At 45.2% G+C, this 72089-nt stretch overlaps 1 long non-coding RNA gene across 1 annotated transcript; it reads left to right on the plus strand.

Annotated features, from left to right (window-relative positions):
* The first annotated feature begins 22088 nt into the window (after positions 1-22088).
* On the plus strand, positions 22089-43467 carry LOC121275732. The gene is made up of 3 exons (XR_005942557.1): positions 22089-22144; positions 26393-26558; positions 41178-43467. It is a non-coding gene; the product is annotated as an uncharacterized LOC121275732 (long non-coding RNA).
* Positions 43468-72089: the final 28622 nt, after the last annotated feature.

Here is a 72089-nt window from a genome sequence, read left to right on the forward strand (position 1 = left end):
GAGACAGTTCAGCTGCACCTTCATTGACCAGTTTGCAGTTGGGCCTCTGAAGCTTTTCTGCCCACACAAGCAACTCAAAAGCGTGAAAGTGCCGCCAAATGCTCCAGAACGTTTCACCCCTCTGGCGCTGACTGCAAATTAATGTGTTTTTTAGGCGGCAGCAAAACAATTGGCCAACTGGGCAAGTTCTAGAATCCCCTTGTGAAAGGTGGCCATGGTGCAGTCACTGGTGGAAGTGCTTACAGCCTCTTGCAATGTCTTTATTAAGGTTTGGACCAGTAGCCCTCATGGTTCAAGCTAACTGCGCAGCCTTGCAATGTGGTTTGGGACAATGCCTGCGCCTGAGCTGAGAGCTGCCACCAATCTGTCAAGTGGAGTGGGGAAGAGGAGGCTGGGGTTTCATACAGCCAATGAGTGCATTACACGTTGACCATCCAAGTGATGGCCAGTGTGAAAGGACCTTCAGATTTAACCAAGAGGGGCTCTTCGGACACTATGCTAACCTACGTGTTTCTCTCTTTGATCCTGCAGGAGGAGAACATCAGGATCATAGAGCCTGGTGTTTTAGCAATATGCCCTCATGGCTTACAGGGAGCAGAGAAGAAAAGGAAAAGTGTGGTGGAGGCGCCTGACTAGACAAAGGGAGGAGCACCTCCCTCAAGATGAAGGGGCAACAGGGCTTGCTGCTCACGCAGCTGAAGATCCACAGAGAGCCATCGTTCGTAGGCGCCTCGCTACACCCAGGGTCTATAGACGGTGCTTGTCATTCCTGCAAATGACTGAGAACCAGTCGATGAAGACTGCACATGTCCAGGGAATGGGTCAGTCACATATACCACCACAGGGACATGGAGGGCATCCACTGCCAGTGGCCATGAAAGTGATGGCGGTGCTGAATTTTTATGCCAGTGGCTCCTTCCAGGGCTCCACACGTAACCTGTGCGGGGTCTCACAAGCCTCCATGCACAAGTGTATCCAGGAGGTCATGGGTGCCAAGTTTGCAAAGGCACAGAACTTTCTGCATTTTGACCGGGATCAGGAAAGCCAGGAACCGAGAGCGCTGGGATTTGTGATGATGTCAGGTTACCCACAGTTGCAGGGTGCCATTGACTGTACTCATGTGGCACTTAGATCTCCGTGGTAACAAGCAGCCAATTGCGTCAACTGCAAGGGCTTCCACTTGCTGAATGTTCAGTGACCACCACAAATGCATCCTACAGGTCTGCGCACAATTCCCAGGGAGTGTCTATGACTCCTACATCCCTGACATCTTCCAGGGTCAACAGAGGCCTCACGGTTGGCTTTTTGGGGACAAGGGCTGCCCACAGAGGATGTGGCTGATGACACCTGTGCATTGGCCTCAGACTGCAGCAGAGCAAAGGTATAACGGGGCTCATGCTGCAACCCGGACTTTGGTAGAGCACCCAGACTTTGGTAGAGCAAATGTTAGGCATTTTGAAAATGAGGTTCCGGTACCTCGGCAGTTCCAGTAGAGCATTGCAACAAAGTTCAGTGAGAGTGTCGCGCATCATCGTCGCTTGCTGTGCACTCCACAACCTGATGCTGCAATGGGGGGAGGATCTGGCTGAGGAGGAGTTGGAAGAACTGCAAATCTCCTCCAATGTGGAGGACATCGAAGAGAATAAAGGTGATGAAGTCCTCGAAGGTGAGGATGCTGGCAATGAGGCCATCGCACTGCCAGACAAGGCAGTGTTGCTCAGGAGGGCCTCATAGCCGCAAGATTCATGGAGGATGATGACAAGATGCAGTGAGGACAGACCTGACATCCTCACTTTGCATCTGTGAACATTTGACTCCTGTGTGGCTGATAGCAACGCACATAACCTCGGTGCTCAGGCTCATGTCATGGAGACCCAGCAAAGGATCTAATAGTTGCTAGATTCCAGGAGGATGATGATGACATGCAGTGAGGACACTCCATAGATCTTCACATAGTCTCTGTGAATGTCTGACTCCTGTCTGGCTGAGGGAAGCTCGCTTGTGCCCTGTAAAAAGGATCATATCACGGAGATACAGCCGTGAAACTTTAAATGGACCTAGTCCTTTATTAGCCTTCAGCATCTGCCCCTTAGCATCACACTGTCACTGGACACAGGTGCTGAAGAGATGGGGTCCAGCCCCACCTCAGAATGCTGTGAGCATACAGAGAGAATGATGGAACTCTGCGACGCCTGCCCACTACATTCTGGAAGCAATGACAAGCACCATTGAGATGCAAGCATCAGTAATGTGTCCAGTGTTTGTGAAGTTGGACCATCACTTTGGCCTGAAGGTCACACACTGCACAGGGAAGAGGCCCCAGACTAGGACACCTGCCTTTATCTTGTGCAGGAACCAAAGTTTCACATCTGAGTGACACAAACACTGCTCATCATAACAAGGAGCCATAGGCAAGGAGACATTTTTGGGAGCTTATTTGCAATAGTGAACATTCTGTACAAGTGATTAACACCCATGCTCAGGCTGTGCAACTGCATCTTCTTAACCTTCCTAACCCCGCTGCTACATCTCGCTGCCCCAGAGACATCAACAGAGGAGGTGGAGGCAGCCTGCTAACTGTGACACCCTGCCTGTGGATGCCCTCTGGAGGGCTGAGACCTAGAAGACCCTGGCCTGCTTTGGGTCTCCTGCTGTGGGCCAGGTGCACCCGTCTCGGCCTGTTGAACTGGAGCAATGGGCGTCACAGGAAGAGGAGATTTGGATTGTCTAGACATTCCTGGTGTCGCCTGGGTGGGATGTCTCCAAGGTTTTGAGCTGCTGGTCCTCCTCCCTGTGGGTGCCAATGGCCCCCGGCTAACTCATTGAGGAGAAGGGGAAGCTGGATTGAGATCAAGCTGCCCCGCACCCCTCTCTCATTGACACTGTTGGAGGCTAACTATGGCATCAGCGATGGCCCTGCATTGCTGTGCAGGCTGAACTCCAATGTCCTGCACCAAGGTCTCCATAGTGGCCGACATCCTAGCAATGTTGACCTCGGTGCATTGGCATGCTGGCGCTATCACCTCAGCCTGAAGACGGACAGATTCCTCCATTGTGCCTTGTAATCTGAGGAGTGCAGTGGACGTCCATTCCTGATGTTCCTGAGTTTGCCTTTGCAGCTCCAGCATTTGAGGTATGACCAAGTACAGAGGCTCGTCATCTGACTCAGACTCAACAGTTTTCTGGCTTCCAGCAGTCTTCCAAGTGCGGGAAACCTGGGATGTCTCTGTCTCCACCTACTGTGGATCAGATAGTGCAATGTACTCCCCAAGCTGTGACCCTGAGACTACTCTAGAACTAGGTCCCACCAAGGTGTGTGTCTTTTCGCTGGTGGAAGATGTGGGTGAGCACTGTGATTTAACTTCAATAGGCCATCATCATATTTGTCTTCTGAGGTGTCTTCGGGGCTTGACTCGAGGACCTGGGTTGTGGACCCCCCTCAGTTGCTTCCCAGATGTGCCTGCGAAAGCAAGGAGAGATAATTAGTGCATGGCAGGGGACTGCGGAACAGGGGACTGACTCACAGCAAGGTTCTCTGATGGATGTTACACTGCTGGATCTTCACTTGGTTTAGCGCCACAAACCTCACCATCAGCACGGGAACAGTCCAGATTGTCACCAGCAAGATGGATGGCTCTGTTTTCAAAGTCTATGAGGACCTCAATGTTGGGCATTCCCCTACCAGTCTGCGACCTCTCCCTTTTGTTGTGAGCCAGCTTGTCCTGCATGAATACAGATGGAGAGAGTGTAAGCAGGGCGCATGCCAGGCCAGATGAGAATGATATCTGGCATGTGTGGGTAGGAGTGGTGCTATGGACAGGATGAGGACACAACCTGCAGAGCAGATGAAGGAGTGTGAGAAAGAATGAATGGTCATGTCCCTTGAACTGGCACCGAGTGAGGGCCCTGTGGGTATGTAATGAGTTTGTGAGTGTGAGAGGTGAGAGTGATGAGAAGAGTGACTTACCCTGGCATGACATTCATCCTCTTGTGATACTGGGTGGCTGTCCTCTTTTGCAGGGTGTTGGCACTTACCACTGCTGCCAACTCCTCCCAGCTGTATTTGTCCAGAGCGGTGATAGAGACTTCACGGCGGCCTTCACTGCGTGCAGTTAGCACCCGAGGAACGTGTTGCTAAATTTGAGGGGGGGGTGGTGGTGGGCAAGCATGTTTCCTCTTTTTGGCAGCCATGACTTTCCAGCAGCTTCTGATGCCTTAGAGAGAACTAGCTCTGTGCAGAGGCACCCTTTAAGTATGGCACCCAGATTACTGAAGTGATGGCAGGATGGGCAAATCAGATGCCGCCCTGCCAGCGTGTTTCCGATTAATGTATGTTTAATGAAACAGAATGTGCCGAGAAGGGGAAGATATGGTACGAAATCCTGCCGTTGCAGCTGGTGGGTAAGATGTCCTTTTTGCTGCCCGCTACCGCACTCTGGGCAGAATTGGCCCAGATGTGCACTGAGTCCATATTTGACCTATAGCAGAGCTGGAACAACTGAAAAGACCAGTAACAACACCGGAAACATCAATATTCAGGGAGACAACATTAACATCATCACCAGAAAATGACACAACTTTAGCAGCAACAAGTGTGACTCTTGCAACACCAAGGCCAACATACACTTCACCTGTGCAGTGTGCCAACTCACCACTATGATCAACAAATGCCAAAGTTACAAGATGGAAGCACAACATTTTACTACCTTAGCAGTACCATGATTAATATTTTAGAAAAGAATACTCAAAGACTCTAAGAAGGGGTTCAGTTTATTTCCAAAAGTTGATTGATAACCTTTAGCCTATAAATGTTAATGACTGGAACAGCTACACTGATAAGGGCATTACATTTTAAAGAAAGGGGGATAGTAAATATTGTATTATCTGCAAATATTTAGGAATTACTTAGCTGGGAACTAATGTGTTATGTGTCAGGGTTCCAGGGGGCCACATTTCACAGTTGCACTGGACTCTGTATCAGACAGCATGGCAAAATTAAACTTGAAGATTTTCTGACCTAAAGTATGATTGTTAACAACATTTGGGAACCAAAAGGCCACCAATAACGCACATCACTGTGGCTGCAAGAGCAGATCAGAGGCTAGGAATCTTGCAGCAAGTAACTCACCTCCTGACTCCCCAAAGCCTTTTCCACTATCTACAAGGCGCAAGTCAGAATACTCCCCACTTGCCTGGATGTCTGCAGCTCCAACAACTCTCGAGAAGCTTGACACTGTCCAGGACAACGTAGCCTGCTTGATTGGCACCACATCCATCACCTTAAACATTCACTCCCTCCACCAGTGATGCACAGCAGCAGCAGTGTGTACCCTCTACAAGATGCAATGCAGAAACTCACCATGGTTCCTTCAACAGAACCTTCTAAACCCATGACTTCTGTTACCCAGAAGGACAAGCGTAAAAGATACATAGGAACACCACCATCTTGGAGTGACTTTGAGATATATCGCCGTTCCTTCACTGTCGCTGCATTAAAATCGTGGAACTCCTTTCCTAACAGCACTGTGGGTGTACCTACACCACATGAATTGAAGCTGTTCAAGAAAACAGCTCACCACCACCTTCTCAAGGGCAATTAGGGATGGGCAATAATGACACCCACACCCCATGAAAGATTTTAAAAAAATGTTCAGCAGAACTTTCCTGCTTTTGTTCTCAATACCTTAACTTGTGGACATAAGAACATAAGATTTAGGAGCCGGAGTAGATTATTCTCCTCAAATCTGCTCTGCCATTCAATACAACCATGACTGATCTTTCCTATCTGCTCCCAAGTTCCTTTAATACCTTGAGGGATCAAAGATCTGTCTATCTCGACATTAAGTATATTTAATGATGAAGCATCCACAACCCTTTGAGCTAGAGAATTCCAGAGATTCGCAACCCTTTGAGTGAAGAAATTTCTTCTCATCTAACTGATTGGATCCTTATCCTGAGACTGTGCCTGTGTATTCTGAATTTCTCAGTCAGGAGCAATAATCACTCAGTGCCTACCCAGTCAAGTCCCTCTGATGAAAGGTCCCAACCTGAAACGTTAACTCTGTTTTTCTCTCCACAGATGCTACCAGACCTGCTGAGCATTTTCTGTGTTTATTTTAGATTTCCAGCACCCGCAGTATTTTGATTTTGTGTTCGTCTCCCTTCAGAATCTTGTATATTTCAATGAGATCACATTTCATTCTTCTAAACTCGAGAGAGCATAAGCCCAATTTACTCAGTCACCCATCATGAAGCATCCCTCTCATCCCTGGAACCAATCTAGTGAATCTTAGCTGTACTGCCTCCAAGGCAAGTATATCCTTCCTCAGATATGGAGACCAAAACTACACACAGTTCTCCAGATGTGGTTTCACACAATTATACTCCAAATTCAAGTCAATAAAGGCCAACATTCCTTTTGCCTTCCTAATTACTTGTCGTACCTGCATGCTAACTTTCTGTATTCCTTGTACAAATACCTCCAAGTCCATCTGAAAACCAACTTTAACAAGTTTCAAGTTCACAAATTTTGCAATATTCTACTTTTCTATTCTTACTAGCAAACTACCTCATGCTGCCCCATTATATTCAGTCTGCCACCTTGTTGCATTCCCACTTAGCTTTGTATCATTGGCAAACCTAGATACTTTAATCTTGGTCTGTTTGCCGAAATCATTGGTCTAGATTGTAGATAGCTGAAGCCCTAGCACTAATCCCTGTGATGTGCCACCACTCACAGCCTGCCAGCCTGAAAATACCCTATTTATCCCGACTCTTTTCTTCCTATCACTAACCAATCCTCTGACCATGCCAACTAAAGGAGCCCTTACCTTGTATGTTAACCTTTGGTGTGGCACCTTATTGAATGTCTTTTGGAATTCCAAGTGGACTATATCTACTGGTTCCCCTTTTCTGCAAGTTGGTTTCCTTATTATCGAAATTCATTTTTAACTTTGGCTGACTATATGTGCACAAACATATTTTAGATTTCTTGCAGATGTTCTCAGCCTTGCAGTTAGTCTCACCTGTGAGAAAACTTGTGAATGGGCAATTTTTTGAAAGTATTAGAAGGTACTACAAAATTTCACAATGAAAGTGCCTGACTGTGTCATGTATCAGGCAGGCAGGAAAACAGTTTTTAACCTTCAGTACTTTTCTTATTCTGTATGCTAACTTCAGGCATTATTTTTGTAACTAATAAATGAAATAGTCATAACATCTGCCTATGTAATCTTAAATTTATTCTTTATGGCAATCTTTATTCCAAACAAGGGTGATTTGCATTTTGCACACGGCTCATTCAAATAAGATTGTTAACGGCCTTATAAATTAGATGCAGTTTGTCTATTTACATTGGATTAATTGCATTGTAATTAACAGTTCCTCCCCAATTAGTGTTTTTAAGCTTTTTCTGCAAGATATTTTTAGGCACAGTTTTAGGCTCAAGATTTTTTTGAGGAACAGTGTGCTTTGCTGTTGGTTTATTATAAACTTGAATACAGATATCTATATTTTTATCCTGGTTGCATCAATCATATTTACTGCCCATTTTACTGTTGCCGAAAGTTGCATGTCCTACACATACAAGGGAAGAGGCCTCTGGGTCCAAACTCAGGTGCACCAGATCACCTTGGCACAATCAATATTGGAGCATTGGAACATATGTTTGTAAAGAAAACCCTTACAGATGTGTGTGATCACTCCAATTTTAGAACGTAACATTAGAAATAGGAGCAGCAGTAAATGATACACTCCCTCAGGCCTTGCGCCCACTCACTTAATCTGTCAACATCTCTTGGCAGTCTCTTCATGTCCTCCTCACAGCTTACATTCACACCATAGCTTTTTATCATTAGCAGACCTAATAATTACTCTGTCTCTTTGTCTAAGTCATTAATTGTAAATAGCTGAAGCCACAGCACTGATCCTTGCTGCATTCCACTGGTTCCAACCTACCAACTTGAACATGCTCCATTTATCTCTATTCTCTGCTTCCTATCCATCAACCAATTTTCCATCCATGCTAATATATTGTCCTCAACTTCATGAGCCTTTTCTTGCATAGTAATCTTTTGAGTGGCACCTTACTGAATGTTTTTCAGGAAGAGAAGGACAGTACACTACTGGTTCCCCCTTTATCTATCCTATTAGTTATATCCTCAAAAATTCTATTAAACATGCCAAACCTGATTTTCCTTTCACAGAACTATGTTGACTCTGTCTGATCACACTATGATTTTCTGCATGCATTAAGACTTGATACAATGACAGATTCCAGGATTTTTCTGATTAATAATGCCAGTCTAAATGGCTTGTAGTTCCCTGTTTTCTCTCCCACCTTTCTTTAATAGCAGTATTATATTTGCTAACTTCAAATCCACTATGGTTGTTCTAGAATCTACGGAACTTTGGAAAATCATAACCAGTGCATGCACAATCTCTGTAGCTACCTTTCCTTGAACATGGAGTGTTGGCCATTGTGTCATTAGATTTATCAGCGTTATGCCCCTGGAGATTTCCTGCTGATATTAATTGCTTTAAGTTCCTCAGTCTTAGCCCCTTGGCTACCCTCTGTTTCTGGTTTGTAATTTGTGTCTTCTGTGAGGCAGACATGAAATATTTGTTCATCATTTGTCATTTTCTCATTCCCCATGATAATTTCTCCTGACTTTGCAATGTTTACTTTGCTACTTTCCTCCATTTTATATATTTGTAAATGTTCTTATAATCTGTTTTATATTCCAGATTGTTTTTTTTCTCTTGTTCTGCTTTTTTTTCCCTCTATATCAGTCTTTTGGTCACCCTTAGCTGGTTTCTCCCCGTCTGAGGCTTACTACAGTAAATGCTTCGTGAGCCAAACCCCAGGGGAACAACCTTGAAATTCAGGTTAAGCAGAGCTTCATGATAGCTGCGGAGGCCCAAAGTGCCACAAGAATGTGTCTCTATGTAACCAGAAATGCCTACAAACAAGGTTTATTTGAAATCCTTGCTGCAATGTATTAAATACCACCCTAATGTGTGGAGTGATTATTTGAAAAGAATAAAAAAGTCTTATTCCGTATTTGTTCAGTGAAAGTGTAACTGTCGTGTTTCTTATTATTTTTGCCAGATTTAGCTGCGCATCACAATTAATAAACTCAGTGCACTCCTGGCACTACCACAGGAGCGCATCTCACATGATACCATGTGTTGGCCTCAAAAAAGGTCAGGTTTTAGCACTGGAAGAAATCCGTAACCTTTTTCTGCTTAGTGTGCTGTTTACCAATGTGTGTGGTTCAGTCTGCCATGTCATCAATGTGAGCAATGCCCTGGAGCATTTCTAAAGCTTTCACAGCATCGGCCTGGGAAACAGGCATTTGAGTGGGTGGGCATTCGTTAGGATCTTCAGAGTCATTGGCCTGCTCAGCTGAAGAAGTTACTGCATCTACAATGGCATCATTTGTCAGTTTCCTCGCACATCGTACGGCGTTGTCCAACTCTGTGAAAGCTTCCATGATCGCCTCTGTGGGAATCTCCATACTGACCTCCCACAGGGGTGAGTGGAAAGTGTCTCATCATTGGGTTGGTTGGCCTCACCTTGCTTCTCATTCATGTCATCTTGTGCAGCTGCATTTTCATTATTCTTGTTTTTCGGTGCCATGTCTTCTGTGCAGCAGTCAGAAGCTGGAAGGTGAGAGGTGTGTGCGCAGCTGCATTATAAGTATGACGCTTGGCATGACGAAGCGACGAGGTGATGGCGTGGCGGGCAATTGATAGCCCACCCACCATTGAAATGGTATGTTTCCTGAGGATACATGATTAATGAGTGTGGGTTGGGACGATACGCCATGAAAAACCGCCATTGCGGCCGGAAGGTAAAACATTTTTTTCCCGCCCACTATCATACTTAGTGCAAATCTGGGATGATTCCGCCTACAGTGCTCCTCCCCCAGATCATCCACCACCTCTTAAGCTAAAGGGTGTGACTGCCTCCCTGAATAAAGCGTCCAAGTAACTCTCCATCTCCCTAATGCTCCATAATGCCTGCATCCCAGACTGCAGGCCAGAAAACCTATGCTGATGTTCTTCAAACTGCAGATATTTACTGCAGATGTGGTTGTCCAGGACCACAATGCTGTCCAGAAATTCCTGTAATGCTACAGCTATAATATGCATCCTGCCTTGTATATCTAAACTGATAACTTATTTCCTAAGTTAAATTTGTTGTCGAATCGATTATTTTTGTTCTGTAGATTAATTAGTTCTAGTTTATAAATTTCACAAAGTAATAGCTAGTTACAGATTCCCTAGCTTAAATAACGAAAGTGAAAGTGCAATACTCATCAACCAATCACTTACCTACAGTCATAAAAACAGAAAATGCTGGAAAAACTCAGCAGGTTTGGCAGCATATGTGGAGAGAGAAATAGAGCTAATGTTCTGAGTCCATATGACTTTGCTTCAGTGGTATTGACGCTGGACTAATAATCCAGAGACACAGGGTAATGCTTTGGGACCCAGGTTCAAATCCCGCCACAGCGGATGGTGAAATTTAAATTCAATAAGAATAAATAAATTTAACCTGATGATGTCCATGAAACCATTGCCAATTGTGAAAACCTATTTGGTCCACCAATGTCCTTTAGGGAAGGAAGACTGCCATTCTTACCTGCTCTAGCCTACATGTGGTTGACTCTTAAAAGCCCTCTGAACAAGAGCAATTAGTGATGGGCAATAAATGCTGGTCTAGCCAGCAACACCCACATCCCAAGAACAAATAAAAAAAAATAATCTCCACACCTACTCCTGCTGTGCTCTGGGTTCTGCCAGCGCAGTGTTTATATTTAATAGGAAATAGGAGTAGGCCATTCAGCCCTCAAGCTCTAGCTCCACCATACAACTAGATTATGGCTGACTTTCTACTTCAACGCCATTTTCCCACGCTAGCCCCATATCCCTTGAGGCCTTAAATGTGTAGAAATCTATTGATCTCTGTCTTGAAATGCTCAATGACTGAGCCTCCACAACCCTGTGGGGTAGAGAATTCCAAAGATTCACCATCTTCTGAGTGAAGAAATTCCTCCTCATTTGAGTCTTAAATGGCCTGCCCCTTATCCTGAGACTGTGCTCCTGATTCTAGATGTTTTAGTGAGGGAAAACATCCTTCCAGCATCTCTTCTATCAAGGCCTGTAAGAATTTTGTAAATTTCAGTGACAGCATTTTTCATTCTTCTGAGTTCTAGAGAACACAGGCCCAGTTTTCTCAATCTGTCCTCAGGAAATCCCACCGCCCAGGATAGTGTGGTGATCTTTCATTGCACTCATTCAATGGCAAGTATATCCTTCCTTAGGTAAGGAGACCAAAACTGTACATTATACTTTATGTTTGGTCTCACCAAGGCTCTATACATTTGCAGAAAGACATCTTTACTCCGGTACTCAATCCTCTTAAAGGCCAACAATAAAGGCCAACAAACCATTTGCCTTCCTAATTGCTTGTTCCACCTGCATGTTCGCTTTTAGTGACTCATGAGCAAAGAAACCTATGTCTCTTTTGGACATCAATACTTTCCAAACTCTCACCATTTAAGAAGTACTCTGCATTTCTGTTTCTCCTACCAAAGTGGATAACTTCACATTTTTCCACATTATAATCCATCTGCCCAATGTTCTTGCCCACCCACTTAGCCTGTCTAAATTCCTTTGAAGCCTCTTTGCGTCCTGCTCACAGCTCAGATCAGCAAATTTGGAAATGTTACATTTGGCCCCATATCCAAAACATTAATATAGCTGGGATCCAAGAACTGGTCCTTGTGGTAGCCCACTCGTCACAGCCTGCCAACTTGAGAGTGATGCATTTATTCCTACTCTCTGTTTCTATCCTTCAACCAATTTTAATCCATGCCGGTCTATTACTCCCAATCCCATGCAGTCTAATTTTGTTTACTAACCCCTTGTGCAGGACCTTATCAACAACCTTCTGAAAAACCAAATACACCACATCCACTGGATCCCCCTTATCTATTCTGCTAATTGCATCCTCAAAAAACTCTAACAGGTTGTCAAACGTGATTTCCCTTTCATAACTCCATGTTGACTCTGCTCAATTCTACCATTATTTTCTAAGTGTCCTACTATTAAATCCGTTATAATAGATTCTAGCATTTTCCCCACTAGTGATGTCAGGCTAACAAGTCTGTAGTTCCCTATTTTGTCTCTCCCCTCTTTCTCAATTAATGGAGTTTCATTTGCCACCTTCCAATCTGTAAGAACCAGAATCTATAGCATTTTGGAAGATGATCACCAAAGCATCTACTATCTCAACAGCCACCTCATTCAACACTCTAGGATGTAGATCATCAGGTCCAGGGGATTTATCAACTTTCAGTCTCATTAATTTCTCCAGTACTCTTTTACTAATACTAATTGCTTTTTCAGTACATTATTCTCACTGGGGCCCTGATTCTCCAGCATTTCGGGGAAGTTTTTTGTATCTTCCTCCATGAAGACAGAGACAAATTATCTTTTTAGTTCCTCTGCCATTTCCTTATTGCTCATTATAAATTCTCCTGTCTCTGCCTGTAATAGGCCCACATTTGTCTCTGCTAACCTTTTTCTTTTTACAAATAGAAGCTTTTACAACCTGTTTTTATGTTTCTTGCTATTTATTTCAATATTCTATTTCCCCTTCCTTTATCCTCCTGTGCTGAATTCTACAATACTCCCAATCCTCAGCATTCCTACTTTGTTTTGGTAACCTTATCAGCCTCTTCCATTGATCTAATACAATTTTTCACTTTTCTTGTTAGACATGGTTGGATTATTTTTCCTGTTGAGTTTTTGTGCCTCAATGGAATATATATTTGTTGTAAACCATGTATCAATTCTTTAAATGCTAAGAATTACCTATTTATTTCTACTCTTTTTTTCTGTCCTATCATAACTTTTAATGTAGTTTCTCTATCTACTACAGCCAATTCGCCCCTCTTATGCTCCATTAGATTTAAGTCCCTAGTTTCGGATTGAACCACATCACTTTCAAACTCAATATAAAATTCTATAATACTATTGTCACTCTTCCACAAAGGCTCCTTTACAATGAGATTATTACTTAGCCCTTTCTCATTACATAATACTAGATCTAAAATAGCCTACTCTCTAGTTGGTTCTTCAACATACTGTTCTAGAAAACTACCTTGTACCTATTCCAAGAATTTGTCTTCCACAGCATTAGTGTTTCGAGAGAGGATAAGAGATAACCAGCCAAGAAGGTATTTTACTGTGGGGAGCTCATGTGATTGTTCCTCCAAAAGGACGAAAGCCATTGTTATCTGAACTTCACAGTGCACATCCCATAATCTCCAAAACAAAGACAATAGCATGTAGCCATATGTGGTGGCTGGGAATGGATGGAGAAATAGAGAACCTGGTGAGAAGCTATATGCAGTGTCAACAGTACAAAAATTACCTGCAACAGCCCTGTTACACCCCTGGGAGTGGCCAGGATGACTATGGGTATGAGTATACGTTGACTATGTATACTTCACAGCATGAAGTTTACCCAGTTTATATGTAGATTGAAGAATCCCATGATTGCTGTATTAACTTTGTTATGTGCGCCTCTAATTTCCTGATTTATACCATGCCCTACATTGCCACTAATGTTTGGTGACTTTAATGTAACTCCCACTGATGTTTGCTGCCCGTTGCAGTTTCTTAGTTTCCCCCAAACTGATTCTACATCTTGATCTTCTGATCAGCGATCCTAGTTCACTAATGTATTGATTGCATCCTTCATTAACAGTGCTACCCCACCTCTCTTTCCTTTCTGCCTATCCTTCCCTAATGTTGAATATTCCTAATTCCTGAATATTCAGTTCTCAGCCTTAGTCACTTGAGAGCCAACTCTCCGTAATGGCAATTAGACCATAACTATTTATATATCCTCTCACCCTCTCCCACTCCCCGAGCTCTCTCTCTGCAGTGTTTATATAATGATCACACCCTCTTCCACCCACTGGGCTCTCCCACTGTGGTGTTTATATAATCCTCACACCCTCTCCCACTCTCCAAACTCTCCCACTGCAGTATTTATATAATCCCCACACACTCTCCTGCTCACCGAGCTCTGCCATCACTATGTTTATATAATCTTCACACCCTCTCCCACTGTACTCTGAGTGATGTTTATTTACCTTAGTCCCTGTTATATTCTGCTCTGGGTTGTGTTCATTTTACCCTAGTGATCCATAACCCCTTTGCTCAACCCAGGAAAATTTCCTGTCTCACACATAGCTTGCTAGTTTTAATGACTTTAGAAAACTTGTTTAAGATTCAAGTAGGTTTGTTCTTCATTCCCCTCATATTCAGTTAATTATATTACGTGCATTTTTGAATATTCACATAAGATATAAAAGCTAAAGAATCTATCAAACCCTTTCAAAATCTTCATTATTTTAAATACCATGATCAGACCACCTCTTAGACTTGCAATTTCCTGTGAATATAATCCAAATTTTGCAAAATCTGTCCTCATAATAGGATCTCTACTTAAGAGATCATTCTGGTGAGTCGTCACTGGATATATTTTACTCTGACTCTGTCTGGAATGAGGGTGACATCTTTAAACTTTCTGGGATTGTCCACTTTTTTTTCCTTTATTCTGTCATGGGATGTGGGCATTGCTGGTGAGGCTGGTATTTGTTGCCCATTCCTGATTGCCTTTGAACTGAGTGACTTGCCATTTCAGAGGGCAATTAAGCATCAACTGCATGGGTCTGGAATCAATGAAAATACATGTATTTAAAAGGAAAGAAGCTCTAGAGTTACATTTAGGCCAGACCAGGTAAGGATGGCAGATTTCCTCCCCTAAAGGACATTAATGAACCCAATGGATTTTAACAGCAATCAATGTTTGTTGTCATGGTTACCGTTGCTGAGACTAGCTTTATATTCCAGATTTATTAATTGAAGTCAAATTCCACCAGCTACAGTGGTGGGAATTGAATATATGTCCCCAGAGCATTAGTCCAGGCCTTTGGATTACTAGTCCACTGATATTACGATTATACCACCATTACCCCATTGCCCACTGATCACAATATGTTTAAAAAGGTAACTTTTGCACTGCATGATTGATTTACCTGGTTTCTCCATTACAGGTATCTACTAACAATATTGTGCTCTTTGAAATTGTAAATTCAAGTTCAATTGAAATTCAAAGCCTCACTGTTGGTTAATTGTGAAAAAAAAATTATAATGTTCGTATGTTTTGTTTAAAAGAGGAATTTTGACCATCTGCAAATTAATAAATGCCCAGTTGTACATTTTCTTTTAATCTGAGTTTACGCTTCAAAGCAGGTCTAAGAACTGCAGTGGGGCACTTTCAAGTGCCTGAAGTTATACTGCCATAAGAGTTTCTTTCCTTTTAAATACATGTATTTTCATAGTATGGCAAAAAATTAGAAGAAACAGAATAGAACTCATACATTTCTCTTGTCTGAAACAGCAATGCCACCAAAAGGGTTCGACAGCTGAATAGCATAAGACAGCAAACTGGCAATTAGTTGCATCCTACCAACTGCGTTAGTATAATTTGCATATATTTTAATAGATTATTCAAATCATTGTTTGAAATTAACAGGCCATTAGAAGTTTAGGGAAAAGGCTGAGTGAGACAAATTTTCATTCTCAGGATTCTATGTCTAAAGTATAATGAGGAAATGTGTCTCGTGATAATTCTGAAGAGCTTACTGAAATCAGAAGAATAGAAAAAGACAGGCTAAAATTGCCGTGACTAATATTCTTTGACTGCCAGAGTGGGCAGAATTTGGAGAAAAACCGTTATTATTAAAAAAATATGGGGAGAATAACTAGACAACTGCCATACTTTTATCTTGGGTAAAAAGAGAGAGATAGGATATTATAGTATATTGTATGTTCCATAAGATTAGCATTAGTATAGTCTCATATTTTTATCTTTCAACTCATGCTGTTGCTTCAGTAAATCTGATGGGTGCTTGAGCTGTAATGTTTAGTTGCAGACAAATTGCCATTATGAAGTTGCATACCAAATTCAGTAGTCCTGGTGAGCAACACTGCAGGGGTTCCATTAGTTAAAACCAAACGTTAAACAGGGTCTGATCTAGATTTCAGGAGATGTTGCACATTTTGAAATGCCATAGTAGGGTATTGGAATAAAGGGTACCAAAGAATTTTACCTCATAGTTTAGGTCAACACCACAAATGTTGACATGTTTTTGACTTTGATAACAAAGAATGTAAAACCATTATTCAAGGAAAAGTTTTGAAGTTCTGTTCAGGAGGTGGAAGGGAACTTGTTGAACCCGCAAACTTTAATTTTTACTGCCTATGTATTTTACAACAAATAGTCTCAAATTCGCACTTTGCAAACTAGGACTGTCCAGAGAATTAGAAAAAGGCAAAACCTCTAATTACATCCTTAAACAGATCTCATTTTCTTGCTTAACTAATTACGCATGATGTATTTGCTTAATTTTAATTATATCTTACACTTTAGGATTTGCGTGCACAAATGTAATATTCTCCGGTTGGACAATGAGAATAAATGCATATCTAAAGTTTGAAAGCTAATTATGTTTCTAGGTACCATAAAAATAGGTTCAGACTGAATTTAGTTGAACACAACGATTCACCATAAATAAAAATAGAAATGCAATTTAATTGAATACTAAAATTAGATGAAAATGTAAATGTTGAAGTATATTAACCATTGAAGGTAACCATTGAATTAGGGGGAGTATGCGAGATCACCCCAACTTTCCTTCTTCGTTGGAATAAAATTTTAAAACATCACTTTGGATTGAAAATTGGTGTACTTATATTTTTTAAATTAAATTTAGATACAAATGTTGTGCTCATTAGCACAAGAGGTATTGACAGGAGGAATAGAATCACTTCAGCTTTAGAAACCCAGGGCTGAAGTTAATGGGCCATGGCATTTACAGATGCTCCAACACCATTCAATGACAATCTGGCAGTTAACTGCCTGCCGTCAGGGCTTCCGGCCCTTTAAGGGCAGAGGTCTTTCCTCTAAGAGCTGCTGGTGAATCAGGGGTCCATTAGCTCTTCAGTCCCAGCAGCATCACTGGGAGTGTTATTGGCCACTCTTGGTACTGCAGCAGGCCCGGACCAGTGAAGATGGAGAAGAAGGTTTCACCTTGGAATGTGGCCTTGCATTTTTAAACAATTTTCTCTGTCTCAGTTCAAATTACAAAATTTCCAGTTAATTGAAAGTTGAAAAATCATATTTTCAAAAATAAAGGGGCATAGCCTCATGACCGGGTCATACAGTTGGTGTTGTGTAAACGTTTTCCAAAAGGCATTTGGTACAGTGGCGCACTGCACTGTTTGAGAACAAAGTTACAGCTCCTGGAATATAGGGGACATTAGCAAAATGGATACAAAACTGGCTAAGTGCTGGTTAATATAATTTTTCACACTGCAGGAGGGTTTGTAGTGCAGTTCCTCAGTCAATGTTGTTGGCAACCTTGCTCATCCTGATATATATTAATGACTGAAACCTTTATGTTTAGGGTTCAATTTCAAAATTTGCAGATGACATGAAACTTGGATGCATTGTAAACTGTGTGGTGGATAGCCTGGAACTTCAAAATAGACAGATTGGTGGAATGGTGGACAAGAGGCAGAAGATATTCAGTGTGGGGAAGTGTAAAATGATTCATTTTGATAGGAAAAACATGGAGAGACTATATAAAATAAAGGGCATAATTCTAAAGGGGATGCAGGAGCAGAAGGACCTTGGGGTATATGTGCATAAATCATAGAAAGTGACAGGACAGGTTGAGAGAGCAGTTAATAAAGCATACAGTATCCGGGGCTAAGCGTATAAAAGCAAGGAGGTTATGTTAAACCTATATAAAACCCTGGTTCAGCCTCAACTGAAGCATTATGTCCAGTTCTGGGCGCCACACTTTATAAAATAGTTGAAGACATTAGAGAGAGTATTTTTTAGCTGATTCATGGGATGTGGGTGTCACTGGCAAGGTCAGCATTTACTGCCCATCCCTAATTGCCTTCAGAAAATGCTGGTGAGCAACCTTTTAGAACTGGTGCAGTCCATGTTGTGTAGGTACACCCACAGTGCTTTTAGGGAGGGAGTTCCAGGATTTTGACCCAGCAACACTGAACGAATGGCTATATATTTCCAAGTAAAGATGTTGAGTGGCTTGAAGGAATACTTCCAGGTGGTGGTATTCCTATGTGTCTGCTCCCCTTGTCCTCCTAGATGGTAGTGGCCGTGGATTTGGAATGTGCTATTTAAGGAGCCTTGTGAGTTCCAGCAGTGCATCTTGTAAATGGTACACATTGCTGCCATTGTGCATCGGTGGTGAAGGGAGTGAATGTTTGTGCAAGGGGTACCAATCACGCGGGCTGCTTTGTCCTGGATGGCATCCGACTTCTTGAGTGTTGTTGGAGCTGCACTCCAGGCAAGTGGAGAATATTCCATCATCCTCCTCACTTGTAGCTCGTAGATGGTGCTTAGGTTTGAGGAGTCAGGAGGTGAGCTATATGCCACAGGATTCCTAGTCTCTGACCTGCTCTTTTAGCCGCATAATTTATATGGCTTGTCCAGTTCAATTTCTGGTCAATGGTAAATCGCAGGTTGTTGATAGTGGGGGATTCATGATGGTAATGCCATTGAATGTCAAGAGGTGATGTTTAGATTTTCTCTTGTTGGAGATGGTCATTGCCTGGCACTTGTATGGCACGAATGTTACTTGCCACTTGTCAGCCCAAGCCTGGATATTGTCCAGGTCTTGCTGCATTTGGACATGGACTTCTTCAGTATCTGAGGAGTCGCGAATGGTGCTGAACATTGTGCAATCATCAGCAAACATCCCCACTTCTGACCTTATGATGGAAGGAAGATCATTGATGAAGCAGCTGAAGATGGTTGGGCCTAGGACACTACCCTGAGGAACTCCTGCAGTGATGTCCCGAAACTGGGATGATCGACCTCCAACAACCACAACCATCTTCCTTTGTGCTCATTATGACTCCAACCAGCAGAGAGTTTTCCCCCTGATTCCCATTGACTCCAGTTTTGCTAGGGCCCCTTGATGCCACACTCAGTCAAATGCTGCCTTGATGTCAAGGGCAGTCACTCTCACCTCACCTTGGGCGTTCAGCTCTTTTGTCCATGTTTGAACCAAGGCTGTAATGAGGTCAGGAGCTGAGTGGTCCTGGCAGAACCCAAACTGAGCACCAGTGAGCAGGTTATTGATAAGCAAGTGCTACTTGATAGCACTGTTGTTGACCCTTTCCATCACTTTATTGATGATCGAAAATAAACTGATGGGGCGGTAATTAGCCAGGTTGGACTTGTGCTGCTTTTTGTATACAGGACATACCTGGGCAATTTTCCACATTGTCGGGTAGATGCCAGTGTTGTAGCTGTACTTGAACAGCTTGGCTAGGAGCGCAGCAAGTTCTGGAGCACAAGTCTTCAGTACTATTGCGGAATATTGTCAGGGCCCATAGCCTTTGCAGTATCCAGTGCCTTCAGCTGTTTCTTGAAATCAGGTGGAGTGAATCGAATTGGCTGAAGACTGGCAGCTGTGATGCTGGGGGCCTCTGGAGGAGGCTGAGATGGATCCTCCACTCGGCACTTTGGCTAAAGAGCTTTTGCGAATGCTTCAGCCTTATCTTTTGTACTGATTTGCTGGGCTCCTCCATGAATGAGGATGGAGATATTTCTGGAGTCTCTGCCTCCAGTGAGTTGTTTAATTGTCCACGACAATTCATTCACGACTGGATGTGCCAGGACTGCAGAGCTTAGATCTGATCTGTTGGTTATAGGTTCGCTCAACTCTGTCTATCGATGCTGCCAGACCTGCTGAATTTGTCCAGGTAATTCTGTTTTTGTTCTGTCTATCACTTGCTGTTTATGCTGTTTGGCACCCAAGTAGTCCTGTGTTGTAGCTTCACCAGGTGGACACCTCATTTTAGGTATGCTTGGTGCTGCTCCAGGCATGCTCTCCTGCAATGTTCATTGAACCAGGGTTGATCCCCTGGCTTGGTGGTAATGGTAGAGTGGGGTATATGCTAGGCTATGAGGTTACAGATTGTGGTTGAGTACAATTCTGCTGCTGCTGATGGCTCAGAGTGCCTCCTGGTTGCTCAGTCTCGAGTTGCTAGATCTGTTCAAAATCTATCCTATTCAGCATGGTGGGTCTGGCACACAACACAATGGAGGGTATCCTCATTGTGAAGACGGGACTTCATCTCCACAAAGACTGTGCGGTGGTCACTCCTACCGATACTGTCATGGACAGAGGCATCTGCAGCAGGCAGGTTGGTGAGGATGAGGTCAAGTATGTTTTTCCTTCTTGTTTGTTCCCTCACCACCTGACACAGACCCAGTCTAGCAGCAATGTCCTTTTGGACTCGGCCAGACTGGTCAGTAGTGGTGCTACCAGCCACTCTTGGTCATGGACCATTGAAGTCCCCCACCCAGAGTACATTCCGCACCCTTGCCACCCTCCGTGCTTCCTCCAAGTGGTGTTCAACATGGAGGAGCACTGATTCATCAGCTGAGGGAGGGTGATACGTGGTAATCAGCAGGAAGTTTCCTTGCCCATGTTTGACCTGACGCCATGAGACTTCTTGTGGTCTGGAGCCGATGTTGCAGATTCCCAGGGCAACTCTGTCCCGACTGTATACCACTGCGCTCCCACCTCTGCTGCAGGTGGGGCAGGACATACCCAGGGGTGGTAATGGTGGTGTCTGGAAAGTATGTTTCTGTGGGTATGACTATGTCAGACTGTTGCTTGACTAGTTTGTGAGATAGCTCTCCCAGTTTCGGCTCTAGCCACCAGAAGTTAGTAAGGAGGACTTTGCAGGGTCGACAGGACTGAGGTTGCTGTTGTCATTTCCAGTGCCTAGGTCGAGCCGGGTGGTCTGTCCAGTCCCATCCCTTTTAGGCTTCTTATCGGACTGGCACAACTGAGTGGCTTGCTAGGCCGTTTCATAGGGGCAGTTAAGAGTCAACCACATTGCTGTGATCTGGCGTCAAATGTAGGCCAGACCAGGTAAGGACGGCAGATTTCCTTCCCCAAACGACATTAGTGAACCAGAGGGGTTTCTACGACTATGGTTTCATGGTCATCACTAGACTTTTAATTCCAGATTTTTATTGAATTCAAATTTCACCATCTGCTGTGTTGGGATTCGAACCCGGGTCCCCAGAGCGTTACCCTGGGTCTCTGGATTATTTGCCCAGCTTTGACAGTGCTACACTACTGCCTCCCTGTAATTAGAGCGAGTGCTGAAAAAACTAATGACAAGGGCCCCAGGGATGAGGAACTTCACTTACATAGATAGATTGGAAAAAGTGGGACTATTTTCCTTGGAGAAGGGAAGGCTGAGAGGAGATATGATAGACTCCAGACCCACAGCAATGTGGTTGATTCTTAACTGCCCCTCTGAAACGGCCTAGCAAGCAACTCAGTTGTATCAATCCGATAAAAAGCCTAAAAGCAATGGAATCGGACAGACCACCCGGCAACAACCAAAATTATCAAGGATTTGGACAGAGTAGATAGAGGAAAAATATTTCTATTGGTGGAAGGGTTGGGAACAGGAGCGCAAGACATGAGGAAACATTTTTCATGCAGCAAGTGATAAAATGTCCCCTGCCACCATATCCGCAGGAAAGGAGAAAAATGTTCTTGTTGGTGAAAGGATTGAGAATTGATTGATTAAATATCCCCCAGTAACCTGTTTTCTCTCCAGGCCTCCTTAAATATCTGTTGCCCTCATTTACTAGCTATACCCCAGCAAATGCTAGAGTTTTAGAAGCATTCATTTCCCTCTCTGGTATTCAGTCAATCTGGCCTGACTTTTTTGGATGGCGGGGTCTCCCTTCCCACCATCCGAAGAGCCCCCGCCAGCTCCCAGTGCCTCACAGCCGTTTCACACTTGAATAAGCGCCAGTTGTCTGCAGGCGGGACTTCACTCGGGAGGAAGCCCTGCTTCAGAGAGCCACCAGCCAATCAGATTGGTCAGAAGCTCTCAGTCCCGGCAGCAACAAGTGCTGCAGTGGACTCAACAGGAAGTGCACCGACATGTCTGAGCCTAAGTCTCGGGACTGGAGGACACGGTAAGTTTGAGGTGCCCCAGGGCAGGAAGGGTAGGGAAGGTCTGGGGCAGGGTGATGGTGCAAAGGGGGTGAAAGGGTTGGAGTACAGGCCCAGCAGCCACTGAATCATAAAGGATGGGGCGGTTGCACAGAGTCAGAAGGGGGTTTCTGATGGAGGTGTCTGCCCTTTTCTGCCCGAGATCTAGGCCCATTTATTTGGGGCTTCCTCCACACCTGGTACATCCTCCCGCCAGCCTATACATGGAGGCGCAACACTTGAATGGCCAATAATTGGCTATTTAAGGGCTTCAACTGGGGCAAGTGTGGGCTTCCTGTCTGAGGCCTTGCCTGCCCCAGCGTAAAATCGCTGTGTGGTCGGGGCAGGAATGCAGAGGGAATCTCGTTCTTTCAATTTCACACACCCCCTACTGCCAAAAAATCCCACTAGCAGCTGGGGGGGGGGGGGGGGGGGGGGCGTGAAATTCAGGCTTATAAAAACTGAATCTGGATATGTGAATGCCTATCCTTGTATTCAGCAATTATACAACACCTCCTAGCCACTGTCAACCAAATCTGAATTTCTGGATTAGATATATAACAGATATGCATTTTCAGCATGGCAAAGGGGCTTATGAAGGATAGCTATCAATGTGCTCGGTACCTTGATGATCTAGACAGCCAATTCCTTTATCCTAACCAAGTTTGGCCAACAACAACTTGTGTTTTATTAAAATGTCTTGAGCATAGGAAATAGCCCAAGCCTATTGGGAGAGAGAGTAACGAATTAAATGCTAAGCCATTAGTGAGAGGTTAAGAAGAGTGACCAAATAGCTGGTGAAAAAGATAAGTTTAAAAAACTTTTCAAGCTAGCTTGGGAAGGAAGTTTCTAAGACTAAGATGAAGGCAGTTGTGAGCCTTGGCACCTCTTGTGGCAATGAAAGGAGAGAGGAATGCACAAACAGAAAGGAGTTTTAAGACTAAGATGTGGCAGAGGCTATAAGGCCACTATAGGTTGCTGGGATAGGCTGGGGTGAAACCCTGCAGGGATTTGAAGACAAAGACAAGAGAATGGATTTTGCGGAGCCCACTGGAGTGGGCTGGATGGTGGGCTTGCATGGAGAACTGCACAGGAAGCCACATGTCAGACTTCCAGCAGCAGGGAAACTATAAACAATTAAGTTAGTGGTGGGAAGATAACAAAATGGGAAACTCACCCATTAGCAGTAGGAAGCCCATTGATATACTTTATTTCCTATTTGCATATAATTTAAATGCAAATCAACACAATTTAATGCTGCATCCCTGATTTAGCGAAACTCTCGTGTGTCTCTTGTACCTTCAGTAATCAACTCAATGAAAGCTGGTAACTTAGTTGTGGCTTCCATGACTGATTGTGAAAGTCATTTGGATTTCCAGGAGACTGAGTTAAAGGGCTCCGGATTGATCTTGGACACATTTTCTCATTTTTGGAAATGTAGTGGCAGCATGGGAATCATCCACCCTCTCCTTCTTCACCCTCACACACTGGAAGGAATGTGCGGGCTGGAGTGTGACATCTTAGACAGCAATAAACCCGTTGATACCACCGAATGGTCTTGTGTGTGACAGTGGAGGAATCTTCCTCCCTGGACATTGGAACGTCTTTTTGTGCTGAAGCCACATGTTAGAGATGTTTGAGATTTAAACTGCAGAGCTCTCTTAAAAACCCTGCAGGATGATTTCCACTTCTAACATAGGACTGCCTGATCTTTAAATATGGCACCAGATCCTGCACGGCCATCGGGGGATGCGGGCTTCATGACATCAGAGCCGCCTCATCATCTGGTGGAAAGTCCGCTTGCCACCTCGTAATCAGGTTCAGCCGAGAGCCACGGACCCAAGCCAGATTCCTGACGATTTCCCAGTGCTGCAACTGTCGGACTAAATCCAGCCCAAGGAATTTGAATTCAATGCATTGGGGAAATGGAATCAATATAAGTCATCAAGAATGGGAAAACAGGCAACCGAGGCTTAGGCCCAGATCTTAGCCAGGACCGAGAGCCTCTCCATCACGGCAAACATGGTGGAAGCGGCTTCAATTTCGAAGTCCCACCCCTGACATAGCTTCTACCATTTTCGTGGGGGCAGGAATGGTCCTAGGTCAGGATTTGCACATCTGTATTTCATGCAGTCAGTTCCCCATAGAAATCAGCAGCTGCCTCCACTCATGTGATTTAGGTGTGAAAAGTACCTGAAAGTATGCAGATTAGACCTGGTAGGAGCAGGTTTGAACTTTGTTGATTCGTTTGGATAGCCAGGTACCTGTTTGGAGAGGTAAGGTACCCTCTTGGATATGGTCCTATTACACCTTTGGGGGAGGTCAGGTGCACTTTGGGAGAGGTCAGCTGCCCTTTGGGGGAGGTCAGGTGCCCTTTGGTAGAGGTAAGGTGCCCTTTAAGAATTCTAAAAGTAGACATGAATGAGTGTAAAAGTGTATAAACTTATTGGAACAGTGAATCTCTTTGGAACTGTCAAAAACAATAGTCAAAAGTGTCAGATGAACTGTGAAAGGGAGCTGTTAAGCTGTCAAGGCATTTAATACCCCTGCATTTTAATTCTTTGGTAAAGCTGCCTGGACTGTTTAAAAAAAAATGATTGTTTACTATTTCACTCTATCTGTTGACATAGCCTTAGGTCTACATTTGTGGATGAGGGCTGCATGACCCACAGCCATTTCTTATCACAGTGCTTATGGACTCTTTGAAATGGGTCAATGAATTTCAGTGCTTGTTTTTATAATGGATTAAGCAATTGAATAAAATGTTCATTGTTATAATGAATAATATAGTTGAAGGAATGTAACTTTCATAAATTGATTTTTATGAATGAGAGTTTTTAAAAATAAAGTCTGCAATAGACACTTGGGACAGGACCTTCCGGTTGGTGAGTGGGGGCGGGACCTGATCGCTGACGCATAAAATGACACGGGATGATGTCGGGTGAAACTCCCGACATTACCCCGCATCATTTCCATTTTCAGGCTGCTGAGGGCACAGCCGAGTCAGCTGCTTGCCCGCCGACCTGTCAACGGCCTATTGAGGCCATTGGAAAACTAATTAAGGTAATTAATGGACTTGCCCATCCAACCTTAAGCCTGGCGGGCTTTGGAAAAAGCATGAAATCTCATCCATGGACAGTATGAGGTTTGATGAGGGTATTTAAATGATCAAATCTTTCAATAAAAGCTATGGACATGTCCCAACTCATGTGACATGAGCCGATCTCCCTGACGCAGCACTTAGCCCCAGGGCGATCTGTGCACGCGTGCACTCCCGGCTGAGGGAATCCCCCCCCCCACTTGCACAGGGAGCGCAAGGTGCTTCCTGGTAGATGTCATGTTGGTGGGCCTTAATTGGCTCGCCCACATAAAATGGCAGCATGCCCCTGATTTGTGGCGCTGATTGGGCCCGCGCCTGCACTTCCCCACTAATGGGGGCAAAGTTTTTCCCCCTCGAACTCAGCATGGGTCTTGCGGTTTGTCCATGGTGGATACTGGGTGAGTTGCCATGGTAGATATAAGGGAAAAGGGTGAGGGTGGGCATGGGTTGGATTGAGTTGGTACCAAGTTAGCATAGGGGCTACAAAGGGCCATAGGTTGGGCAGAGGGCATAGGTTGGCTTGGAGGGTATAAGGGGCCATGGGGGTAGTAAGTGGGGGCATGAGGTGGCATGGATGGGGCATGGGGAATGTGTGGAGGGTGAGGGTGTATGAGCTCTGGAGGGTTGTTTTATGCTTTTGTCTTTTTTTGAGCTTCAATGCAGTGATGCTGCACTGAGACTGGCCTTCCGCCCAGCCTGTCTCGCACCCAGCATCCTCTGCATTCATTCCAGGGTCACCTGGCTTGACTCCCAGGGAACTCCACCACCTCAGAATGAAAATCCGACCTTCTGAGTTAATTTCTTCCCTGTCAGGTTTGCAGAGCTGGGAAGGGTCCTAACTCTATGCTCCTAACTCAGGAGTGTAAATCCAGGCCTTACAGTGAGGACAGAATATGAGAACTGCACTTTGGACAATTTGAATGTAGAAAGGTGAGAAAGCATCATGGAAGAGATTACAGTATTTGAGTCTAGAAGTGAGAAAAGTGCAGGTAAGAGATTCAGTTATGGAGGGGCTTGGGTAGCTATAGAAGCAGAAAATGTTCTTGGAGGTTGAAATAAATGGCATTGACGATGGACAGGATGTGGTTTGAAGGTCATTTTTTGCTGAACAAGGTGCAAAAATTTTTTACAGTCTTCTTCAGCCTGAATGCATGACCAGCAGAGAAATGCATCCAGTCAGAGGCAATGGACCCTAATTCATCAACAAAAGGTGGCTTGGTCCCTCCTATGTTCAGTGGCGGGGCATCCTGATTCATCCATTACTTCATCTCCTATTAGTTAGTGCTTTATTCCAGATGGTGAGTAAATTGCACAAAGTTCCCAAATGAATTTGCCAACAACAATGGGTCCACTAGCGTCGGAAAATGCTGGCCTCCAGAAATTAGAAGAAATAAATGCACAGTTAACTGATGTTGAAAATTGCTTTGACACTTCCATTCGTCAGAGCTGCATGGGGCCTGCATCGAATGACTCTTCACAGGCCCCAGTGAAGTGTAGATCCAGTGTAGTCAAAGAGGCTATGCCCCCTTATTTACAGCACTTGCTGCCATAAAGCAGGTAAGTTTAAAGGGCAGGAGAATTGATAGGCCAGGGAGAAGGTAAGTGCCTAAGGTAAGTAGATAGGGTTTGGGGATTGGGGTGTCCCAAAGTCAGCGGGGGGTGGGGTAGTGTCCCGAGGTTGGGTGTGGGGGGGCCCAAGGTCGGTGGGGGTTATGGTGTCCTGAGATCAGGGTGTCTGAGATAGGGTCGGGGAGGGTCCAGAAATCGAGGGGGTCTGGAAGTCAGGTCGGCGGTGGATAGTGTTCCAGAGGTCAGGTGGAGGCAGTCTGGGACCAGAGGTCTGGAGATCAGGGGGGGTCTGGAGTCTGGCGGTCGGGAGGGGGTGGGTGTCCAGAGGTTGGGTGTAGGGGAGTCCAGGACCAGAGGTCGGGGGGTCCAGAGGTCAGGTGGGGGTGGGGGCGCGGGGGGGGGGGGGGGGGGGGGGGGCAGGGGGGGCGCGGTCTGGAGGTCGGGTGTAGGGGACTGGAGGTCAAGCAGTCCGAGGTCTGGGCGGGGAGTCTGAGGTGGGGGGCTGGGTTGATGTCCGAGGTTGGGGTGGGGAGAGGTCAGGGTTTGAGGTCGGTGGGGTGGGGAGTGGGGATGGGGTGGTTGGGAGGGGATGGGAGGAGTCCCGTGTGGTGGGGGGAGCAGGGGTGTGGGATGTCCCGTGGGTTTTAGTCTGGGTCTTTACAATTGTTACCCAGAAGTTAGAAGAGGTTTTCATTCTTCTAACTTTTCCTGGGTAACTATTGGTATAATCCTGGTGGAACCATCAAAGTTGCGTTTTAAATCACATTTTTGGATGGTTCCCAGTGCAGCACAATTGTCTAGAGGAAGTGTGCACTTCTGGCAATTACCATGCAAACCCTTGTCAGAGGGATTCCCCAGCGCATCTTTGGGGTACCCCCCCCAAATCTGACACTGGGGAGCACGGAACTTACAGGCCATTATATCATCTGTGCAAACATAGTGCAGGAATAGACACTCTAAGATCATGCCTTGCAATCCCATTAGAATCATAGAAAGTTTACAGCACAGAATGATGCCACTTGGCCCACCATGTCTGTGCTGGCTGAAAAATAAGCCACCCAGCCTAACCCCATTTTCCAGCATTTGGTCTGTAGCTCTGCAGGTTATGGCACTTGAGGTGCATAAAACAAAATGTAATGACAGAAGCATTGAACAGAATAAGTGAAAGTGGACAACAATTTTTAGATTCTCTTTTGAGAGGTAAATACTGATTCTCTCTTCTGTCCTCAAGTGAGTTTTGGAGCTAGATAAACTCTGAAATTCAGCTAAGTTTTACCATGCTTCCTAATTCAGATCTTGCATTGTTGTAAGAGAGAAATATTCTCTCTATATTTGACACAATAACATTACATCCACAGAAGAAACTTCCACCTGCACCATCTCACTTAACCAACCCCTCCCAACCCAATTCACTGCCCCAACACACAACCCAGTCTGTAACTTTCAGTTTCGTACAACAGTGAGCAGTAAAGTTTGCCTGTTATGGATTCATAACTGCTAAGGAATGGGTTAAATACTTTTTAAGGACTTTTACAGGCAACATAAAGATTGAGGTTGAATTTGACTTGAGATCCCAGAGGCATAAGGACAATGCGATGAATCATCAAGACTCGTTCCACCTTTTCTAAAAACAGCAGCTTAGTAATGTTTTAAATTAAGTATTTATTACTTAAAATTGAAGGCAAACATTTATTTAGAAAGCCACACCTACCCTTCAAGAAACTTTGAACTCAACTGCTCGTAATTAATTGAGCTCCTGTGACAATACTTTGAGACCAAAATTAATCTTTAAGAATGTCACACAGCAAGTGTTTCTCTAACATTCTCTTTCTATGCCTCTCACAGTTTCTGTTATTTCTGCTTCCTTTGTCAATGTTTCTGCCTCCTTTTCTTCCCTCTTCTCTGTTCACCTCCAACACTTTATAGTCCTCCCACACAAACTATTCATTTTCTATTTTTTCTGCTTTTATTTAAAGCCCCGTAACACTGCATAATGGCAGCCAAGATGTCAGATGGGCTGGTAAGGAGTAGGTGCTAGACCCGGTATGGAATGCATACCTGATGCAACATAGATAGTCCTCCTATTGCAATCGATAGATTGTTAGATTGATGGACATTTTTATAATTTCATAAGATTGCTGATTTAGCTGATAGCGCTTTTTAAAAGTCCTTAAGTATTTTCATTTTGGAAAATTACAGTGTGATCCGTCAAGCCATTTTTGTTCACAGTTAAGTGTACAATTCAGTAAGTACATTCCTTTAATGTATATTGTTAAATTAACTGAAAATACTAACCATGACACATTAAATCATAGATGGCATTTTTTACCCAGTAAAGGAATATATATTATAAATGTCCAGCAAGTGTTTCATTGTCATTTGTTAGTCTCTTGCTTATTTGAAGCTATAGTTGAAACATCCATGAAACCACAATTCTCTCTTCCTTAAGCTTGTAGAATTAGCTGTCAATGATTCAAACAAGTAAAAACCACTTAAGCCCTTCAGTTTTAATTTTAAATTTTACAGATAGCAAACTAAATGATTCAGACATAGACATGGGGCTGAATTTTCCCAGAATTGCACTAAGCACGGTAGCGGACGGGTAAAATGGAGTCCTACCTGCCAATGAAAATGGCGGGTTTTCATGCCGTATTATTCTGAGCCTGTCTCATTATATACCCACTCGTGCGAAATACGCCATTTACATGCCAGGCGGGCTTTCATTTGCCCACTTGCCACGTTGCATCATGCCGGCTGCCATCTTTAAAAGGCAGCCACCAGCAAAACGCTCATCACCACCAGTTCACCACCGCTGCCCAAGAGACATGGCCAGCAAAGGAAAAAGACTGCAGCCCCCTGCTTCAATGACGGATCCCTTGAGCGACAGCTGGGTGCCATGGAGGCCTGCCGGTATGTGCTCTGCTCTTGCTTCGGCTGCAGGATGGGTAGCGATGTCACCAACCCTGCTTGGGAAGACGTGGCAGCGGTGGTCAGTGCGAACACCCTGCAGAACAGGACAGCCACCCAGTGCAGCAAAAGGATGAATGATCTCCTCCGTTCTGCCAGGGTAAATCATTCTTTTCATCACTCCCCAACTCTCACACTCACAAACCCATCACACATCCACAGGGCCCTCACTCAGTGCCAGTGCAAGGGACATCACCATTCACTCTTTCACACACGCTGTCATTGTCTTCATCCCGTCCGTGGGACCACTCACCACCCAAACAGGCCAGGTATACTTATCATTTGGCCCTGCAAGCTTCCTGATACACTCTCCCCATCTCTATCCATGTAGGACAAACTGGCTTATAACCTGTTGCAGACAGGTGAGGGATGCCAGAATTCAAAGTGCTGACAGAATTTGAAAACAGAGCCATCCAGCTGGCTGGCGATAATCTGGACTGATCCTGTGCTGATGGTGAGGTCGGCACTGTTCTACCAAGTGAGGGTGCATCAGGGCAACATCCATCAGACAACCATGCTGTGAGTGATGTGTCGTCTTTCACAGGGCACTGCCATGAACTAATTATCTCCCTTTGCTTTCACAGGCACATCTGGGAAGCAGATGACAGAGTCCATGACCTAGACCCTCCAATCAAGCTCTGAAGAAACCTCTGCCGAGGAATCTGAAGGCACGCTCCCTGAGGTCCTGTCATAGCGCTCACTCACACCCTCCACCAGCGCAGAGACATGTACCTTGGTGGGACCTAGCTTTGGAATAGACATGGGGTCACAATTTAGTGAGCGCATCGCAGTTTCTGATCCACAGCAGGCAGAGGCAGTGACTTCCCAGGTCCCTGGCATTCGGAGGACTGCTGGAGGCCAGAACATTGCTGAGTCTGAGTCAGATGACAAGCCTCTGGATTCGGTCATGTCACAGTTGCTGAAGCTGCAAAGGCAAGCTTGAGAACATCAGGAAGGGATGTCTGCTGCCCTCCTCATATTGCAAGGCACGATGGAGGAATCCGTCCATCTTCAGACTGAGGTGATAGCACTGGCATGCCAACGAACTGAGGTCAACATTGGCAGCATGCGGCCACCATGGAGACCTTGGTCCAGGATGTCACTCCTGCACCGATGTACGGGCTTAACTCCATTGCCGATGCCATAGTTGGCCTAGAACAGAGTGTACGCGAGAGGGGTGTGGGGCAGTTTGATCTCACGCCAGCTACCCCTTTGTCACACGAATTCAGCCAGGGGCCCTCGGGCACCAATAGGGAGGAGAGTCAGCAGATGCATACTCCAGGCCCATCCACCCAGGTGACTCTGGGAGTGAGCGGCCCATCTGACTCCCCTCTTCCTGTGACCTCTGCAGATCCAGCTTCACAGGCTGAGGAGGGTGCCACTGCCACACAGCAGAACCCCGAAAACAGACCCTCCAAGTTTCGGCCTTCTAAAGGACACCCGCCAAAGTCATCACAGACAGGGCGTCACAGTCAGCAGGCTGCCTCCACCTCCGCTGTTTTTCCAGGTATTTTTGTTTTTGTTTTGGATTTCCAGCATCCGCAGTTTTTTGCTTTTATCTTAGAATCAAAGGTTATGTGGTTAGATGGGAATATGTAAAACGAAACACAAGAAGATCAGCCATGATCTTATTAAATGGTGGAGCAGGCTCAAGGGGGTGAATGGTCTGCTATTGTTCCTATTTCTTATGTTCTTGTGTTTCTTATCACACAAGGGTGTGGAGACAAGTCCAACTGAGGTTGACATCACAGGAATGTTAACCTTGCAGCGGGATACTATCACTGAGTGGGATGATGGCTAAATCTTGGCATAAGAGGATTCAAATGTACAAATTCGCAATGCCTTCAGTTGACCAAAATATTCACATAACCATATGAACATACAAATTGGGGGCAGGAGTAAGCCACTTGGCCCCTGGAGCCTGCTCTGCCATTCAATAAGATCATGGCTGATCTGAATGTAACCTTAACTCCACATACCTGCCTACCCCTGGTAACTTTTCACCTCCTTGCAAATTATGAATCAAATGTATTCACAACTTCTTTACATGTACAGCACACCCATGACCATAACCAAAACATGACATCAATTTTTCTTAACTTTCCTAACTCCACTACAATGCCTGCGTGCAGCCTTGACATCCGCAGCAGAGATGGAGGCAGTCTGCTGACCGCTATGTCCTGATGTCTGTGATGCCCTTGGCAGACATCCTCTGGTGGCCCTTGGCTTGGAGAGCTCTGGCCTGATAAGGGTCACCTGCTCAAGGGCAGAAGCACCCTCGGTGGCCTGAGAAGCTGAAGTGGATGGGGTCAGAGGCAGAGGGGACTGTAAGCAACTGTACACCCTTGGAGTGTCCTGAGAGGAGGTGTCCGAATGACGCATATCCTCCCTATGGGTGCCCAAGGACCCCACCCTGACTCCTGCAGGAGATGGTGCCTTGTTACTGTCTTGCCTACATCTTGATGGTGCTCAGCAGGGTTTGTGGTCATGGAGTGCAGGATTGAGCGCAAATCCGGCAAGACCTGCTGGATCAAGGTCTTTATGGTGGTCGCCAGCCTCCCCATGGTGACCTTGAGTGCTCACATGTCGGAGCCATGACATCAGACAGAACAGGTCGGACTCCTCCATCATTCACTCTAATCCACTGAGTGACTATCAAATCCCTGCCTGATGTTACGCCACCTGTTGTTGCATCTCCAGCATTGAGTTGGCAGCCCCTTCCAGAGGGTCATCATCTGGCTCAGACTGAGCGGGTGGTTGGTCTCCAGCAGCCCTCCAAGTGCCGGAGACCTGCGCTGTCACTGCTTCCAACTGCTGCAGGGACGTGTCAGTGAGATGTTCCCCAGAAAGTGAGTCCGAGCCTAATATACATCTGTGCTTCACTGACGTGTGTGTCTCTGACCTGGTGGAGGATGCGTGGGAACGCTGTGACGGTTCTTCCAGAGCTTCCTCTTCAGATGTGGTCTGGGGGCTGGGACTGGTGCTCAACTGGCTTAGGGGCCTCAGTCTTCCGGTGCCTAGAAAATAGAAAATAGAGTTTCAGTTAATGAGATGAGCTATATAAGACTGCATGTTACTCACTGTGAATGTCAGGATTTGAAGAGGTGATTGATCAGTAATCCATTCCAGGTTGCTGGGAGAGGCCGATCTCCCCTTCCCCTCAGGAGTGATCCCTGTCCTCCCCGGCCAATTTGGCTGCAGCTCCTCAAACTCAGTGAGGGCAATGATGTTGGCCGCCCCTTCCCCGGCCTGTGCTCCCTCGTGCCTGTTGTGTGCCAGCTTGGCCTGTACGAAGAAGAAAGAAAGGTATGTGATGAGAAGGGATGGAGCAGAGCTTGGGTGAGATTTATGTCCCGTGTGTGGTGAGTCCTCCCAAGAAGGGCCAGAGGATGGAGTGTGAGCAACATGATAGATGGGATAGGGGTGATGTGAAAATCTCGGTGAGAGAATGAGTGTTGATATGTGTCCCCCGCTAATGGTTGTGTGAGATCCATGAAGAGAGTAGCTCTTTGAGTGCATGATACCATGATGAGAGTTCGAGGTTGGAAGGAGTTGAAGATGACTTACCCTAGCAGAATGGATGGGATCAATCATCCTCTTTCTGCACTGGATGGTGTTTTGGACACAGTTGCCAGCCGTGCTCACCTGCTCTGCTACGGCCTCCCAGGCTGGAGACGTTAGGCTTCTGTGCTTCCTGGAGCCATCCCTGGGATAGAGGATATGCCTGTGCACTTGCTGTCCTCTGATCAAGGCCTGGAGCCTGGTAGCTGAAGCGAGGTGCTGTTGCCTTCTTGGGTCTTTCGGCCTTCTTCTTGTGGCTGAAATACACGTGTCCTGAAGACAGGTGGGCTGGAGAGAGTGAGATGTATGCGTTGGACTGGCGTTTAAATGTGGGGCTGGGACCTATGACCCCGCCAGCTGATGATGGCCAGATGAATCAGCTCATGACTTGTCAGGATATTCAGCCCGATCCTTACCTGTGCATAATTAATGAGCTTCCAAGCGTGGAATCGGGCGCGAGCTCTCGTCGTCCTGGCTAGAGGGGCGGGCACCACCCGCCACCACACTTAGTCTCATAAATGGAAAATGCCGCCCCTTAACTCTGGTTCTCTCTCCACTGATACTACCAGACCTGCTGAGGATTTCCAGCATTTCCTGTTTTTATTTGAGGTTTCCAGCATCTGCAGTATTTTGCTTTTGACTTAATCTTAGACTGATGCCGGGACAGGAATAGAGTCGGTAACTAATGAATGGAGTTCGGAACGGGGACCAAAGTCTATTCCAGTCTTCCCAATATTTAATTGAGGAAATTTCTGCTCACCCAGTACTGGATCTTGGATAAGCAGTCCGACAATTTTGAAATAGTGTACCAATAGTGGAAGTATTGAGGGATGTGGTGTGGTAGAGCTCAGTGTCATCAGTGTACATGTAAAAATCAAGGCTGTGCCTTTGGATGTGGTTGCTGAGGGGCAGCGTATAAGAAATAGGAGGGGGGCCATGGATAGACCATTGAGGGACACGAGAGGTAATGGTGCAGGAATGGGAGGAGTAGCCATTGTAGGTGATTCTCTGACTTCAAGTGCATAGATAGTGGACCAAGTGACAGCAGTCCCACCCAGCTAGACCACAGTGGGGAGGTGTTGGAAGAGGATGGCATGATCAACAGTGTCAGAAGCGACAGAAAGGTCGAGAAGGATGAGGAAGGAAAGTTTGCCTTTGACACAGTGACATAGGATGTAATTTTTGACTTTGATAAGAATTGCTTTGGCACAGCAATTGGAGGGATTCAGACATGGGGTGCCAGAAAAGATGGGAATGGATTTAGGAGATGATACCATGTTCAAGGACTTTGGAGGTGAAAGGGATGTTAAAGGTTGTGCATGTTTTTGTTGTTGAGAGCTCACAAGTGTTGCTTTATACGCGAGCAGACTATTAAGCAGAGTCCATGGGCTGGATTTTCCTGTCTCAAATCAGGACAGAATGGAGGCTGGATGGAGAAAGAATGGCTACTGAGCAGCGTGAATGGAAGTTCAGCCTCATATTCTGTCCTCTGCCATTTTCAAAAGCAGGGGCCTTGGATCAGACCCACATCTATTATGCATGGTAGGGGTATGGGAACCCGAGTGAGGAGCCACTAGAGAGGGAAACAAAGATAGGAATGAAAGATAGAGAAGTAAAAATTAAAAGTGGAAGACAGAGGAAACAGGGGCTAGCAGCAAATAGAGCCATAGTCCAAAAAAAATATGTAAAAATGTTGAAAAGAGAAGTCTAAAGGCACTATATCTGAATGCACGGAGCATGCAGAATAAGGTAGATGAACTTACAGTGCAAATAAAAACAGAATTACCTGGAAAAACTCAGCAGGTCTGGCAGCATCGGTGGAGAAGAAAAGAGTTGACGTTTCGAGTCCTCATGACCCTTTGACAGAACTTGAGTGAATCCAAGAAAGGGGTGAAATATAAGCTGGTTTAAGGTATGTGGGGGGTGGGGGGGGGTGGGGGTTGGGTGGGGGGAGAGAAGTGGAGGGGGTTGGTGTGGTTGTAGGGACAAACAAGCAGTGATAGAAGCAGATCATCAAAAGATGTCACAGACAACAGAACAAAAGAACACATAGGTGTTAAAGTTGGTGATATTATCTAAACGAATGTGCTAATTAAGAATGGATGGTAGGGCACTCAAGGTATAGCTCTAGTGGGGGTGGGGGGAGCATAAAAGATTTAAAAATATTTAAAAATAATGGATATAGGTGGGAAAAGAAAAATCTATATAAATTATTGGAAAAAACAAAAGGAAGGGGGAAGAAACAGAAAGGGGGTGGGAATGGAGGAGGGAGCTCAAGACCTAAAGTTGTTGAATTCAATATTCAGTCCGGAAGGCTGTAAAGTGCCTAGTCGGAAAATGAGGTGTTTATTACAGTGCAAATAGATGTAAACAGGTACCATATGATTGTGATTACAGAGACATGGCTGCAGGGCGACCGAGACTGGGAACTGAATATCCAAGGGTACTCGATATTTAGGAAGGATGAGCAAAAAGGAAAAGGTGGTGGTGTGGCATTGTTAGTTAAGGATGAAATCAATACAATAGTGAGAGAGGATATTGGATCAGAAAATCTAGATGTAGAATCAGTGTGGGTGAAGCTAAGAAGCAACAAAGGGCGGAAAACATTAGTGGGAGTTCTCAATAGGCCTCCAAACAGTAGTGGTAAGGTAGGGGACGGTACTTAACAGGAAATTAGAACTGGATGTAACAAGGATGCTACAATAATCATGGGTGACTGGGCAAACCAAATTAGCAATAATATTGTGGAGGATGAATTCCTGGAGTGTGTACAAGATGGTTTTTTAGATCAGTACATCAAGGGACCAACTAGGGAACAGGCTATCCTAGATTTGGTATTGTGCAATGAGAAGGGCTTAATTAATAACCTTGTTGTGAGGGACCCTTTGGGGAACAGTGACCATAACATGATAGAATTCTTCCTTAGGTTGCAAAGTGAAGTAGTCCAATCCAAAGATAAAAAGCAAAATACTGCAGATGCTGGAAATCTAGAACAAAAACAAAAATACCTGGAAAAACTCAGCAGGTCTGACAGCATCTGCGGAGAGGGACACAGTTAACGTTTCAAGTCCAAATGACTTCATCAGAACTAAGAAAAAATAGAAAAGAGGTGAAATATAAGCTGGTTTAAGGGGAGGGGGGCGAGGTGGTGGTGGGATAGGTAGAGCTGGATAGAGGGCCAGTGATAGGTGGAGATAGCCAAAAGATGTCATAGACAAAAGGACAAAGAGGTGTCGACGGTGGTGATATTATCTAAGAAATGTGCTAATGGGGACATTAAGGGTAGAAAGCAGGATGAGCAAGGGACAGATAGCCCTAGTGGGTGTGGGGTGGGGGGGGGGATCGAAATAGGCTAAAAGGTAGAGATAAAACAATGGATGGAAATACATTTAAAAATAATGGAAATAGGTGGGAAAAGAAAAATATATATAAGTTATTGGAAAAAGGGGGATCGGAAAGTGGGTGGGGATGGAGGAGAGAGTTCATTATCTAAAATTGTTGAACTCAGTATTCAGTTCAGAAAGCTGTAAAGTACCTAGTCGGAAGTTTGCGTTGAGCTTTACTGGTACATTGCAGCAGGCCAAGGACAGACATGTGGGCATGAGGGCAGAGCGGTGTGTTGAAATGGCAAGTGACAGGGAGGTCTGGGTCATGCTTGCAGACAGACCGAAGGTGTTCCGCAAAGCGGTCACCCAGTCTGCGTCCAATCCAAAACAAGGGTCGTAAATGTAAACAAAGGAAGCTATGAATGTATAAGACATGAGTTGGCTAAGATACATCGGGAGACTTCATTAAAAGGCATGACAGTGGATAGGCAATGGCTAATATTTAAGGAATGAATATATGTATTACATCAGTTATATATTCCTTTCAGGCACAAAAACACAACAGGAAAAGTGGCCCAACCATGGCTAATAAAATAAATTAGGAATAGTATTAGAGCCAAAGAGGAGTCATATAAAGCTGCTAGAAAAAATAGCAAGCCTGAGGATTGGGAGCATTGAATTAGAATTCAACAAGGAAGGATCAAGAGATTGATTAAGAGGGGAAAAATAGAATATGAAAGCAAATCGCAAGGAACATAAAAGCAGACTATTAAATCTTCCATAAGTGTGTCAGAAGAAAAAGATTGGTGAAGACAAATGTAGGTCCTTTACAGGAGAATTTATAATAGAGAACAAGGAAATGGCAGAGCAATTAAACAGCTACTTTTAGTTCTGTCTTCACAGAGGAAGACACAGGTAACTTCCCAGAAATGCCACGAAATAGAGGGTCGAGTGAGAAGGAGGAATTGAAGGAAATTAATATTACTGAAAAAACAGTGCTGGAGAAATTAATAGGACTGAAAGCCATCAAATCCCTAGGGGCTGATAACCTACATCTTAGAGTACTAAAGGAAATAGTGGATACATTGGTTGTCATCTTCCAAACCTCTGTAGTTTCTGGAACAGTCCCGGCAGATTGGAGAGTGGCAAATGTAACCCCACTATTTAAAAATGGAGGGAGGGGAAAAACATGGAATTACAGACCAGTTAGCCTAACATCAGTGGTAGGGAAAATGCTAGAGTCTATTATAAAGGATGTGATAACAAGACACTTAGAAAATATCAATGGGATTAGACAAAGTCAACATGGATTTATGAAAGGAAAATCATGTTCAACAAACCTATTGGAGTTTTTTGAGGACGTAACTAGCAGAATAGATAAGGCAGGACCAGCAGTGGATGTGGATCATTTGAATTTTCAGAAAGTTTTTGATAAATTCCTACATAAGAGGTTAGTGTGCAAAATTAAAGCACATGGGATTGGGGGTAATATATTGGCATGGGCTGAGAATTGGTTAGCAGACAGGAAACAGTAGGAATAAATGGGTCTTTTTTTGGAGAGGCAGGTGGTGAATAATGGGGTACCACAGAGATCAGTGCTTGGGCCCCAGCTATTTACAATATATATCACTGATTTGGATGAGGGAACTAAATGTAATAATTTCAAGTTTACTGATGACACAGAACTAGGTGGGAATGTAAGTGTTGAGCAGGATGTTAAGAGGCCTCAGGGCAATTTGGACAAGTTGAATGAGTGGGAAAATACAGTATAATATGGATAAGTGTAAAGTTATCCACGTTGGTAGGAAAAACAGAATGGTAGAGTATTATTTAAATGGTGATTGATTGGGAAATGTTGATGTACAAAGGGACCTGGGTGTCCTTGTACACCAATCACAAAGCAAGCATACAGATACAACAAGCAGTTAAGAAGGCAAATAATATGTTGGCCTTCATTGCATGAGGACTTGAATACAGGAGCAAGGATGTCTTACTGCAGCTGCACAGGACCTTGGTGAGACCACACGTGGAGTATTATATGCAATTTTCATCTTACCTAAGAAAGGATATACTTGCCATAGAGGGAGTGCAGTGAAGGTTCACCAGACTGTTTCCTGCGATGGCAGGATTTTATATGAGGAGAGATTGGACCGACAAGGCTTGTATTCATTGGAGTTTGGAAGAATGAGAGGAGATCTCATTGAAACATATACAATTCGGACAGGGATGAGCAAACTGGATACAGGGATGATGTTTCCTCTGGCAGGGGTGTCTACAAAAAGGGGTCACAGTCTCAGAATATGGCCATTTGGGACTAAAATGAGGAGAAACTTTTTCACACAGAGGGAAGTGAACTTGCGGAGTTATCTACCACAGAGGGCTGTGAAGGCAAAGTCGCTGAATATATTTAAGAAGGAAATAGATTTCTAAACTCAAAAGGCATCAAGGGGTATGAGGAGAGAGCTGGAGTATGGCTTTGAGGTAGAGGATCAGCCACGATCATGCTGAATGGCAGAGCAGGCTCGAGGGGCCAAATGACCTACTCCTGCTTCAATTTTCTATATTTCTAATAAAAGGCCCATCTTCAGACCCAACAGAGCTTTATGGGAAGTGTCTGGGAGTCTGGAGCCCTTAGTGACTATACCCAGTGAGGGAAAGTGTGAATGGAAATGAAGGTGAGTCAGAACATAGGCAAACTTTGTTGAAGGTGAGGGGAAAGATTTCAACTGACCGAAAGGGTTCACTGCATTGGATTGATAAGTTGCAGGAGTTCACCAGTGGTGAGAGAAAGGGGCAAGGGTGAGGTCCTTGCCACCTCTAGGGCAGGCCATCCTCCTGGGCATTGACTGGGCATGGGGCATTGAACCAGGCTGCTTGGATATCACCTGATGAAGAGAAAGAGTACACTTGGAAATAAAAAATAGAGGCCATTGAAGTCCTCTTGCAATCAAAACCAACATATACCATTTGCCTTCTTAACTGCTTGTTGCACCTGCATGTTTACTTTGAGTGACTGGTGTACAAGGGCACACAGGTCACTTTGTACATGGGATAGTGTGAAGTCAGGGGTGCCCAAGGCATTGTTCATTTGGTGGTCTCACATCTTTAGGATGATAATATTGGAAGAAGCTCTTTTATTCAAGGTCGTTTGTAGAGAGGGGCCCCTCAAGGTGAGGGTCTGCTCAATTTCACCACTTTTATGGCACCTCCAGTAGCTGCGCATTACAGTCTGCTCACACAGGCAGGAGGGAAAAGAGGTGTTATGGACAGGAGGGAATTTAATTTATAACAACCCTGATTTCTCCTTTTATCACCCATCCATAAACAGGTATTTTGATATTTGATTTCCCCCTTTATAAGTATTACCCCAACCCTTCAGTTTTTGGGGGTGGTCCAATCCTCTATTAATAATCCCACAACAAATTAGAGATAGGGTAAAATCATAGGGTTAGTTTATTTTACACACATTCAAAAATGCGGGAAGGGGGTACACAATGTAGCCCCCGATACATTCACACAATAAAAATGGGGTAAGAGAAAGAAAGAGATACAGGGCAAAGACAACAGACTAAATAAGAATTATTGCTTCATGAAGTCCAGAGTCCAGAACCAAAAGTCCAATGGTGTAGAGAGGTTAGCTGGCTGAAGCTGATGCAGGGTGATCCACTTTTCCATTAGCGCTGACTTCCATGATGGGAGAAGGACATAGAGATGAATCAGTTTTGCAGTAGGCACTGGTACAGAAGTAGAAAACAGTGTAAATAAGGGCCAGGCAATTTAAACCTGGACAAAACTCTGTTTCTGCTGCTGCTTTGTTAATGGAAGATGGTAGACCACCTGGATTCAGCTCTACAAGGCAATATCAGAGGTTCCAGCAGCTTGGGTGGGGGGTGGTGGTGGGGGGGGGGGCTGGGGATGGTGGGGTGGGGGGGTGTAAGGGTGGGGTTATGTGACATAACTCCCACTGATTCCCCTTAGTTTGGACAAAGGATGATTCTTCCAGGGGAGGTGATGGCATACTGGTATTGTTGCATGCCAATTAATCCAGAGACCCTGGGTAACGCTCTAGGGACTTGTTTTCAAATCTTGCCATGGCAGGTGGTGGAATTTGAATTAAATAAGTCTAATGATGACCATGAAACCATTGTTGATTGTTGTAAAAACCCATCTGGTTCACTAATATCTTCTAGGGAAGGAAATCTGTTGGCCTGACTTACATGTGACTCCGGACCCACAGCAATGTAGTTGGCTCTTAAATGCCCTCTGACCAAGGGCAATAAATGCTAGCCAGCAACTTCCATATTCCATGAATGAATAATAAAAAAACCCTAGTCAGACTTCAGTTGGTCCATTTATAAGAAAATAATTTTATAAAGTAGCCAGGATGAGATAGACATATATATTATATATATTATCCTTCAGGTCTTCTGGGCTTGACATGCCTCTGCGATCGGAGAAAAAAATTAATTCTATTTTTTTTATATGTTATCTTAGGGAAAGAAGAATAAGAAGTGAAGAGATATGCAGGCACTCTCTCATCCATGCTGGAACACCAGGCACACAGCTAGCAGGGGGAATGGCAGTTCCCTGCTGCATTTTCATTCTGTGGTTTAAACCCGGGACAGGGCATCCACAAGTCCTGGGATATGGGAAGGTTTAGATGGTTTGGGAGGATTTGAAATTCATTTGCATGGGAAAGTCTGTTCGGTGTTAGAGTTCTGACTTCCCTCTGTTTGGAGTCAGGCGCGGGGGGTATCTCACATCTCACTCCCTATCTGCTCATTGATTTGGGAACTTCCTTTGCCCCTATTTAATGTCAGAAATAAGGTTTCTGCTAGCCATACTTCAGGCAAGCCCTTACCCTTTTTCCCTTTTGAGCTTAATAATCTGCCTTCCTTCTGGCTTTTTGGCTACATGGGGCTTCTCCTGCACTATTTCTTTCCTTGCTGTAGGACCTCTCTGATCCCTATTTAATTCTGGGATACTTGGGTAATCTATTTCAGATTCTAGGGGCCTTTTCTGGACCTCTTTTAATTTTACTGGCATGGCTTCAGCCCTGCTACCTTCGAGCAGCTCTCATTCGAGATCTGTGGGTGCTATTCCATCCTTTTGGACCTCGGGACCTTCCCCAGCTTTCTGCTCTTCTGCAGTTTTCTGCTGCTTTGTCTTGGCCTCTTTTCTTTTGCTGGCTAGCACCTGGCTGCCAGCCAAATCATTCCCGAGGAGGAAATTCCTGCTGGTAGTAGTTTAGGGACAATTCCTACTGTAACAGCGTCTGAAACAGGGTCACACTCTAGGTGGACCTTATGGGGGGTGCAAACACAGATCATCCTCCCACTCCACTGATCAGGGCTTTGGCCTTCAGGGAAGACTTGAAGGTTAAGTTTAAGTTTCCCTCCAACATTAAGGTTTGAGTAGCTTCTGTGTCCTGGAGTACCACGGACTTGCTCACATTTTCGGTTGGATCGAGGGACACTGTTCATGAAAGGACAAAACTCTGGAAGCTCTTTAGGACTTTGTCCGGCTCAGACACACATTGTGCTATTCTCTCTGAGGGGCATGCTTCTGTAGCCAGTGGCCCTGCCTGCTGTGCTGCACTACCCATTGGTGGACTACTCATGTGAAGCCCTACTAGGCCAACTGGTTTGCCTCGCAATCTCCAGTATTCAGGTCTGGAATGGCATATTTTGTTGAACTGAGAATACACTGACCTCTGGGCATTCTCCTTTCGGGTTGTAGGAGGGCTTCTTGCGCACTCTTTTGTGTTTTTATTTCTGTGTGGAGCACCTTTCCTATCCATGTTGTCCTGTTTATCTTTCCAATGCTCATGGGTATGGTTTGGGAAAGGGTCTGCCTGAATTTACGGGCCTATGGGTGAGATCTTAGCTGTCTGCTGTGAATGGCTGCATCCCTAGCTGTGAGGATTCTCTGCTCCCCTAAGTGCATTCACAGGTTGGAGGATAGGCAATTGTTAAGTTCCTCCAAAAGTACTAGTTCACGCAACCCCTTATAGGTGCATGGGATTCTTAAGGATCTTACCCATCGATTGAACGCAATTTACTTCAAGTGTTCGGACTCGATGTAGGTTTGTGTGGGCTTCTTACGAGCATTCCAGATTTGTTGGTGATATGCCTCCAGGACTATCTCACAGGCACTTAGGATGGCCACCTTGGTCTGCTCATAATTCAGGGATACATTTGTAGGCAGCATGGAGTAGACCTCTTGGGTTCTCCCACACAGCTGCCCTTTAATTAAAAATGCCCAGATATCTGAGGACCATTTCAGCTGTCCTGCTATTTTCTCAAATGTGGTAAAACTAACTCCACATCACTCTCTTAAAATTTGGGAAGGAATCTCGCATACTTGAGGGCCTCAGAGAGTGGTTTTGGGTTAGGGGGATCTCTGGGTAGAGAGAGATTTTCCCATGCCAATTCCAGTTGTCTGGCCTCTCTCTCACTTTGAGCTGCTAGCTCCATTTCCAATTTTATGAGCTGGAACTCTCTTTCCCTTTCCTGTTCCTTTGCTCTCTCTTTTTCTCTCTCCCTTTCTCTTTCCTGGACTTCCTTTTCTCCCTCTCTTGAGCTTTTCTCTCTCTCACTCTCTCTTTCTCTCCTGAAATTCTAGCTGCAATTTAAGCTTTCCAAGCTCGAAACTGGCTAGGGGAGGGGATTCGGAGACATGATTGAGCTCTACATCTAACTTCTCTACTGGTAACTTGAGATCCAAACATTCTACCAACGACTGGATCAGTTCATTTCTTTTGATCTTGCTGGGCAATTTTAACTGTACCTCCCTAGCTACAGCCGTGCTAAGGACTTCCAAAATTTCACCATTTAAATTCCCTTGCTGAACAAACATCTGAGCATCAAACATTGCCATTTTCTTAGTGTTAGGGAAGTGGAATTTGTTGTGGTAAATTACTTGTGTTGTAAAATATGTTCCAGCCACTGAATTTTCCTCTTAGCTTCCAGTTGGCTCTTTTATATTAAATTCGAATCATCTCTTAACTTGGGCTCTGGTCAAATTCAAATTGGGTTTATCACGGACTTGAGCTCCCAATTTTTGTAACGGACAGGAGGGGGTTTTATTTGAAACAAAGCTGATTTCTCCGCTCACCACCCACCCATAAACAAAAAGATGTTTTTGCGTTTTGATTTCCTCCTTCATAAGTGGTGGTGTGTTTTCCCCAACCCTTCAGTTTTGGGCTAATCCAATCCTTTATTAATAACCTCATAGCAAACTCAAGATAAGGTAAAATAAGAGGGTTGGTTTTGTTAGGGGGAAATAAAGGAATACAGTAATGGTCAAGGGACTTGACTTAAAATATCCCAGCATGCAAAACCACAATTGCTAAGCAGTTAACATTTAAAGTTCAGGCTGGGACAGAGAGAATGCTGAATTTTGTACACCCTCATGGTTTGCAATCACCAGCAAGGTCCTGGGAGTTAGACTGGAGTCAGAGGATGGCAATAACAGATTAAGTGTGCTCTTCAACAGATAGGGGAAGGACAGATGGTCCCAGCTTAGATAGGAAGGCAGGTCTCTGCCTGGGTGAAAGTAGGGTTACCTTTGTACCAGAGACTTGTCCGTTTAATGTAAACCTATATGTTGACAAGTTTGGAATCTGGAAATCGTTCTTGTACGTGACCAATAATGTATGAATATGTTGAATGCTTGTAGTTTAGCAGAGTACTGTCTCAAGCTGCATTGAGATAGTGCCCTCCTTGCAAGTGTTCGAATAAACAATCGTAACCTGTACCTGAGTCTCCTGTGGTCCATTCATCAAAGACACCACAACAATTTATTCTACACACACTCAAAAATGTGGGAAGAGGGTTCGCAATGTAGCCCCCAGTATATTCACGTGATAAGGGAGAGAAAGGAGTATAGGGCAAAGACCACAGACAAAATAAGATTAATTGTTTCATGTGAGACCAGATTCCAGAATCAAAGATACAATGGTATATTCCCTCAGAGAGGTTAGCTGGCTGAAGCTGATGTGGGGTGATCCACTTTTCCACTAGCACTGACTTCCACATTGGGAGGAGCACATAGAGATGAATCAGTTTTGCAGTAGGCACTGGTACAGAAGTTCAGATGCTCCAGTAGAAAACAGTGTAAATGAGGGTCTGGCAATTTAAACCTGGACAGAACTCTTTCTCTGCTGCTGCTTGAAAGATGGAAGATGGCAGACCACCTGGATTCAGCTCTACAAGGCAATGTCACAGGTTCTAGCAGCTTGGGGGTGTGAGTGGGGTGGGGTGGGGGTTTCATGTGACATAACTCCCACTTCTTCCACTGTTTGGACAAAGGATGTATATTCCTGATCTGGATTCCTGAGATGGCTAATGTTGTATCCATTAATGAGTTACAGCAGTTTCAAGGCCCCTTTGTCTTCGCAGGTGTATCGTCTCCATTGGCCAGAGAAATGTAAAGGGTCTTTGTGAATTTCCTTGACATTTCATTTCTGTAGTCACAGGGGGCATTAGTGCCTCTTTAGAGATAACAAAAGCCTTGTTGTTTATTGAAGGCTAGAAATTTCTTTTGTGTGAGCCATAGCTAGTCAAGCTTCAGTCAGTGTAAAGACTTTGTCAATTTATTTAAAAAATAATAGTTTTACAATGTAACCAGAATGATATAGACATATATATTATGCATATATGTATATCTTCTTCTGGGCATGACAGAGGGCTAAGGGTCATCAGTGACTGTACTTGTGACGGGCCTCTGAACAAGCAAAGTGAAGGCTCAAAGCAATGGACCCTTCAAAGTTTTCAACAACTGATTTTATGCTTATTATACAAGGCCAGTTTGCAGAGGGTCTTACACATGAGGGACAGCAGAGAGAGGACTTAGGGCTGGAGTTTACACTCCTGCTGGCAAGTTTGAAGGCGGAGGGGGTCACGTAAACTCCAGTGGGTGGTCTTTTGCCAACTACCTGCCCACCCCAACCAACCTGAAATTTTACAGGGGATATGGGAGGCCTGCCCTTGGGCCTTTAAGAAGCCAATTGATGTTCACTTAAGGGCCTCATCCCGCTGCAGACGGTATTTTACTCAGAATGGGGAGGCCCACACCATGAGAGAAACTCGGCAGCTTTAGCTGCGCAAGCTGGTGTTGGGCAAGGGGAGGGAGGACCATTGGGCCACACACCATCCCAATGTCACGTCCATTGTTTAAAACTGCCCTCCTGCCCCGGCAGCTTGAAATGGGCCTTCCACCCCCTCCCACCCCTTCCCACTCCCCTCGCTGAAACCCGACCCCGGACTTACCTGGGCTGCTCAGCATGGTGGCCAGTGGCACTGTTGGGACTGCAGAGCTGCTGGCCGGGGTGGTGGGGAGAAGTGGGGGGAACTGTGGTGCGCCATAAAATCCAGCCCCAGGAAAGTCCTTTTCCTGACCCGAAGATCCCTTGCCAGCACTTGCATATGAGAGGGATTATACATTGAGCCTTGTGGCAGGGCAGGCAGGAAGCCATGCGCCCCACCATCATGTCCGTGCATCATACTTAAAAGGCACCTGGACAGGCATTCATTCATCGCACCAGGAATTTAGGAGACAGCAAATGCCTATGAGAAGGCAGCAAGCTCAGGCCCCACTTTTCAGCAATGCCTCCCTGGAGAATCTCCTCCAGGCAAGAGGCCCACACATCAGCATGGTGGCTGGGAAGGAGGATGGTCAGAGCCCCTGGAGTCCAAAAGAGGACAGCCCTGCAGTGCAGGAAATGGGTGAATGATCTCTTCTGTGCTGCTCGGGTAAGTGAACATTCTATTCACTCCAAACTCACATCACCACTCATTTTTTATTCTGTCATGCAACACGGGGATCACTGGCAAGGCCAGCATTTGTGTTGCCTATCCTGAAATGCCTTTGAGAAAGTGGTGGGATGGCACTTTCTTGAATCGTTGCAGTCCATGTAGAATGCTGTTAGGGAGGCCACTGCGAGACTTTTACCCAGCCACAGAGAAGGCACAGTCATGGAGTGTGGAGTAGAGGGCAGCTTGCAATTGGTACTGTTCCCGTGTAGCTGCTGGCCTTGTCCTTCCAGGAGAGCTTGCGGATTTAGAAGGTGCTGTCGAAGGAGCCTTGGTGACTAGCTGCAGTGCCCCTTGTACATGGTACACATTGCTGCCCCTGTGCATCGGTGGTGGAGAGAGTGGATGTTGAAGGTGGTGGATGGGGTTCCAATCAAGCGGGCAGTTTTGTCCTGGATTTCGTTGAACTTCTTGAGTGTTGTTGGAGCTGCACTCATCCTGGCAAGTGAGAGTATTTCATCACACTCCTGACTTATGCTTTGTACATGTTGGTCTGGCTTTGGGGAGTCAGCAGCTCAGTCATTAGCCACAGAATTCGCAATCTACAACCTGATCTTTCATCAAATGTGCTCACGATCCTCCATATGTCTTTACGCAGGAGAAGGAGCCCATAACAGGAGGGAGAGGGAGAAAAGAGGAGATGGGATGCCTGAACTCAGACACCTCACTCAATTTGAGCAGCAGGCTGCTAAGCTGGCATGCGAGGGTCGAAACTGTGCCTGTACTGACAGTGAGGTCGCCCTGTCCCAAGAACCTAGTGAGGAATCAAGCATTATTCTGTCAAATCAAGGTGATTGATACATGCAATGTTTGAACCAACCTAAAGTCATTTATTCTGTCTTTTCTCCATTCTAGGTGCCAGCGGGAAGGGGGGGAACGTGGTGGGGGGATGGCGGGTGATGCCAGCCTCCACCCCAGAAATAAGGATGAAACCACAGGAGACCTTGGAGGAAGACAACAAAGACTTCACACCTGTAGAGCAGTTATAGCTTTCACCTGCAGCCTCCACCAGCCCAAAGACACATGTTTAACCTCAGGGCCACACTCTAGTGATCACCTCACAGACACATGTCCACAACAGGTGGAGGCAGTGACAGCCAAGGTCTCTGGCACTTGGAGGCCTGCTGGAGAGCTGGCAACTGTTAAGTCAGTGTCAGATGACAAGCCCCTGGAAGCAGCCATAGAAGAGATGCTGGAGATTCAGCGAGACACATGTGAACATCCATCAGAGGTGTCAACAGAGTGGCACAAGAGATGGAAGAGTCCACCTGTGTGCTCTCTGATGTTGTGGCTGTGGCATGTCAGCGCATGGAGGTTTCATGAGGAGGATGGAAGATGTCATGGAGACCCAGGTCCTGCAGTTTCTGCCGGATATGCACTCAGACCTGTACACCATCGCTGTAGCAATGACTGCCTTCCAGCATTGGCTAGGCAAGGGGAGGACAGGGCACCTCAACCTCCTGATGTTCCACAGGGCTCGGTGTTGGGACCATAGCTGTTTGTGTTATGTATTAACGATTTGAATGTGAACGTGGGGGGCACGATTGGGAAACTTGCAGATGACACAAAGATTGGCCGAGTAGTGGATAGTGTAGAGGATAGCCATAATCTCCAAAACAATATAGATGGGTTGGTGGAGTGGGTGGTAAAGTGGCAGATGGATTTTAACATAGAGAAATGTGAGGTCATACATTTAGGGAGGTCAAACAGTTACAGGGATTACAAAATAAATGGGAATATACTAAGAGGGGTAAATGAAGCGAGAGATCTTGGCATACAAGTACACAGGTTCCTGAAGGCAGCAGTTCAAGTAGACAAGGTTGTAAAGAAGGCATATGGAATGCTCTCCTTCACTGGCAGAGGTATAGAATATAAAAGTAAGGATATAATGTTGGAATTGTATAAAACACTGGTGAGGCCACAACTGGAGTGTTGTGCACAGTTCTGGTCAGCACATTACAGGAAGGATGTAGTAGCTCTGGAGAGAGTGTAGAGGGGGTTTACAAGAATGTTGCCATGGTTAGAAAAGTGTGGCTACGAGGAGAGGTTGGATAGGTTGGGGTTATTTTCCTTGGAACAAAGAAGGCTGAGGGATGACTTGATTGAGGTGTATAAAGTTATGAGGGGAATAGATAGAATGGACAGGATAAAATTGTTTCCCTTGATGGAAGATTCTAGAACCAGGGGACATAGATTCAAGATAAGTGGCAGAAGGTGTATGAGGGACATGAGGAAGAAATTTTTTACGCAAAGGTTAGTGGGTGTCTGGAATTCGCTGCCCAAGTTGGTGGTAGAGGCACAAACTGTAAACTTTTTAAAAAAATACCTGGATCTGCACCTAAAATGCTGTAAGCTGCAGGGCTATGGGCCGAGTGCAGGAAGGTGGGATTAGAAAGGGCACCAGGGTGTCATCAGGCTGGCATGGACAGGATAGGCCGAATGCCCTCCTATGCTGTAACCTTTCTATGGTTCTAACCTCCCTTCAGGTACCCCTTCTCCACAACGAGTCAGGGAGGGGCCATTGGACACCAAAAGGGAGGAGGAGTGTCAGGCAAATACCCTGGGGACATCGACCCCAGACACCCCAAGGGTTTCCAGATGTTTCCAATCCCCTCTGCCTGTAATCCCATCAGCTCCAGCTGCTCAGGCCCCGGAGGGTGCACCTGCTCTGAGCAGGAGATCCAAAGAAGGCCGGGGTACTCTAGGCCTCGGACCTCCAGAGGAAACCCCCAAAGTCATCACAGACAAGAGGGCATCGTAGTCAGCAGGCTGCCCCCACCTCTGCTGCAAATATCGGGAATGCACACAGATGAAGTGGTGGACTTAGAAAAGTTAAGAATTTTTGAATGATTACTGGCGGTACAGATGTACAATCATTGTATGTGGTTTGGGAACTTGTAAATATGTGTTCACTTGCACTGATTGGAAATCTCCTGGATTCAATCTTGTTGCTAGTTGTTGTAATGGTCACGCGCACTCCATCCCTTCCAGGTGAAGGACATCCTGGCGGACCTGTGCATGGAGACGTCACTCTTTGACAAAGGTGATGAGAGCCATGTATGAGAAGCCTCCCACTTACACTACTCCACTTGCCTCCACTGCCTGCAAGACTCTAGGGAGAGCCTTTTGCCTTGTCATAATTGAAAGACTAACCACAAGAGCCCTTGTTAGGCAGGTCTATTCCCCTGTGAGGATAATGGTTTGCAGTCTCAAGTTAGCTGCAATTCACCTGCATGCCCCTTGTAGGCATTCACTTCCCTCCCTCCCTGGAGCTGATGGCAAATGGATCAGAGTGAAGGGTAGCTCTACACCTTGCTAGGAAGTTGTTATAATGAGAAGCCTCTGGGTCAGACCTGCTACCACATGGACTTGACCAGTGTGCATTTCAAAAACACAAAGTCCTCATGCAGTCTCCTCATGATTTCCCTTTGGGAAAAGTTTTCCGTTTTGTTGTGCCAGTTTGCTGACCTCCAGCCCCAACCATCTGAGAAGGCCCTCCTCTCCCTTTAATGTTTTGCAGTTAGACATTGAGGGCATTGCCTTCGTGGTGAGCTGCCTGTCTTTCAGGATGGTGCGTGTAACATTTGAGGCAATTTCCAACATATTTTACCCTCCTCCTGCTACCCACCAACTTCCCCTATCACCATCGACACCACCAGTATCACCTCCACTCTCCCTTCAGTAACCTTGAACCTCCCCTGGACCCTATCAATGTCAACCTGGACATACCTTGCTTTCCCGCGGAGCCCACCCCAGTGATCATGCCACTGGCCACCCTGACCCTCTCCACTCTCGCAATCCATGCCACCATTTTTGTCCCCCTCGATGACTCCCTGGATAAAAACTGCACCTGCCACAACACGAAATCTGACCTTACCACCCTAACGCTTCCCCTCCACCCTTCCCCTCCCCACCCCTCCCCCCTTCAAGGTTACTGAAGGGAGAGTGGAGGTGATACTGGAGGGGTCGATGGTGATAGGAGAAGTTGATGGGTAGCAGGAGGAGGGTAAAGCATGTTGGAAATTGCCTCAAATGTTCCACCCTTTCCTCTCTCCCAGTGACCATCACCCTAAGTTCTCCATTCAGGATTCCAACATTGACTCAACTGACCCCTTCCTCTGAAGCACTTTGCCCCCAAACCCTCTTCCCCGTTCAATCCTCCACTTTCACCTTCATGCCCTCCTTCCCCCATTCCCCCTCATTCCTTCCTTCCTCATCTTCCCCTTCATGCCATCTTTCCTCCATCACTCCACCCAGCCCCCACCCCTTCTTTTCTTCCACTCATCACCCCTCTTCCTGCCTTCTATGCACACCATCTCCCGTGGTACTCTCCAGTGGTGGATGCAGCGTTGACTGGCCGCTAAGTCTTGGAGGTCCCTCGCCGTGTGCAGACCACATTTGTGAAATCAGGTAACTGAACAACATACATTCCCACTGGCAGAGTGGAAGATTTAACAAGAGCGCACGATTCTGGCCTGTTGGGTTTTAAATGAGCATGCATGAGATGCAAAATGGGTTCTCATCGAGCTTCAGTGGGAAAGTCAACCCACTATCAATCTGCCATGATAATCTGGAGATGAATGTCCTGATCTCATTTCCCGATGTCGGGAAACTGTTTTTTTACATCTCACCTCATCTTCCGCCCAGCCCGCCACAAATTCAACCAATGGCGGGAGGGGATGATTCTGTCCAAGAAGAGGGTTTTAAAATTGGGATGCTGCCAGAACCAATGTAGCACATGGGGTGATGAGTGAACAGGGCTTGGTCTGAGTTAGGGCATGGGGAGCAGAGGCCAAGTTTACTGAGTGTACAAGGTGATAGGTCGGCTAGGAAAGCACCGGAACAGCCGAGTGTCTATGTAACAAAAATATGGATGAGGATTTGAGCAGCAAATGAGCTAAGATACTGGTGGATTTGGATAATATAAAAACCAATTTATTATTTTTTGTACTAAAAATGCTCTGCTTCACCAGATTATCAGTAAATTTTCAGGCTCAAGAGACTGAATGGCCCTGCATCTAATTTCTATGTTCTTAGGTCCTACGTCCTATGCTATCTTTACACATTGACTTACATGTGCATTATTTAGTCCCATGATTTATTTGTTTGGGAGCTTAAACTTTGCTTTCATTGCATGTGTGGATTAGTTTGATTGAGTTGTTTTCTGACTGTTGAAGATCTCCAGAACTGTCCTTTATTGCACCTTCGGTCATCATCTTACATTGGTGAACTCTTTCTTTTCTCTTTACTACATAGAGAAAGGAGTAGGCCATTCAGCCCATTGAGCTACTGTACCATTTTGTTACTGTGGCAACTCTATCGCTTTAATCTAAGTTTCCTGTTACTTTCCATATCTCTTATTTCCCAAGGAAGTGTCCTCCTTCCTTTAACATCTCAATTAATTTTGCATCACTGATTCCTGGTGCTGTGTGTTCCATGTTCTCACAACTCTTTGTGTGAAGACGTTTTTCCCAGATTTCATCTGATGGTAATATAAAATTAAAATCCTGCAGCTGCTGGAAATCTGAAATAAAAACAAAAAATGCTCGAAATCCTCAGCAGGTCTGGCAGCATCTGTGCAGAGGGAAACAGTGTTAACAGTTAAGGCCTGAGCTTTCATAGTGTAAAGCAAAAGGTGTTGGTAATGGGGCAAATGAAGAAATGAAAGATGAAACGAGAGGAGGCATAATTGGGAATAACAAAACCATTAACTGCAGCTGCTGTCTGAAAAAAAATAGGAGGAATGGTTATGATATGTTGAATTGTTGAACTCAATGTTAGATCTGATTTATTGTATAGTGTACATTTGAACTGAATAATTAGCAAATCAGATAGACCCATTCCTAATCTCAAAGAATCCATTGATATCTAGGAGACTAGTTAAACTTTAAATACCTGTCCTTTTAATTTTAATTACATTCTTAAAGACCTGCCAGCAAAGGAAATTAATGTTAGACTCTACCATTTACAACCAAAAAATGGGGATAAAATAACAAAATTGTGCATTGGTTGTCATTCAGCATTTTATTTATTATTGATAAAACTGTTCAGGAAAAAGAGTTGAGATAGAGAAAACGTAATCGCCAGCAATCTCAAATAAAAACGGCAAATTCTGGAACAAAACCCAGGGTGAAATTCTCCATTCTGGATATGAAGTGTGATGGCAGGCATGAAAATCAGCGTGATTCCCACTAGATGGCATGTCGGATTAACCTGTGTGATTTTCTGCTTTTTGGCTCATTAATTATGCATCAATGAGGAGTTTGTTGAATCTCATGGCGGGCTGGGCAGGGATTTGTCCTCCCCGACGTTTCTTCATGGGGCTAAAGGTCCTGGCACCAAAATAAATGGCACCTGCACAGACATTCACCAGCTGCAGTCCAGGTATGTTGTCAGGTCCTCACCAGGGTGCCCAAAAGAACAAAACACTCCACTGCACAGTTCAATGAGGCCTCCTTGGAGATTCTCCTCAAGGCCGTCCAGGAAAGGTGGGAGGTCCTCTTTCCTCGGGATGGGAGCAGGTGGTTCACCCACCTGACCAGGCTGGCCTGGGAGGAGGCTGCCAGGGAGGTCAGCGCCCGTGGAAAACGAAAAAAAGGCATACATGCTTCTGAACTGCTCTTTCAGCCATAGTGCTCACAGTCAATCCATCCGATTTATGCAGGACAAGATCGTCCACAACAGAACGGAGAGACCGAAGACCAGAGATAGGACACCTGAGATGGGGACACTCTCTTCCCACGAGGATCATGTGGCAGAGCTTGCTGGAGAGGATTGAGATTATTCCTGCCTGGAAGAAAGATCAATAATTCAGTGCGAGTGCATCCAGTATACATTGGCTACATTTGGACAATGACTGTGAGTGACCCATAATGTTGGAGCCTGCCTGGTCAATCACTAATTACCTCCTCTGCCTCTTCCAGCTCCCAGCAAGAAAAGGCAGAGGAAGAGCACCTCATCCCCCAGGCCAACTCAGATGATGAGGCCGGGGAGCCATCAGATGAAGACCCATCACTGCATTCACCTGCAACCTCCACCAGTGCAGATACGCAGCCTCAGTGAGTCCAAATTCAAGTAGGCTCACGGTCACAATCTGGTGTATGTGATCTCGCCGACACATGTCCACAGGAGGCGGAGGTAGTGGCAGCCGAGGTCTCTGGCAATCGGGGGACTGCTGAAGACCAGCCCCTGGTGCGTCTGATGATGAGCCTCTGTAATTGGCGCTGAGAGAAATGTTGCAGGTGGAAAGACAGGCAGGGGAACATCGGACAGAATGATTAGAGACCATCACCAGACTGGAACGAAGGATGGAGGATTCCGTCCACGTTTTGTCTTATGTCGTGGCTCTGGCATGTGAGCACCTCGAAGTCTCCTTGGGAAGGGTGGCAGCTGCCTTAGAGACCCAGGTTCAGCAGTTTCTGCCGGATTTGTGCTCAGACCTGCACACCATTGGTCTCACCATGGATGCATTCCAGCAATGGCTAGGCGAGAGGGGGATGGGGCACCTCATTCTCCCTCCAGCAGCTCCTTCTCCTCAAGGGGGAGGAACTTGGGAATGCAAGGGGAGGAACAGCACCAGCCAGACTCCCGGGGGACATCCACCCAGGACATTCCAAAGTTGTCATGTCACTCCAAATATCCTCTTCCTGTGACCCCCTTCAACTCCAGCAGGTCAGGCCATAGCAGGTGCATCTGCCGCTCAGAAGGAGACCCTTAGCAGGCTGGGGCCATCCAGGCCTCGGGCCACCAGAGGATACCTGCCAAAGTCACCTCAGATAACAGGGCATAACAGTCAGCAGGCTGCCTCCACCCCTGCAGCGGATGTCAGGGTTGCATCTAGATGTAGCAAAAGGGTTAGAAAAATTAAGAAGTTTTGAATGCACAATGGTGGCATGAGTATTTATTCATTGTATATAATCTGCACTATTGTAAATATAGTTCGCATTTATCCCTTTCCAAGTCTCAGGTATTCAATGGCTAATCGATGTGATGCAAGGTCCCGCATTCATTCAAAATGAGCCCTCCACCCAATTATCTCCCAAATGATTCCTCAGTTCCATTAACTCTCACTCAATCACATCACAGTGAATTGCCTTTAGTTCCACCTCTATGACATGAACAAAGGCATTTCATATATGAGAATAATGGCTGGACAAAACACATATGACCCTTGCATCTCAGGCAGACATTATTTGGCCTCAGGGGATTGCTCATCATAATGACTTGATTTACTGGATAAATTTCAACTAGAAACAGATAATTTTATAACAGAGAGCTTTTCAGATGCTACATGCTTGAACCAGGTCCTCGACAAGAAAGCCTCACCCTCCCTCCCCTTGGATTACCTGCGCTTAGGGCACTTTGGCTGGAGTCTCCTAGAGCAATCAAGTGACCTCTGTTAGGTAGTAGAAGAAGCTTTCCTTCAGTTACTACATTTCCTCCCTCTTTAGTTTTTTTTTACAGTTTTTACAGAGAACGTTTAAATATCCTGCAACATATACATATATACTCAGGTGATTAAAGATTACACTCTGAAGTGGTTTCCTTATTTGGTTACAGCGGCACAGCTCTACCACTTGAGGTTCTTCCATTGGATCAACATGATCAGGAACTGCAGCACCAGATATATCATTAGAAACTGGCAGTTCTGGGTTTATCATATCTACAGAGACATCATGCGTGTCTATTCTTGGTTGATTTGTTACCTCAGGGATTAACGGTTCGAAATTAATCACAGGCGGAATAGCTGGTTGTTGGAATGTCTCTCTATTCCCAAGATGACCCACATGTTTTTGAATAGTTCGGCCTTCCACTTCCACCTGGAAGGACAAGGGACCAGTTTCTGAGACAATTGTACCAGGAGCCCAGCAAGGTCCACTTTCAAAATTCTACATGAAAACTGTATCTCTGACAGTGAATCTTCGAACTTTGCTATGAATCTTGTGATTCTTCTCTATCTTTCCCTCTCAGTTTGGAAACACCAGATTTAACTGTGTACATAGGCGGCATTTCATCAATAATTCAGATGGTGTTGAACCCGTAGTTAAATGAGGTGTCATATGATAATTGAGAAGAAAGCGGGAAAATCGCGTTTCTCTAGTACCTTCTGATAATCTCGTCATTCCAAATTTGGAAGTTTGTACTGTTCTTTCAGCTAAATCATTTGATGAAGGATGATATGGCGCTGTTTTAATATGTCTGATTCCATTTAAACTCATGAATCTCTGAAACTCTGTACTGGTAAAGATTGTAGCATTGTTATCTGGTAAGCCATATATACCAAAACATTGACACAGCTTTTTGATAGTTGTGCCACATGTCGGTGACCTGACTTCATAATATCCATCCATTTAGAATGCGCGTCTATGATCAATAAAAATGTGGTGCCAAAGGATGGTCCTATATAATCAATATGTAGTCTAACCAGGGTTGACTAAGCCACTCCCACGGATGTGGTGGAGCTGAAACAGGCAACTTCTGTTGTTGCTGACACTGGAGACAGTGTTTGTCCATGCTTTCAATGTCACTGTCAATGCCTGGCCACCAGACATAGCTTCGCGCAAGCATTTTCATCTTCAGTATGCCTGGATGCGCACTGTGAAGCTCTGTCAAGAGTGGCTCTCTTCCTTGCGAAGGGATAACAACTCTTGATCCCCATAAGACACCACCTTGACAGCTTAGCTCTGTTTTTCGGGCATGGAATACAAGGTCCCTGACTTGCGAAAAAATTGGATCTCTGTTCGTCCAATTTCTAATTTGCTTCACACACAGGCGAAGAATCCAAGAAATTCAGTACAAGCATAGCTTCTTGTGGCACTGGAGCATGTACAATGCTACCTGGTAATGGGAGACGACTGAGTGCATCCGCATTGGCAATATCACGCCAGGACGGTATATAAATGTATACTCAAATGCAGATAATATGAGAGTCCAACGTTGAATTCTTGCTGATGCTATTGACGGAATGGCTTTATCCTCACTGAATAAACCCATTAATGGTTTATGACCCAACACAATGCAGATACTGGTGGAATTTCTTCACTCTGAATATCATTGATAAACCTTCCTTATCTCGGAAAGGGAATAACCCCTTTCGGCTGTGGAAAGAGTTCTTGAGACATAGCCAATTGGCCTTTTTGATTCATCTTCTATCCTATGTGATAACACAGCTTCCACATAATAAGGAGGCATATCATATGTTAATACTAATTCTTTCGATGGGTCATAATGTACCGATAAACATGATGAATGTAATAGCTTCTTAACTTTCACAGAGGCTGCTTCTTGTTGTGAATTCCATGACCAACGTTGATTCTTTTTTAACAACAAGTGTAATGGTGCTAACACTGTTGAAAAGTTTGGCAATAAGCGACTATAATAGTTGATCATGCCCAGAAAAGACTTGAGTTCTGTTACACTGGACAGAGAGGCCGCTTCCTAACTTTTTCTTCTACCGGATGCAAATCCATGGCATCCACCCTCTGACCCCAGGTAGGTTACTTCAAGTGCTTGGAATGTACATTTCTCTTTCTTTAATCATACACCAGGTTCCAAGAATCTTCTTAGCACCTCTTCCAAGTTGGCCAAGTGTTTGGTTTCAGATGACCCTGTGATCAGAACATCACCTAGGTATACTATCACTCAGGGAAGTCCTTGCAAAAGACCCTCCATTGTCCTTTGGAAGATTGCACATGCGGACAATACTCCAAAGGCTAGGCAAGTATATTGACACAGACCCTTGTGCATGTTGATGGTTACATACCCTCAAGCTATCCAGCTCTAGCTGCTGGTATGCATTGCTCATGTCCAATTTGTATACGATTTGCCTCCAACTAGCTTTGCATATATGTCATCTATCTTCAGGATAGGATATTTATCTAGTTTGGCTACCTTGTTCACGGTCAATTTATAGTCCCCACAAATGTGTATAATTTGGTCAGGCTTCACCAGTGAGAACATGGGCTTTTCCCATTTCAAGAATTGGACGGGTTGGATGATGCCCAGCTTTTCTAATTGGCACAATTCTGCATCCATGTTCTCCTTTAAGGCATAAGGCACAGGTCTGGCCTTAAAGTGTTGTTGCAACTGTACATGGCATTGGTGAGACCGCACCTGGAGTACTGTGCACAGTTTTGGTCCCCTTACTTAAGGAAGGATGTAGTTGCACTGGAGCAGGTTCACTAGATTGATTCCAGAGATGTGGGGCTTGTCTTATGAGGGAAGATTGAGCAGTTTAGGCCTATACTCGCTAGAGTTTAGAAGGATGAGAGGAGACCTAATTGAGGTATATAAGATGCTAAAGAAGATAGACAAAGTAGACGTGGAACAGATGTTTCCCCTTGTGGGGCATTCTAGAACGAGAGACCATAGTTTTAGGCTAAGGGGTGGTAGATTTAAATCAGAGATGAGGAGGAATTACTTTTCTCAAAGGGTCATGAATCTGTGGAATTCACTACCTCAGAGTGTAGTGGATGCCGGGACACTGAATAAATTTAAAGAGAAGATAGACAGATTTTTATTTAGTAATGGGTTGAAAGGTTATTGGGAGAGGGCGGGAAATTGGAGTTGAGGCCGAAATGAGATCGGCCATGATCATAATGAATGGTGGGGCAGGCTCGAGGGGTTGAATTGCCTACTATTGAATTGCTCCTAGTTCTTACGTTTTTAAGTACTTAAAGAAACAGGGTGTCGTCTGAGAATCCACATATATTTTTGCTTGCAAGCCTTTTAACTCCCCTAATTTGTCACAAAATATACTGTCATATTTCCTTAGCAGTTCAGGAACATCTCCTGTTCTCAAGTGAAATATCTCAGTCCACATTTGAGCTTGATTTTTTTGTAACCAGTCTCGGCCCAGAAAAGTAGGTCCTTCACCTGTCACTATGATCTCTGGAAGCTGGGCTGTCTGTTGCCTATAGGACACAGGTACTGTGGCGATGCCCTTTACCTGTATGGATTCTCCAGTGTATGTCTTCAATTTAAGCGGTTGTTCATTCCAGGTTCAGTGGCTGAATACCTTCATTTAGGTATTTAAATGTGTGCTCTCCCATCACTATGGTTGAGGCTCCCATATCTACATTATTAGTGGCTTCCCATTAACACAGATTAGGTTTGGCTTTTACTGGCATAAGGCACAGGTCTGGCCTTAAAGTGTTGTTGCAACTGTATAAGGCATTGGTGAGACTGCACCTGGAGTACTGTGATGTTGTACAAAGAACAGATGTCAGTATCGGCAGCTTCAGATTCTGTTGTACTATTCAATTCAATCATATTGGTTTGCTGTGTAGGGCTGTTTCAATTTTGCCCTGCATTGCTTTGTAACGTGACTTTTGTTATGGCAGCAATTATGCCTCCTTAAATCTGCAGGTGTCCGATATGTCACCCCGACATCTATAACAGGTTAGCCTTGGAGTCCCTGCTGAAGTGTTTCTACTCGACCTTTTCATTTTTCTAACAGTGGAGATTGACTCTCACTTTGTGGTTTTCCCGCCGTGCCTGGCAGTAGGTTCTCGCCCCACATAAAGAACAGCACCATGTTGTACATGTTGTAAAGCCTGCGAGTCTCTCGCAGCACTTTCCATGGCGAGTGCTATTTCCAGGTTGCGCTTCAAATTGATGTTGACTTCTGTGAGTAAAAAGCGCTGAATGGTGTTGCCATGAACTCCACAAACTAATCGGTCCCACAACATATCATTGAGGTGTCTCCGAAGTTGCAGTGTTTAGTCAACAGCTTCAACTTTGCCACATAGGTTGCGATGGACTCTCCCTGTGCCCTTACCCTGGAGTTAAACTTAAACCTCTGCATAATTATGCATGGCTTTGGCTGAAAATGCATTTTCACAAGGTCCACTAATTCATTAAAGGACTTAGAATTGGGCGTGTTCAGGGCTGTCAGGCTGCAGATGAGATTGTATATCTTGCTACCACATACACTCGTAAGGATTGCTTTCCGCTTCTCCTCCGTGGTAATTTCATTTGCTACAAAATAAAAACCAAGGCACTCTACATATTGGCTCCAGTCTTCCATAGTCGCATCATAAGGATTGATTCTGCCGAAGAGTGACATGACTGGTGAGTCTTTTCTTTATTCTTAAGATCTTATATACTCACATTAACAAGGTGAGGTACAGTGTTGGACGTACTTTACCCTCATCGTCAAATGTAATGACTTGGTATACTGGACAGGTTTCAACTAGAAACAGATCATTTTATTACAGAGATCTTTTCAGATGCTACATACTTGAACCAGGCCCTCGACAAGAAAACTCCACCCCCCCCAACTCTGGATTATCAGGGTTTAGGGCTCATTGGTTGGAGCTTCCAAGAACAATCTTGTGACCCCTGATAGGCAGTAGGAGAGGCTATACCTTCAATTACCACACTCATCCAGGTTAGTGATTATCCTGATGCTGTCACACTGATGTCTGTAGTTTGTGGATGTAACAAGTATTTGTTGTGACCAACGTTAAAAGTCTTTTCTCCCAAGTATACTTTGCAATGGCATTTATTTTATGACAGTGAGTTTTTGGGAAAAATAGTATTCATCGTTGAGCACCACAGCCTTTCATGCCTCCAGGCAGCATGTCTTTGTCTTCATGTTTAAGGCTGAACATTATTCCTTTCTTAGTTCCTACTATCCCCATGCATGCTGCGGAACGATGGAAGTTATTTCCACACTGTGACATTTGAAATATCTGTCAGAGGGTGTGTGTGTGTGACACCTGAGGTGTGTGCTCATCCTGATGAAACTATCTATTTACCTTTGCTCCTGAATGGCTGCCTAGCAATACTTTATGGAATACTTCTGGAAAGGTACTGTATGCAAATCGATATGGAATTCATTATGTGACTGTGCGTTCATTGACTTAGGGTTCATAGAAAGGATTGGCCTTTGTGAGCTGGACAATGTTGAGGACTTTAATGCTATGAAAGCGATGCTTCGGCACATCTAACGAGCCCTCAGCAGGACCTGCGAAGGGGAGAAGTTGTTATTGATTGCTGTGTCAATACTGACAGGGCCACCTCTCTCCCAAAGGCCAAGGCAATGCAGGATGTAGACTTGGCAGGCTTCCAACAAATGCAGAGTCATGAGTGTTTGTAAATCATCAAATGATGGCCCTGCTGAGCCACTCTGTGTGAGGACAATGTGAATATAACTCGCAGCTTTAAATGCATGATGTAGAGTAACAGATCACTATATCCTGATGCCATATGGCATATTGGGGCTCATTAGCAAGATGAGGCCTCTGCATTATTCATCCATGAGAGCTGGTGTTTGGAGAGATGATACTGTCTGGATATAGCTCCCTCTTGGGCAGTCAAGCGCTAACCATTGACGAATGTTTTTCCTGTCAGCACCACCTTACTAAGCTGCTGTCATACTGGCATGAGTGCACCCATGAGTGCAATGGCATTTCCACTGCTTGAAGGCTGCCATGCCCACTGACTTGGTGCAGTGGTTGAAAGGACTGCACTATATGTAATTTTTGAAGGAGACGTGCTAATGGAGTGCTGATCACATTCCACAGTGGCCACATGATCCCTAGGCCTTCCATGGATGGCCCCATCATTAGGGATGAAGGTGAGTAATGTTGCCTCTGTGATCATTGTGAGACTGATGACCTTTCATGATATATTGACACTGAAAGTGGAGGTGTTGTGTTCCCTGCATTGAAGTTTTAACAGAACTTTGATCGTGAAAACTTGTCTTCACCTTACTCCCTTTGAAATCCTGTAGCTATGAGCTTGTCACCGGTATGTCTGCTGTGTTATGCCCAAGCAATGGCATCCTCACGTGGTTCATCTGAATTGTCACCCTGTTCAAATTCATTCCCTTCCAAGCCCTCCTCATCAGAGGAGACATCTAGCTCCTCAATGGTCCCCTCTGGCAACACCTTCTCCCCTTTGCAGCACTAGGTTGTGCAGAGTGCAGCGAAGAGCAATGATGCGAGACACTCTCTGTGGTGAGCATTGGAGAGCCCCGCCTTACTAGTTCAAGCAAACTTTAAACACAACTTTAAAAGACCAATAGTTTGCGCTATTAATGACTTTATGGTGGAATGTGCAGCATTGTTTCTCTCCTTAGATGCACTCTGTGGCTGAGAAATGGGCATCAATAGCCATGTCTTCTGGGGGTGCCCCATATCACTGAGGAACAAATCTGCTAAGTGCCGAGGTCCTTCAAATATCTCCAATGCCTTCGAGTGACTCAAAATGTAAGGGCTGTGTGAGCTACCTGGGTACCTAGGACAAACATGCTGGACCTGCTTTCCGTGATCACAAATTAGCTGAACTTTCAGAGACTGAAATCTTTTTCTATTATTAAATTTCACGGCTGCTGCCAGGGAGCTCTCAAGGCCACATGTGTGCAATCTTTGATGCCCTGCACTTGCAGGAAGCCTGAGATCACAGCGAATCCCACAACTCTGGCTGCCTGCCTGGCTTGCTTCATCCATATAGAACAGCACATAATGGTGAGTTTTACTGAAAAGGGCATCTATTACATCCCTTATGCATTTGTGTGGTGCCAATTGTGAGATTCTGCAAAGGTCCCCAGTGGAGCTCTGGAAGGATCCGCTTGCAAAAAAGTTCAGTGTGGCAACAACCTTTAGAGCAATTGGCATTGGATGTCCTCCAAATCTGTATGGCTTGAGTTCCTCACAGTGAATGTTGAAAATATGAGCTACCACATCCTTAGACAAGTGAAGGTCCCTGCAGCACTATCATTCACTTAAATCCATGTATGAGCTCAGTCTTCTGTAGACCCTTGGTCACACCAAACATTTTTGTGAGTTTGGCCGTTCCTCATCAACATTTGGGATTTCCTGAGGCCCTACTGGCTCTTGTTTCTCAGGCAATGGTCTTCCCTGAGCTGTGCCAATTGGTGACGGCCCTTTTTCTCCTCAAGAAGGCAACATTGCCTGCAGCCTGCATTCTCCACTCCTGCTTGTATCCGTGAATGGATACAATTGAGCAATCAATGGTAGTTCCAGTTGAATGGCCTCTTTCCATATTCAAGGCAAGAATGCATCTTTAGCCATTGACTTTCTCTCAGCCTGTATATGGCATACAAAGGCCACCCCTTGCAGGATGAGATCATCCTGGTGGACGACAGGTGGCTGAGCATTCCCCACAGGCATGACTGCATATTCACAATGAGGGTCTTCGGGTCAAAAGACCCATGTTCTGTAACCCACAGTCAGGCTTCTGGTAGTTGCCCTTCAGTGGCCTTGAGAATAACTATTGATACCCAATCCTTGCACTTATGTCATGACGGCAAGCAGGGTGCCTTGAATGCCATGAACAGTGCTCTGGGAACACAGAGGCTTGTAAGGTCCATGCTGCCCCTGCGCAGCAGACATGGCCCTTGATTGTTTGCCTTTACATCCATTCTGATATGCCTCTGTAATGATCTGATGCCAATTAAGACCATTTGCACCATAGCATCTAAACTTAATGGATTCTTGCCTGAATGTGTGTCATTAGTAAGAGAGCCAAGCTTGTTCATTGTGCATTAGACCCTTGAGTTCAGCCCTCAGTTGAGCCATGCTCTCCAGGGTTTGAGCAGTTCATTTATAGGGTGCCCCTTCAATCAACCAAAAGTTGTTTTGCTGAGCTCCCCCTGCATGCCAGAGACCCCTCCCTGATTGTTTTTTTACTAGCGTCTTTTTGGAACTCCATCATTCTTAGGTAGGATTGGTGCTGCTGACTTCCACCCGTGACGCCAGCTTCCAAACTCCCAATATCACCTACCAAGTTCCTCCCATCCTCTTCCATACTCACCATCTCCGATTTCTCATTCTGCCTGTCACTGTCCAGCATCCCCCTGTTACAATTGACCCCATCATTGTCCATGCGGATATTCCTGTTCTCCCCCTCAAACCCTTTAATGTTCAAGTCCCCATGCAGTTTGTTGGCCTGACCCCTCCCCTTTTCGAGGCCACATATGCCCTTACTTTTCGGGGGCCCCCTTGAGGCCATGCAATGCCACAACCCCCATCCCGACCCCCCCCTCCCCCGCCATGACTTGTCAGCTACCAACTTACTGGATCCAGATGCCTCCCCTAAATGTCACCATGTGCTCTGCATCACAATACCATGAGTCTAACCCCAGGACCAAATTCCTTAGGTGATTGATTATGGCCTGCATACCATACTGTGCCTTCATCCACCCAAGATCAGGACAAAGACATGCGTACCATACAGAACCCTCTAATATAGCCCGCTGTAGTAATTATCATTTTATTCAGTGTGAAATGCACCTTTAAGAATAATACTTGTTAAGGGGGATCTCGTGATCTGTAGTAACCAATAGGAGTAGCTGGGCTACCTCAGCAGTCTGTGTAGAGATCGAGTTGAAGTTGAAAACACACTTGTAGTTGCTGCTGAGTCTATTGTAAGTAAACTTAATGTTTCCACCCAAGAAGTGTCTGCAGTTCTATCTTTAATAGTACAACTCGGCTGCCCTATAACAAACTGGCAATGAGGATAAAACAGGATTGAACAGGAGAAATCAAGTTAAAAAGAAATTAGCACTGTACATCGCACAGTGATTGTAAGTAGCAAGCTCTGTTAGAATTGAACTAGGTGCCACCTCTCAAAATGCCACAATTTGGGGGAATTGACCCTTTTGAACCAGCCATAGATGATTGGCCTCAAAACACAGAACACCTCACCTTTTTTCAAACAAATGAGATTATGGGGGAAGAGAAGAGGTGAGCAATCCTCTTGAGTACTTGTGGGATCAAGACCTACAGTCTGATTCAAAGTTTGACAGTACCCAGTATTTTGATGAATTGTAGGACCTCGTGAAGGGTCACTTTCAACCAAAGCCCTCAGTCACGATGCAGATGTTCAGGTTTAATTCACAAAATAGAGCCCCGGGTGGGACAATTGCATGTTACTTGGCAAATTTGAAGCAGCTACTGGAACACTGTAAGTTTGGTACGGCTCTGAACGACATGCTGAGAGATCATTGCATGTGTGGTGTGAAAGAGTACAATATTCAGAAAAGATTAGTGTCCGAAGTGAATCTGAAGTTCAAGCAGGCACTAGAGATAGCGCTGGCCATGGAAAGTGCAGTTAAAGATTCAAAAGCAATACAGGGTGTGCAAAATGGTGCCGTCCTCCACATCGGGTGGGAAACCTCAACTGAAAGAGGCGCAAAAAGCGAGACTCAGCCGAGAAATGGGAAACAACCCCCGCTAGCTGAAGAATAAAGAAAAATAACTTAGTAGCGAAATTGAAGAATAATTTTAATAGAGGCAGAAACGATCAGTCTTTTAGCAATTGGCAGTTTAAAAAAACCGAACGTTACTATTGTCACAGAATTGGACATATGATGAGGCAGTGCAAGGAAAGGTTCAAGCAGGCTTGTAAACAAAAGAAGAAGCCCCAAAAAATCTACAATATAGAAAAGCCTGAAACAACAAATTCAGACATTTACTCATTGTTTAATCTGAAAGTTAGAAGCACAGAACCAATATCTGTCACTGAAAGTAAATGGCAAACCTGTTAGAATAGAAGTGGACACAGGAGCTTCCACTACAGTAATTGGGGAACATACCTACGGATATCTGAATAATGGTGAATGTCAATTAAGTTTAGAAGAAACAGCTGCCAAGCTAAAAACATATATGGGTGAAGACATTCAAGTAAAAGGCATAAGCAAGATAACTGTCCATTATGGAAGCCAATTGGCAAAGCTACCCTTGATAGTGGTAGCATGTGAAGGGCCAAGCCTCCTGGGGCGAAATTGGTTAAAGGAGATTAAGTTAGAATGGGCTGAAATTTTCCAGTTGAGAGCAAGTGGGCTACCAGAGCTACTTTGATAGTACGCCACCATCTTCAAAGATGAACTTGGGAAAATGCAGGGCCTGCAGGCAAAGATTCATGTGGATCTGGAAACAACGCCTCGCTTCATGAAGGCAAGACCGGTGTCATATGCCCTGCGAAAAAAAGTCGACACTGAACTGAACAGACTAGAGAAACTGGACATTATACAACCTGTGCAGTTCTCAGAATGGGCAGCGCCCATAGTCCATAAACCCAACCAAATTATCCGAATTTATGGAGACTACAAATTGATGGTTAATAAAATAGCTAAGCTAAACAGGCACCCCATTCTAAAAATCGAAGACCTGTATGTCAAGCTGGCAGGAGGGACAACGTACACAAAGCTTCACATGAGTCATGCTTATCAACAACTATAGTTAGATAATGCCTCCCAGGAATTTGTCACAATTAATACGTACAAAGGGTTGCACCAATATACACGATTGCTTTTCAGTGTCTCCTCAGCATGCACCATCTTTCAGAGAACAATGGAAATCTTACTGCAGTGATTGGCCCAGGTCGTAGCCTATTTAGACGATGTAATGGTGACAGAGTTCACTGAAAAAGAGCATTTGGCAAACTTAGAAGAAGTCTTAAAACATTTCTTGCAAGCTGGAGTGCATTTAAAAAGAGAAAAGTGCATGTTCCAAACGAGCGAGGTAATTTATTTGGGTCACCAGGTAGGTTCACAGGGCCTCCACCCAGCTGAGGAGAAAGCGAGAGCAATAAGAGAAGCACCTGCGCCAAAGAACGCCTCAGATCTCAAATCATTCCTAGGAATAGTCAACTATTATGGGCGGTTCTTACACTATTTGTCTACATTGCTGGCCCCCTGCATTCTCTACTCAAAAGGAGCCAACGCTGGTCTTGGGAGGTGCCCCTGAAGGAAGCTTTCATAAAGGTGAAACAATTGTTGCACTCGTCCAATCTATTAGTGCATTATGACCAGACGAAAGAACTGATGCTGACATGTGATGCATCTCCCTAAGGAGTGGGAGCAGTGCTCTCTCATTGGATGGATGACAGTACAGAAAGACCAATAGATTACCTATCAAGAATGCTCACCACAGCCAAAAAGGGATACTCGCAGACAGAAAAGAAGGCCTGTCCATCAATTTTGGTGTTAAGCACGTAGACGGCCACCATTTTACAATCGTTCCAGATCACAAACCATCGCTAGGATTGTTTGGTGAGGACAAGGCTATACCAGCCATTAATAGCACAAGTCGGCCACCCTACAACACCCCCACAGCCCCAGGACAGTCTCTTCAATATGCCCCTGACAGCATGGCACCAGCCCCAGGACGGTCTCTGACTCTTCCTTAGATAATCTTGCAACATTTGCCCCAGGACAGTCTTTCGCTATTCCATTCTGTTCCTTGACCACCCAGTCCTGCCTCTGTCTCTTCCCTCCACTACTCTCATGTTTCCTCCTCTCTTGTCCTGCGTCTCTCTCCTCCTCCGCCCTTGTGTTTCCTCCCACGGTGCTGCTTCTGTCTCTCCCCTCTGCTCTTGTGTTATACACAACCCCCGGTCCTGCCTCTGTCTCCCCCCACCCCTCTCACATTCCACACCCCTTCACCAGTCCTTCCTCCACTCCCCACCCCACTCTTGTGTCCACACACTCCACACTCCCCACAGTCCCATCTCCATTTTTCCCCTCCATTCTCCTGTTCCACACACCACACCCCAACCCTGCTATCAGTCCTGCTTCCACCTTCCCCCTCCTCACAATTTCACCCCTTTCTTGGATTCACTCAAGTTCTGTCGAAGGGTCATGAGGACTCGAAACATCAACTCTTTTCTTCTCCACCGATGCTGCCAGACCTGCTGAGTTTTTCCAGGTAATTCTGTTTTTGTTTTAGATTTCCAGCATCCGCAGTTTTTTTGTTTTTATTTTTTGTTTTTAACAGACTCTTCTAATTATCTGCAGTCAGGAGAACAAAATTCCAAACTAATTTCCAATTGGCGGGAGACTGAATTTTTCCATCACTCCAAATTTAGTGCCCACCATGATTGCTGCTGCTGTTGGGAGTGATAAGTTCTGCCCACTGTCTTGAGTTGTATGGAAGTCAGCAATTTGTCCAGTGAAAGGCCATCAGAGAACTATCCAAGTTCTATTGGAACTTGTGTTTTTGTGTCAGACTTTCTTGGAGAGTAATCTAGGGTTGAGTTAAAGGAAGATAGAGGCTAGGGATCAAACAGAGACTTGGAGCCTGTGATCACTGGGTAGGTTTGAGTTGAGTAAGAGTTGAGGCACAGGGGGTCGCCATTAACAAAGGACTGTATAGGTTCCTACTGCCCAGCTGGGAGAATTCTCAGTTGAAAGGACTTGGAGGTGAAATGGTTCCTTCTGCTGCCTTTGGGGTTTCAGTGTAGGTGATTTAAGGCTGAACATTCTGTAGACAATGCTGAGCTAATTTTAAGCCTGCAATGTTCTCAAATGGTACATTTGGCATTATAAATCATAAGAGCACAGCTCAGCTAATTTTTCACTGACACCTGAACCCCTAAAGTGAGCATTACCATCTTTTACGCAACTCCAGATTTTTTTCTATGTAATCATAATTTGATTCCTAATTGTCATCATCATTGTGACCTGTGGACCTACGTGAGATATGACAGGAAGAGGTTTTTATTTTACAGCCTTATACTGCTTTATCAGAATCATGCTGGTGTTAGAAATAAAAAAAATTGTTTAGCTAGTGCTTCATTTTAAAACTCTTTAGAAACTATAGAAATACTTTCTTTGTCACATAGTCACTGTTGTGTGGGCAAAAATGGCCTTTGATTTAATTGCAGCAGCAAATGAAGATGTTTAAAATTATGAATAGATGGGTTAAGGTATAGAAGTGGACTGTTTCCAATCATTGCGGGATCAAGAATCAGGGGCCATCGTTGCAAAATTCAATGTAAGAGATTTGGAACAGAGAGGAAGGAAAATGTCTATACACAAAGAATTGCAAAGTGGGGGAATTCCCTTCCAGGGTATGTGGTTGAGACACAGCCTTTGTAAGTATTCAATATTAAATTGGATAGGTGAATGAAGCAAAAGGAAATGGAAGGGACCAATGTAAATTGGACAGTTTGCTTGCATGGAGGATAAATACTGGCATAAACTGATTTGGCTGAATGGCATGTTTCCATACCTAATTCTGAATGAATGATAAGCTTATTGGGCCAAATATTCCGATGAAAATAATGGCAAGCCCACTCTCATTCACCCACTCCCATTCACCCACTCCAATCTGCCGACTCCAATCAACCCATTCCAATCAACCCACTCCCATTCACCCACTCCCATTCACCCACTCCAATCCACCCACTCCAATCCACCCACTCCCATTCACTGTCTCCAATCCACCGACTCCAATGCACTGACTCCCATTCACCGACTCTCATTCACCGACTCCAATCCACTGACTCTCATTCATCGACTCGGATTCACTAACTCCAATTCAGCCTCTTTCAGCATTGTTGATCTGATTTCTTTCTTAATCCTTAAGTCTCATTGGTTAAGGAGATAGACTGTTAGGGAAGAATTTTCTGGTCGGCGAGCGGGGGCGGGGCCCACTCACCAATGCATAAAATGACGCGTGGTGACGTTGGGCGGGTGTCCCGGTGTCACCACACGTTATTTAGACTTTCAGGTTGACTCGGCTGTGCGCCCGCCAATCTGTCAAAGGCCTATTAAGGCCTGTTAAAAACTCATTAAAACAGTTAAATGAGCTGCCCATCTAACCTTAAGGTTGGCGAGCAGGTGAAGAGCCCAGCCGGCCTTCGCATTTCTCATGAAAGATTTTAAAATTCATTAAAAATTATTTTAAAAATTCATTGACATGTCACATGAGGGGACATGTTTTAAACGTTTTTTCTCCTTTATTTAAATTTTAAAACCTTAAACTGATCTCCCTGAGACTCAGATTTCTGTGTTGTTTTGTGCGCATGCGCAAAAGAGCACAGGCCCTGACTCAGGGAATCCACCCTCCCCACCCGCACAGGGAGTGATGGGGTGATAATTCAGCCCTTAGCCTCATAGCTCACTAAGGTGCCCTGCTGCCCTTGTGTATGGTTATCAGTTTGCACTTCCTGCAAGTTACAGCGCAAATTATATTCAAGCTGAATGAAGGGTGCAGGAAATAATCTAATGGTGAGATGACCCACTCCAGCAAAAATTGCTGCTGGTATATTTTTTGATGGTCTTGCCTTAAACAATTGGACCAGTCCTTGTTCTTGTTGGAATAGTGCAATGGGATCTTTTACAGAGCTGGCAACTGGACACTGGCAACTGATTGTTAGTTTACAGAACTTTGGTTTTAATCTTTCATAGGATATGGGTATCCTTGGTAATCTCAGCATTTATTGCCGATCACTGATTGTCCTTGAGAAGCTGATGGTGAGCTCCTTCCTTAGAACCATAGGGTAGAATTTTACGCCTTATGGATGGGTGCGTGCCCGACCCGATCGGGTGTTAAGTCGCACAAGATGATGTTGGGCGAGTGTCCCGACATCATCCGGCACCATCTTGAGGCCGCCGGGTGTGCGCGGAAGTTGGAGCTGCACCCGCCATTAATTATAAAAGGCCACAAAGGGACATTAAAAAGCCAGTTGATCCTGATTTTACACTGCCTGCACAATTTTGCACTCGTCGCACGGACAAAACGGGCAGCCCACTCTTTGTAAAACCCTGATAATGGGGATTGTCGTCTCTGCTGGAGGCACCTACTCTGAGAAGGAAGAGAGGGGCAGAAGGGAAAGGAAGCCAGGTGTCCCAATGCAGCTTCCAGGGGAATGACCTGTGGGAGGAGAGGCACAGGCACAAGGGGCACAGAGCCAGCAAGTAGTCCAAGGCGTAAGGGGCCACAAAAGACGCCACCATTCTGCTGCCAAGACTTACAGGCAGAAATGCAGCTACCTCAATATGTCCAAGGTGCAATGCCTATGGAGGCTCCGTCTCTCCAGGGAGACGGTGACCTCCATTTGTCAAATGATTGGGCCTGAGATCACCTGCAACTGTATGGGTGGACACCCCACGCCAATGGCTCTGAAGGTCACAGTGGCCCTCAACATCTATGCCTCCAGCTCTTTCCAGGGCTCAGTGGGGGATCTGTGTGGAGTCTCCCAATCAGCTGTCTACAGTTGTGTGAAGCTGATGATAGAAGCTCTGTTCAGATGAGTAATCACATTTCTTCATTTCCGTATGGACGAGGCCAGCCAGGCTGAATGAGCCAGAGGGTTTGCAATGATTGCTGGGTTTCCCCACAGCCAGGGTGTAATTGACTGCACACATGTGGCCATCAAGGTGTCAGCGGGTCATCCGGGTGCCTTTGTCAACAGGAAGGGATTCCATTCTATGAATGTCTAGATAGAGTGTGACCACAGGATGCAGATTCTGCAAGCCTGTGCAAGATATCCTGGCAGCTCCCATGATGCTTATGTCCTCAGACACTCCCAGATGCCAAAGCTCTTCAGTACTCCAGCCCGGCTGGATGGATGGCTGCTCGGTGACCAGGGCTATCTCTTGAAAAGGTGGTTCAAGATGCCTCTCTGCCACCCAAGAACAGAGGAAGAGCAGCATTATAATAGGAGTCATGCCTCCACAACAGCAGTGATAGAGGGGACCCTGGGTCATCTCAAGACGCCTTTCCGATGCCTGGACCGTTTATGGGGAGCACTATAATACCCACCAGAGCAGGTATCACCGATAGGTATCACCACAATCTGGCACTGGCAAGGGGGGATCCACTGGAGGAAAAGGATCTTGATGCAATTCCACAGGCCACAGAGGAGGAATCCAGTGGTGAGTCAGAAGAGGAGCACAGTGAGGAAAATGCTGAGGGCGTGGAGGCAGACCTCTATATTCTTTAGGGAGGCAGGGGCACCTTGATCCAAAGCTCCTTCAGCTAGGCTGCCAAAGATCTGCTTTCGCCTCATGCCAGGGCTGCCGCCTCCATCCGGGATGTCTGAAATGACCCTTTCCTTTGAACCCAAAGTCCACTCAGTGTCTGTACAATAAAGTTTAGAGCCACTCACATCCAGCATTACATACTGGCGTACCCTATACCATAAAAGAGGTGAAGCATACTCAGGCTGTTACGACAAAAGCAATATTTATGTATTTTTCACACTCAAAACAAATTAAAATTACCATCCCTGGTAAACATATAAACAAAACATTACAGAACAGAAGGTCACCCGTGAACAGTCCCTCTTGTGCTGACAGGGCCCTCAACCGTGTCCGGCCCATCTCCCGCGCATCCGCCCTCACTCCTTCTCCTCCCTCCCAGAAACATGATAGGGTCCCCCTTGTCCTCACTTATCACCCCACCAGCCTCCGCATTCAAAGGATCATCCTCCGCCATTTCCGCCAACTCCAGCATGATGCCACTACCAAACACATCTTCCCTTCACCCCCCTTATCGGCATTCCGTAGGGATCGCTCCCTCCGGGACACCCTGGTCCACTCCTCCATCACCCCCTACTCCTCAACCCCCTCCTATGGCACAACCCCTTGCCCACGCAAAAGATGCAACACCTGCCCCTTCACTTCCTCTCTCCTCACCGTCCAAGGACCCAAACACTCCTTTCAAGTGAAGCAGCATTTCACTTGCATTTCCCCCAACTTAGTCTACTGCATTCGTTGCTCCCAATGTGGTCTCCTCTACATTGGAGAGACCAAACGTAAACTGGGCGACCGCTTTGCAGAACACCTGCGGTCTGTCCGCAAGAATGACCCAAACCTCCCTGTCGCTTGCCA

Source organism: Carcharodon carcharias, chromosome 3, assembly GCF_017639515.1.
Source record: "Carcharodon carcharias isolate sCarCar2 chromosome 3, sCarCar2.pri, whole genome shotgun sequence".
NCBI lineage: Eukaryota > Metazoa > Chordata > Chondrichthyes > Lamniformes > Lamnidae > Carcharodon > Carcharodon carcharias.